Source organism: Chenopodium album, chromosome 8 (assembly GCF_948465745.1).
Source record: "Chenopodium album chromosome 8, dcCheAlbu1.1, whole genome shotgun sequence".
Classification (NCBI taxonomy): Eukaryota; Viridiplantae; Streptophyta; class Magnoliopsida; order Caryophyllales; family Amaranthaceae; genus Chenopodium; species Chenopodium album.
This window is the reverse complement of record NC_137841.1, coordinates 53,756,949-53,829,037: the sequence shown is the minus strand read 5'-3', so window position 1 is coordinate 53,829,037 and position 72,089 is coordinate 53,756,949. Positions and strand designations below refer to the sequence as shown.

Below are 72,089 nucleotides of genomic sequence, written 5' to 3'. Positions count from 1 at the left end.
CATTTACATACTGGTCACTCATGCCATATGAAATGTACTTTACAGAATATACTTCAAAGTTAGAAACCCCCATATCAGATCACACACCTTGTGATAATAAAACATGACTCCTGTCAAAGTTTCAGGGAAAGACAACTAACAACTTGGGTGAACAACACTTTAAAAGCATAACAACATGAACTATAAGGCTACTCCCACATAGCAAATATTCACAGAATAAATAATCTACAATTAAGACATAGAAAATTTACTTTCTATTCTTACTTCATGTGGAGTCCATAACATTTAAACTAGTATAACTTTACTAGTCCTTGTCAAATCATACCTTTCACTTCTGCTCTCATGCATGGAGGAAAGATCGGTCATACCTAGACCTTCAACAAGAAAGGTTAAATGCTAGTCCTCTGGCAATTATGCACAATTCAAGTTCAAAAATAAGCTGAACAAAAACACAAGAATTAATAACAATAATTCTAAATCCTCTTTTCAATTTAAAAGGGAACATCACAAGCTTATCACATACTCCATGCTCAACAAAATAATTTTTTCAACATTAGGAAAATAACTCAACATAATGACTATCAAAAGATAGGAAAATATCATCCCTAATCAACTAGGAAAATAACAAAGTTCATAATCATACATGATTACACAAAGCACACATCAAAAGGCAGAATTAAGGTACGTGCAACTCATAAAACCAGTAAAAAGCCATAGATAAAATGATCACTCGTGGAAAACTTCCTCCTCAATAGTCAATACCACTCACTAATAAGAGTAAGACCAACTTACTAGTTAGTCACAAACATCTAACTCAAATTACCCCCACATAATATGCATACTTGGGGCACACATAATCAACATATTATATTAAGTAGAGTTAGAAATAACTTAAATAAATTGAGAAGGGACTTATCTGGTATCGTGAAAATATTTTGGTAAAGATTGACATCATATCAATAATCAATGAGATTTCCCTCGACTTGATCATCACTTCTTCCAAATTACCTTTTACTGACTTTGAGCTCCAATGCACTGTTGGTGTCCATTAAATAACTTCCTTTGCGTTGCATTGGTTGATAGCAATAATAATAATAATATATTTTACACCAAATTGTAGAATATCCGACTTGACGAAGGAACTTCCAGTACATAATATGAATCACTCGCCAATCTTGGAGTACAATTTTGACGCCCATCGTCAAACAACAAGAAACCAGTTGATCGCACTCCATGACCGTTAATATAATTGCATTACTCAAAATTTTGCAGCAAGCCTTTATATACAATAAAGTTCCCCAATATTGATGCAAGATTTCTGTTAAGCAGAGGAAAATTATGTAACTATTCTCTGTATTCTTCTCATTGATATTCACGGCCAATACATCTATATATACTACTAGGGTAACAAACCCAATATTCTACCATATCTTTTGCATAAGATATGTTTCCTAAATTATATCACAATAATATCCTAGAGTATCTAGAATATCTCTAATACCCCCCCCCCCTCAAGTTGGAGCATACGGGTCATAGATGCCCAACTTGCGGAGTAAAAAATCAAACTTGACCTTTCCTAAGGCCTTTGGGAAAATGTGAGCCAACTGAAGCGTAGTAGGAACATAGGACGGTGTTATGAGACCTTCCGTAATTGCATCCCGTACAAAATGACAATCTGCTTCAATATGTTTCGTTCGCTCATGAAACACCGGATTCTTCGTAATGTATAACGCTGACTTACTGTCACAATAAAGGTGCATGACACTCTCATCATGTCGCACACCTAAATCTCGCAGAATCCGCTTTAGCCACTTCAATTCACGAGTGCAAGCGGACATAGACCTGTACTCTGCTTCGGCAGAGCTCGTAGCTACCGTAGGTTGTTTCTTTGTTTTCCAAGATACGGGAGATAAACCGAGAAACACAAACCAACCTGTCAACGAGCGCCTGGACAATGGACAACTGGCCCAATCCGAATCACACCATCCTTCCAACTGTAGAGCACTATCAGACCTCAACAGAATACCCTGACCCGAACTCTTCTTCAGATACCTCACAACTCGCAGGGCAGCCTCCCAGTGCTCTACCCTCGTGCTCTTCATAAACTGAGATAAAATATGCACAGAATAAGCCAAGTCAGGCCTAGTGACAGCTAAATAAATCAAACGCCCTATAAGACGTCTATACCGCTCCACATCACCAAAATATTCCCCATCTGCTAGAGCTAGCCTGTGGTTTTGCTCCCTGGGAAAGTCTGCAGGTTTCGCATCAAGTAACCCTGCTTCAGTGATGATGTCCATTGCATACTTCCTCTGACACATGAAAATCCCCTGTTTGCTTCGGGCTATCTCTAGCCCAAAAAAATATTTCAGAACTCCCAAGTCCTTCATTTTGAAACAATTCCCTAAATATGATTTAAATTGCAACAATGCAGATTTATCATTTCCTGCAACTATTAAATCATCAACATACACAAGTACATTCAACTGCATTTTTCCTCTCGTCAGAGTAAAAAGGGAATAATCATAATACGACTGTTTAAAGCCATAATTTTTCAAAGCCGTTGTTAATTTTGCAAACCAACAACGAGGAGCCTGCTTCAACCCATACAATGACTTCTTCATCCTGCACACTTTACCAGAATTATTTTTGTCAAAACCAGGGGGAATTTTCATGTATACCTCTTCCTCCAAGTCACCATGTAAGAAGGCGTTGTGAACGTCCATCTAATGGACTTCCCAATTCTTCACTGCCGCAACTGCAAGAAAAGTACGAACCGTCACCATCTTTGCCACCGGAGCAAATGTCTCATTATAGTCTAGACCTTCAACTTGATGATTGCCGAATATTACTAGTCCAGCCTTCAATCGTTGAAGAGTCCCATGCTCATCGTATTTTTCTTTGTAAACCCATTTGCTCCCAAGTTCCTTCTTACCTCGAGGTAAGTCTACTAGCTCCCATGTGCCTTGTTCCTCTAGAGCGTGAATCTCATCGGCCATGGCTTTCCGCCATCCCTCATGCCGCATAGCCTCTTTAAATTTTTCGGCTCACTTCCACCTGTAATCGCTGCAATATAGGTTTTATGTTTTGCAGAAAAACGATGAAAATTAACAAAATGTGTTATTGGATAAACAGTACTTGAGGAAGATGTCGCAGATGAACGATTTGTTGTGAGTGGACTATTATTCCGAATGGTATGAGTCACAAAATCCTTGAACTTGACCGAAGGAATCTTCACTCGTTTGCCTTTACCCATTTTCGAAGGAGTTTCACCTTGCTCAAGGTTATCAATGTAAGGCTTTGCGTGATGCTGCGGGTCGGAGTGAAAAGCTGCGAGGCTACTGTCGGGCTGCCCCCCCATACCAGCAGTCGCTAGCACCCCAGCGTGCATATCAGCGCTGCTGGCAACCTCTGCCGCGGTCTGGTGGTGGCTGGGAGGAGAGTGCCGCAGGCTACCTGCGGTTTGCTCTGCCTGGGTACAAATACCAGCCCCTGCATCACAAATTACAGCTCCCTCCTCTACATTCTCACGGCCCCCAACTCCCTCATCACTAACACTACTAAATTCATCCTCACTTGCACACATATCATCAAATTTCACACTTGGGACAGGTTTGAATTCATCAACAAAGGATATAATAAAAGGAAATTCATGCTCCAAAAATTGTACATCCCGGGAAATAAAAATTTCTTTTGTCTCCAAGTCAAATAATCTCCACCCCTTTTTCCTAAAAGGGTACCCCAAGAACACACATTTGCGACTCCTACTAGCAAACTTGTCTCCTTTGTTTGGTTGATTGTGGGCATAACACAAACACCCAAAAACTTTAATATACTCATATGATGGTTTCTTATCAAATAAAATCTCATACGGAGTTTTAAAATCAAGAAATCCAGATGGAGTACGATTTATCAAATGACAAGCCGCTTGCACACACTCCCCCCAAAATCGAATAGGCAAATTTGCTTGAAATCTCAAAGCCCGAGCCACATTAAGAATATGTTGATGTTTGCGCTCAACACGACCATTTTGTTGAGGCGTCCCCACACAAGAAGTTTCAAATATTATCCCATTAGCAATAAAATAAGATCGCAAGGAATTAAATTCCGTTCCATTGTCACTACGAACTATTTTAATCTCATGTTCAAATTGACGTCTAACTAAAGCAATAAAGTTAAGAAACATCAATTCAACCTTAGTTTTATTACGTAAAAAATACGTCCACACTCCTCTTGAAAAATCATCAACAATTGTTAAAAAATAATGTGAGCCACAAGATGATGGAGTCTTGTATGGCCCCCATAAATCAACATGAACAAGTTCAAAAGAACGACTTGCTTTATTTGTGCTAACAGGAAAACTATTTCTATGTTGTTTTGCCCTAGGACATACATCTCATATTTTATTCTGAAGACTCGTACTAGAACTACTCATAAAAGGAAGATGATGTAGAACCTTTCCTGAAGGATGCCCCAAACGTTGATGCCACAACTCTGTCAATCGACCATTGTCTAGCTTCAAAGCCTTCACCATTGGAACGCCACGGAAATAATATAGTCCATCCACTCGTTCACCCACTCCAATCACCTTCCTCGTCATTAGGTCATGTATAACACAAAGTTTGTTAGTAAATTGCAGAGTGCAATTAGATTCATCACACAATTGTGTTGCAGAAATTAAATTGCAATTTAATTGAGGCACATAAAGAACATTATTAATCTTCAAGCCCCCTTGCAAAGTCATGGAACCGATTTTAAAGGCATTAGCACTTTTCCCATCCGGTAACCCTACCGGACAATGTTGCACCTCACAAACATTCATCAAAAGGGATAAGTCACAAGTCACATGATTGGATGCGCCGGTGTCAACAATCCAACCTATTTGATCCTTACCATGAAGCTTAGGATTCATAGAAGAAAGATGATCTAAAAGCTGCTGTAATTGGGTCGGTGTGACCCCCGCAAGACCTACTCTATCAGCCGCCGTAGCACTGCCTTGCTGTGTGTTGTGAGAAGCAGTTTGCGTGGCTGCTTTGTTCGCACGCATAGGGCCAGCAGGCGCAGAACCACGCCCACCCCCGCGGCCTCCTCCATTATTCCCTCCAGAATCACCACGGCCACGGCCTCGACCTCCACGCCCACGGTTACCCCACCATGAAGGGTAGCCATGAATTTGATAACAACCGGATTCATCGTGCCCAACCCGATTGCAATGATTGCAAAATTTATCGGAATTGTCACTTGAACGCTGCGGTTTGGAGGGTGTTTCATGTTGTAACTTGAAAGCCATAGGAGCATCACGAGGCACAGCCGAGTCACCACCACCACCACGGAGCCGTTCCGCCTGAATTAGCTTCTGGTACGACTTATCCACCGAAGGCAGAGGATCTTGAGCTAGCAATTGACCCCGTAGAGAAGCATAAGCATCATCGAGACCAATCAAAAAATGATGAACAAAATCTTCCTGGCGCAATCATTCCACCTGAGCCACTATATTACACTTACACGCACCACAAGAACAAGTGGGTACGGTAATGTAAGTATTTAATTCATCAAAGATCTTTGAAAGTCTGCCAAAGTATACCGCAACGCTCTCTGATGCAGATTGCTTACACTCACCCAAAGCTAGCTTTAGTTGACATATGCGTGTACCACTAACAATACAAAAATGATTTTTAAGATTTGTCCACAAAAGTTCAGCGTCATCATACTCTCCAATGGTAGCACGCACCGACGAGTCCAAGGTGTTTGTAATCCAAGTAACCAACATCGCATGAACCGCCACCCAATCATCCAATTTCTCATCATCCGTCGGTTTCTTGACGGATCCATCAATAAAGCCATATTTGCGCTTGGCCTTCAACGAGGTTCGAATTTCCCTCGCCAACTCATCATAATTGTGACCCCGAAGTTGTATCTGAGTTATTATGTTCCCGGGGCATCACTTGAACCTAGGTGATAAGTCATGTCCACCTTGACTTTTCCTCCATTACCACCTGAGCCGTCACCACCGGTTGCACCTCCGACCATCACTCACAACTTAATTAAGGTAGGATGTAAAAATTGTCAAAGAAACAGACTCTCAAATTCTGGAAAAACGTGTACCAATTATGAAAATTGAACACAAAAAAAAAATATTAGACCTTTACAAGGCTCTTGATACCATGTTAAGCAGAGGAAAATTATGTAAATATTCTCTGTATTCTTCTCATTGATATTCACGGCCAATACATCTATATATACTACTAGGGTAACAAACCCAATATTCTACCATATCTTTTGCATAAGATATGTTTCCTAAATTATATCATAATAATATCCTAGAGTATCTAGAATATCTCTAATAATTTCACTATAAAATTCCACTAGATGTGATCATAGGAGTTGAAAGCTTGCAATATTAGTTTCCAGCAAGTGGAATAATCCCAAAACAAAATTAAAGCCCCCGACTTCAATCAAATTAATAAATTCCAACACATATGGACAAATGGAATTCGATCGTGCAAGAAGCTCACAAAGGATCTGACAATCAAATCCTCAAATTAAAAATAAAGGGATCACAACATGACCGATCTTGATTTCCGTAAAAGATTATTGATTGATTTATTCAACATTCGATCAAATATACAGAACCCAAATAAAGCTCCAACGTACAAAATATAATTTTTTGCGGCAAACGAAATCCCATATTCGAAACAAAAACGATTCCAAATCATGGCAATCAACACAGAGTGTAAATGATAATATTTCGCTTCTAAATTGTTGGAAAAATACCTGTTGATTCCATTAATGATAATAGATAAATCAAGAACTTCCCTTGGAGAAAATTCGACCGCCATACTCAAATCATAAACCTGTTCTCCTTCATTTGTGCCGTGGTTTGGAACCCACTGACTTAGAATCGAAATACGCCACCATCGGTAAAGATTTTCCGATGACGCACGCCCCCCAAGTTTTACACAACAACCTTTGCAATTCGTGTACCCGAATCAAAGGTTGGAATTGCTCAAGAACTGTTCAGATCTCAAAGGGTAGGTTTGTGTTCTGTGTTTAGGGTTTCAATGAACGAAAAAACCATCATCACTATTTTTTATTTTTTGTAGCAAGTATATATATATATATATATATATATATATATATATATATATATATATATATATATATATATATATATATGTATATATGTATATATATACACGTTCATATATGCACGTGATAAAAGGTAATTATCAAAGGAAATAAAACACAAAAAACCGCTTCACACCACTCGTCAAAACCCGCGCCCGCAGCCCGAACTCACGCCCGCAGGAAACCCCGCGGGTCTGTCCCGCGGCCTCTTACGGCAGCTCACTGAAACTGCCCACCCGTAGGAAAACCCATGGCTAAAACCCGCGGCCTGCGCCTGCGACCACGGCTCGTGCCTATGACCAACCAAGATGGAGCTTTACAACTCACTCATAGCCCGGATGCATTATTAGAAATTCCAACAGGGGTTTGGGGGTGGTTGCAGTGGTTGGATTTCGGGTAAGGAGTGGTCGGATTTAGGAGTTAGGGGATTTTCGGGTAAGCAGGGGTGGTCAGATTTTGGGATTAGGGGGTTTCAAGGGTTGGTCGACAAGAGGCTAGTCACAAATGTGGTGGTTGCCATTGAAGAAGGTGGTGTAGTGGTGGCCAAGGAGGGAGACTAAGCTTGAAGAAGAAGGAAATAAAAAAATAACCTGTTAAACACTATTTAGGTTAAAAGGCTTGTTTTAAGAATATCAATATTAAAGGTGAGATTATTTCTAGATTTTGAAAAGGTGGGATTGTTTTGAGCATAAATGGCAAAAGTGACATTATTAGTTTCCATTTTTCCAAAGAAAAAAAATGTATTTTTGTATTATACTGTTATTATTAATTTTATACTGTTATTATTTTTATACTCCCTCCGTCTCCGATTGATATTCAGAATAATCACGGTAATTAAGGAGAATTAAAGAAAGTACATTGAAAAAGTAAATTTAAATTGGGTATGCAAAAAAGTAAAGAGAGAAAAGAACTAAAGGTCTAAAGTACATGGAAAAGTTAAATTTACATTGGAAAATTAAATTTGCATAAATATTTTTGCAAATGTTAGAGAATTTTGGTAAAAAAATAATATTAATGGTACTTGAAAAAAGCAAATGTGACTAACATTTTGGATGCTAAAAAATGGCACAAGTGACTATCAATCGGAGACGGAGGGAGTACTATTTTTATCCCTTAATATGGACCATACCGGTCGGCTGTCCATCACGCCTCGAATGGATGACTGGATCTATACTTAATTACGTTTGATAATGTTATCCGTAAGTTATATTGTTATAACTCATTATGTACGGAGTATTCTTCTACAATATATGTGGGATCCCACATAGTAAGATTAGACGAGTTCGTATTGATATACAATGTTATTGTCCTTTTGGTGATGTCGGCATTATAGTAAATTTTTTTTTGTATTTCACATTGACAATATAGAATAGGGACTAGTTACACTATCTCCGTTTCATATAGTTGCAACTTTGGATATTATTTGTGGGAAAATTTACAAGTTGTAGCCATTTAAAATTCGTATTTTGCAAATTGTACCTATTTAAATTTTTTTTTTTTTTGCAAATTGTAGCCCAAAAGTTCGTATAAATTGTAAATTGCAGCCCCATTTAACTTTTTCATCGGCTTACATGTTAAAAAATCTTCGGTTAAGATTTTAGGGGTCATTTTAGTTCTTAGGGGCCCGAATTGAGCTCAGATTTAGCAAAAAAAATAATGTGTTTCATATTTACAGTTTTTCACAAATCGATACATTTTTGTTACGTAAAACAAGATATGTACGTTATTTTTTTGCTATATCCGAGCTCAATTCGGGCTCTTAAGGGCTAAAATGACCCCTAAAACCATAATCAAATATTTTTCAACTTGTAAACCGATGAAAAAGTTAAATCGGGCTGCAATTTACAATTTATATGAACTTTTGGGCTGCAATTTGCAAAATAAATTTTAAATGGCTGTAATTTGCAAAATACGAACTTTAAATGGCTGCAATTTGCAAATTTTCCTTATTTGTGAGATACTCCGTGTATAACTTTCTAAAGCTGCAACTAATATGAAATAGATTAGTAAATTATTATGTTTCTTAGACCATACCTTCTTTGTTTTTGAATACTTGCTCCACTTTTTATTTTCGGCCGTTTTTAAATACTTGCTTCATTTTCTTTATTTTTCTGAATTAATGAACCCAACGTAAATCATATTTTATTAACAGCTTTTTGTGAAAAAATACTTTATACAAGTGAATTTTTGTGAAACACTACCTTATTATAAAAATATTGTAAAAAACCTTATAAACAACAAATGTTGTAAGAAACTACCTTATAAACAACAGAGGTTATAAACAACAAATGTTGAGAGAAACTACAAAATAATTAATGTTGTAAAAAGCTACAATTTGCCGAATTATTGCATTGAATAAGAATTGTTTAATGACCCATTTTCAATCATTTTTTCTACTTTTTCTACTCAATTTTTCTACCGTCCCCTTATAAGCCCTAACTCCCCTTCTTTTTCATTGTTTAATTAAGCACATGGTAGCAACTTACAACAGTTAGTTTTTATAAGGTAGTTTTTTATAACATTTTTTTATAAGTTAGTTTTTCACAAAAACTCCTTTTATTAATTTCATATTTTTTTTTCCTCCAATTCTCTCAACTACTTTTATTTTTTACAATTTTGTATTTTTTCACTTACCCAACTACCTTTATAATTTATTATTTTCTCTAATTTTTTCTAAAGCTATGCGCATAACGAAATGCAACATATTTTTGCAGAGAATATTATTTTACTGCAAGGGTATTTATCGTCAAAATATTGGGTCTTTCTAAAACATTAATACTCGTAGTAGACAAAAATAATTTAGGAAGAGTCTGATAGTAGACAAAATAAATTAATACTGGAACAAAATACATTTAGATAGGGATCTAGACGAATTCTGATCTTAATATCACTTAACTTTGTAATGATTGTTCTAAAAATCAACAACTGTAGCCATTAGTTAAACTGTTAAATTAATCCATTTTATTTTTCTTTTTTCTTTTGACGTGACAGTAATACACGTTATTACTACTCATCTTAAAATAAAAATCGGGTTTTCGGTCAGGATCAGAAAATTTCGGGTTAAACTCGGTCCGGACCAAAAACTGGAATAGACCACTTTTAAGGACCGGGACCAGACCGGAATGTTTCGGTTTAGGTCTGGTCCAGTTTCCGGTCCGGTTAATTTATGTACACCCCTACTCATCTTAATAGTAGCAAAGAATTTTAAAACCATTGGAATATCTGTTACATTTGTGATCTAATGTGACGGTCTTTAGCAAAGACATGTCATGGCCTGGGCAACAAGTCTCAATTCTTCCTTTCACTTTTAGCTGATCTCAAATCTCATCTCTTTTTTAATTTTTTTTGACATGAAGCCTTATCATTCACTTATCAGAATAACATGAGTTTGCCCAATTTATTTACTCCCTCCTTTCCCTTATACTACACCCGTCAATTAAATAGGATTGGTCAGATCAGATTTGGGTTGGATCATTCAAGCTCAACCCTTACCCAAAGTGTTGGTTCTGGTCAATCGAACAAGTATTGAACAATTTTATATTTAATACATTCTCCGTCCTTAAAAGTTTGACTTTTTGGGCCTAATTTTAGTCCTAAAATGATCGACCTATTTGCATTAAAATACCCACCAATTTACAACAATATTTTTGTAAAATTAGCTTCCTCATGTATAATTTTGTTTTTTCATGTACTTGACATGTTTACTTTAGCTTAATTTCTGATCGGTTCAGTCCAGCTCATAATTTCCTTCTCACATAAAATATTCATTTTAGCTCATTTCATTTTAGTTCACTTCAATTCAGTTTAGTTCAGTTGCAATCAGTTCCATTCAGTTCATTTCAGTTTAGCTCAGTTCATTAAATGTGAACAGACCCTTAATACTTTCTCTCTCTAGTTTTTTACAAACCCCATGTAAATTTATCTTTCCGATATACTTTTACTTCTTTTTATTTAACTTTCTTAATACCCACGAAATCAACCCAAAAGGGTCATTTTTTCGAGGACGGAGGGAATATATTTTTGGCTAATTTAATAGAAATTAATGACTTTTCAAGCTTACTTTGCTAATTTATTTAATTTTTAAATCAAATATTTTTTCCAATTATTAATTGTTACTCCCCCCGTGTTTTATGGAAAATCCAAGGTTCTATCTGTGAAAAACTTGGATTGTTTATGTTAGGGTAATTTTGACATTTCAAGTTAAAAAATGGCAAAATTGGTATAAACCACCTTTTTTGTCCTACTTTTTTTTTTTGAAAAAACCACCTTTTATTTTTTTTTTTTATTACTAAACCACCTTTTAATTACAAAAATTCTTGATCGCACCATCTCTATTTTAAATTTTGACAAAAAATTTAACTGAGACGTCAAAGGGGCCCACAACTTATGCATTTCGCTCCTAAATCATGTATTTTTTTCACCCCCAAAAACATTTGACCCTTCCCTCGATATAAATGCATGACTAAATTGAGTAAAGCTCTAAAAAACCAAACCTAATTTTGTTACAAAATTAAATTGTAGTATTTGTTTATTCTCAAACCCTAAATTGAGGTAATTGAAGTGATGGTTGAGATGGAAGGGAAGATTTTGCTATGGTTGATTATTTGGAAGTGGATGGTTGAGATGCAATTTGTTAGATTTGAAATAGGGGTGGTGCAATAAAAAATTTAGGTACTTAAAAGGTGGTTTAGTAAATAAAAAAACATAAAAGGTGTTTTTTTTCAAAATAGTTGGACAAAAAAGGTGGTTTATACCAATTTTACCTTAAAAAATCAAGGGTGTATAAAATTTTAACATTTATACTACTAACTACTTTGTGCTTAACCATTAATGGAGATCAATCACGAATAGAGGAAAGATCATCTTCAATGTTAAAAGTAATTGTTTGGGTCCAATTTACTCCAATTATTGGGCCGGTTCACAAATGATTCAATTACAAAGCCCAAGGCTAAGGTTCAACCCTCAAGTCAAGCTAAGTCAGTCAAAGGCCTGGTCAACATGACAAGCCCATTTTACCCCAAGGCCCATTTCTCCATTTGAGTAAAGGTGTAAAAGCCTTCAATCTTCTCTGTCTACATTCATTCATATTAAGCCTCAAGCAATTAATACTCTTGCATAGCTTTCTCTCTCTAAACTTCGTACTGACTTTAGCATCGGAGGGGCCTTCCTCAGAAAAACCCCCGAGGCTAGTTTATATGTGTTTGCTGTGCAGGAAATCCTCGGCCTAGTCATCACTTGCACCGAGATCAATCTTCAGCCCACACAAATGGACTTAGGACCTAGCCTAAGGTCCCATTGTTTTCACCCAAAACAAGTTGGCACTGTCTGTTGAGAAAGACATTTAAAACAAGCAAAAAAATCAAAAAATCTTAGAAAACAATGACTAAGAGTGGTAGGAGGTGCCAAAAGCACTAAAAAGAATAACCCTTCCTCCTCGACGAAATGTCTGGTTCTGGTTAGGGGAAATCCACTTGCTCCACCATCACTGGAATCATCATCTTCTTCTTCAGAAGTCATCTTCCCCGAGAAGGTCAGCATCCGAGATGTCCCCATCTCATCATACTCTCCAGCCGACTAGCTCATACCGGCTGAGTCAATCCAATGCTAAGAGTCCACCTCGAAGCTTCCATTCTCGGTCAGAGCCAATAACAACTCCTTAAACGGGGCCCTATATGGAGGAGGTGGCCAGAGCCATAGCGTTCTTCATGGTTCTCACGAAGACCAAAATAGGCAACTTTCCACAACCCCGTGACCGTTCACCTCTTCCACCGACAAACCTGAGAAAAAGGACCGGTGAAGAGGAATGTAGGCGAGCCTTATCCTTCAAGGAGCTAGGAGACAAAGTGACCTAGGGAGGAGGACACTTAGAGGACTGAGCGGGAAATAAAAGAGAACCCATAGTTCTTTGAGGAATCCGAAACCTAAAACACCTGAAGCTACAAAACCAACAACACCACCTCTACGTGGAAAAAACCTACTCGTCGATAAAGGTCTCGGCTCAAGGGAGGTGAGCATGCATAGTCGCCTCACATATCCTAAGGGGATTACACCTTATCCTAAATCGTCCTAGCCGAGGAAAAAAAACCACTTCTACCTCTCTAAGAGGGCGGAGCGACGTCCCATTGGCCAAATATAAGGGAAAAGTTGTGATGCTCCCTACCAGCTTACCCTTCCAAGACTGGATTTTGGAAGAGTATGTGCCTACAGTGAATATCATGTCGCACATTACATATGATGGTACTTTGGATCCGAAGGACCGTATTGCCTCTTACAAGGGGCACATGCATCTAAACCACAAGTCTGAAGAAACATGGTATAAATATTTCCAAACCACTCTCAAAGGTTTTTGCACAAGGGTGGATCACTAAAGGAGTAACAGAAGGCTCTATCACCGGTTAGGATGACCTTCCCAACAAATTTAAGAGCAAGTTCTCTACAGCAAATCGTCAAGAGAAAACAAGCGCAGAACTGATGGTGTGCGACAAGGAGAGGACGAGAGCCTCCGAGACTATCTGACTCGGTTCAGCAACGAGTCATTCGAAATCACCAATTTGGACCAAAGGTTAGCCTTTTTTTATGCAAAATGGACTACAAGCTAGAAAGTTCTGTAACTTCATGGTCATGCATCCCCCGCAGACCTTGGAGGAAGTCTTAGATGTCTCGAATAAATACATTCGAGCTGAGGAATGGAACAAAACAAAATCTCAGTCTCAATCAGGGATTGGGAAGGCAAAAGGACAACAGTCTGAAGGCCAGAGTCAGAGGAAAGGGAATGCGAAAGCCCCAGAATCATCCTCGGCTACTGAGCCGAAGAAAGAAAAAACCCCATTCGTGGGGAAGTACAAATCATACACTTCTCTTGCCCTTACACGTTCTAAGATATACAACATAACGAAGGGCTAGTAGAAGTATAAAAAGTCAAGGCCACTTCCATCGTGGCATCAGTAGAAAAACAATGACCGATGGCGTGAGTTCCATGAGTCACCCGGACATCACACCGAGGACTATATCAAACTGAGGGATCATATTAAGAATATAGTTTTCAAAGGGTACTAGAAAAAATATCTCGCGGATCGCCGCGAATAGAAAAAATCCTAGAAAGATTCCCAACAAGAACTGGGTTTCCTCGGGAAAAAACCAAGATGTAGGACGAGGAATATCCTGACATCCTTGTCATTTCTGGAGGAACAAGCTCTCAAAAAATCGCAAAAATGCCACTTGAGGGGCTTGACCAATCAAGTAAATCATGTTTATTTCCGAGCACCTCAGTCTTTGGTGTCGAAATTTACGTTCACATTCAACGACTGTCGGAGGGTGGTATACCCCCTCGCAATTATTCGATCGATCAACTTCCAATCAAATTAACATGTTTATCGTGAATGCATGGGGATCCTAATTCCTTATTATCATTGATATTGATTTCCATTTAGAATTTGTCATGTTGATTTTTTTTTGTTTTACCAAACCAATTATTCAATTTTCTGAATAGCTTGACTTAAGACCATAACACTTGCCTCCATTCCTTTGGGTTCGACTCAGACTTACCCCTATACTAGGAGTAGGTTTGGTTATAAATTTTGTTTGATTGAAGGAGTTTTAGAATCTAACGACCTAGATTGAATATCCCTCGTCATAACACCTGCAAAATAATCCATATGCACACTCACAAAACAAAAAAGGATCATACCAAAAATAATCTTTAAAATCATAAAGGAACTTCTGTTTTTGTTGGTAGGACACGTTAGGAGGTAGAGTACCGCCCACCAAATAATTTACATAGTCGGCATACCAAGGGTGTTGCTTTATGGTCATCAGAGTAAGAATCATCTATAGGAAGAGAATCCTTACCCTCATCATACCTGATTCTCGACAAGTGATCTGCAACAACATTCTCTGCTCTCTTTTATCCTTAATTTCTACATTAAAATCTTGAAGCAAGAGAACCCAACGGAGGAGCCTAGGTATGATTTAAATTTTTCTAAAGCATAAATCACAGCAAGAAACTCCTTCTTTGTGGTGGCATAATTAACATGGGCTTTATCCAAAGTTATACTTGCATAATAAATATCATGCAAAAAAATTTATTTCTCTGTCGTAGCACTTCTCCTAATGCAAAATCAATGGAATCACACAAACCTCGAAAAGAAGATTCCAATCGGGAGCACATATGATAGGTGCCGATATCAAAGTCTGCTTAATCCTATTAAAATCCTCAAGACACTCGTCTGTAAAATCAAATGGGGCATCCTTGAGTAAAAGCTGAGTTAGTGGTTTAGCAATTTTAGAAAAATCTTTGATAAAGCGACGATAAAACCCCACATGACCTAAGAAACTTCTAATTAACTGGTGAAGGTAATTTCTCAATCACAGAAACCTTAGCTTTATTTACTTGTATACCCTTATCAGATACAATGTGACCTATAACTACTCCCTTTGTCACCATAAAGTGACATTTTTCCCAATTTAGAACCAAATTGCATTCTTCACATCTTTTCAAAATTTTAGCAAGATTATCAAGACATGTATCAAATGAAGACTCATATACACTAAAATCATCCATAAAGACTTGCATGATAGACTCTATAAAATCACAAAAGATGCTCATCATGCAACACTAAAATGTAGCAGGGGCATTACATAAACCAAAGGACATTCTACGATATGAAAAAGTACTATAAGGGCATGTAAATGTAATTTTTTCCTGATCTTCAAGGTGAATTGGAATTTAGAAAAATCCTGAGTACCCATCCAATTAACAAAATAATTTATGATTAGCTAGCCTTTCAAGCATTTGATTAATAAAAGGGAGAGGGAAGCTAAGTGATCTTTCTTAGTGGCAATATTTAAACTACGATAATCAATGCACATACGCCACCTTGTAACAGTTCTAGTGGGAATCAACTCATTCTTATCATTTTTAATCACATTCATCCCACCATTTTTAGGAACAACTTGTACAGGATTCAGTCACTTTGAGTCAGAAATAGGATAGCACCGAGCAATGCCCACCGGTTTTTAAAAACCGGTGGGAAAAAAATGGGCGGCATTCTTAAGAAATAAGATTGGCACCGGTTCAAACCAAACCGAATGAAAAAAATATTTATCCCATCGATTTTGAACCGGTGTTATATGTTAAAAAATAACAACCCATTTAAAAACCCTAGCTCTCTCATCTATCCTGCTCTCCCTCTCTCTCCTGCCCCTAGCTCTAATCTCCTTCTCTCTCCTTTTTTTCGATCTCCTTCGCCGCCCTCTTCTTTCCCTTCACAGCCCACCACCACCACCACCCTCTTCATAATAAATGTAGATCGAATTCTCTCTTCTTCTCTCTAGTCGCCCTTCTCTTCTTTCTGCTCTCCCATGCATGTGTGATATATTTCTGCGGGTGATAGCGAAGATGAGCTCCTTCAGATGACATTAAACGAACAAGTTGAACGAGACACCAATTACCGAAAACTGCCTTCAAAATCGTTGATTTTTTGGTTGCGAATTACGTCCAATTGCCGCCAAGTAAAGGGTCATCGTCGGCGAGTAAAGGGTTGTCCTCTTTCCCAGCTTCCATGGATTAGTTTCTAGATATGTTTGGTAAGGGGCCAAGATTTCGCTCCTTACTTTCCACCTTTTGGAAATTGGGTTGATGATTAAAGAAGAATCTCCGAATATTCGAATGTTCTTACTCCAAATGCCAAAACTGTTTCAAGGCCTACCACACATGCTTCATATTCCGTAGCGTTGTTGGTAATGTCAAAATCTAACTTTATGGAGATTGGGGCATATTCCTCTTTAGGTGATACTAATAATACTCCTACACCACAACATTTTTGGTTTGATGCTCCATCAAAGTATAATGTTCAGATATCATCTTTTGTAAGCATTAAGTCTTCGTCTGGGAACTCGTTTTCATGTATTAGTGGTGAATCTTCTATTGGGAAATCTGCTAAGCTAAGCTGAGACCACTAATCCTTTGATAGCCTTTTGTGGCATGAATCTTACATCAAATTGGGCTAAGTTGATTATCCAGCCTTATATTCGCCCATTAAGTCGAAGATATACTTTAGTGGACCCATCCGAGATACCACACAGACTGTATGAACGAGCATGTAATATCTTAACTTGGTTGTGGCCCACACTAATACGAGGCACAATTTCTCTAGTGGTGTGTAGCGTACTTCATACTCGAGCATTGTTTTGCTTAAGTAGTATATGGAGTTTTCTTTTCCTTCTACTTCTTGTGCAAGCATAGTCCCCATTGTCTTTTTAGTGACTTTCAAATACAACCTAAGAGGGACTTCCAGGAGCGCAGGTGCTAGTACGTAAGGATTAGTGAGATAGGCTTTGATCTTCTCAAAGGCTTTTTTCCACTCATCGTTTCATATTACTAGCACGTCCTTCTTTAGTTTCTTGAATATTGATTCACATATCGTGGTTAATTTGGATATGAACCTATTTATATATTGCAACTGGCCAATGAATCCTCGAATTTGTTTCTCGGTCTTATGCGGCGGTATTGACATGATTGCTTTAATCTTGGTTGGGTCTATCTCTATTACTCTAGAGCTAATGACATATCCCAAGAACTTTCCTGAGATAACTCCAAAGACACACTTAGATGGGTTTAACCTCATGTTATATTTCTTAAGGCTACTAGATGTCCTAAACATTCTTTTGATTTTACAATCATATCATCCACGTAGACTTTAACTTCTTTGTGCCTCATGTCGTGTAGTAAGGCACTCGCTGCTCTTTGGTAATTGGCACCAGCATTTTTTAACCCGAAATTAAAGGCGTTACCGTGTAATAGTAAGTGCCCCATGGCGTTATAAATGTAGTCTTTTCCATATTTTCCTCGGCCATGAGAATATGGTTGTACCCCGCGTATCCATCAATAAAAGAGAGAAGTGCATGATTTGCTTTAATATCTACCAAAATGTCGATGTGTGGTAAAGGGAAGTCGTCCTTTGAACTTGCCTTATTTAGATCTGTATAGTCGACACACATTCTTACCCTTCCATCTTTCTTTGGAACTAGCACCATATTTGCAACCCAATCTGGGTATTTAGATACCCTGATAAAGCCTGTAATAATTTGTTTTTGAACTTCTTCTTTTATTTTAAGAGCTACGCCAAGTTTCATTTGACGTAAGTTTTGCTTTACAGGTTTCATACCTGGAATTAGTGGCATTGTGTGTTGAGCTATTTCTCTATTTATTCCTGGCATAACTTCATATGACCAAGAGAATACATCGATAAATTCTTTTAGTAGATTAATTAAACCAGTTCTTTCTTCTTTAGTAAGAATAAGTCCGATTTTAACTTCTCTTTTAACGTTTGGATCTTTAGAGATATCCACTGTTTCAGTGTCTTCTATTACTGGTGTTTTATTCTCAAGTGTCTCCATTGCTTTAATTATTTATTTATCACTTTCATTGTTAGTTAAGCAATGCTCGTCATCTTGGGTTAAGGAATGACACAAGGAGTAAGCAAAAGAAGAAAATATTATTGAATTCGGAATAAACCATTACATCAAATAAAGAATTGTCCGCTGGGACTTGACTACTAACTATCCTAGGAGTAGGTGCTATAGTAGAAGAACTAGGGAGAGGTACTATAGCTAAAGATTTTGAAGACTTGATAGGGGAAGACTTAGATTCAGACTCTAACTCAGACGACTATTCGAACATAGGTCCTTATCCTGTTTTTATGGAGATCTTCTATCCGCTCCTCAGTTGGAGTGATAAGATTTGAGGGGTCAAAGCTTTCACTTTGTAGGGCTGTCTGAATGAGCGCGGAATTGTCTTCAACATATTTTGGCTCGCTCTTCTCGTGCCAAAAAAGAAGTCCCATGACATTAAAGTCAAAGCACAGAGGCTCTTTCTCCTTATAGATAGGAGTTGGGATGCACTATAAGAAAATAACCTTTTCGTAGCGATTATTTTAACCTTTATTATCGATTGTAATTGCAACAAAAAGCTTTCCTAACGAATGGTCATTCGATACAATATCCCCCGTTGCCTTAGCCTTTAGTAGTGGTTTTTGAATATCGCTGGGGTTGGCCTCAATAATCGATACGAAAAACTACATCCAATCATGGTGATTATTGTAGCGATTACAATCGCTATAAATGTTTAACTCATTTTTTTCAAAAAAAAAAAAAAAACAAAAAAACATGTGTATGATCTTTACAAGATTCGAACATGCAACCTCAAACTCTTATATTAAATGTTTCACCAATAAGCTATGACGTATTTTATGTATTCTTTGTCAAACAATATTTATATATCTAGTGTTGAAAAGGCTTTTCCTATCGATGTTTAGGATTTAGTGGCAATTGTAAATGATACGATTTCTCAAAATTATATAAATGTGTAAAAATAGTGTGGATATGTATTATTATTTTTTCCGTATTGATTTTATATGGGAAAACCATGGTGACTGTAAAAATGATACGACATCCTTAATTATTTCACAAACATACTTGCATATTGTAGCGAATGTACAATCGCTACGAAATAATCGCTACAAAAAGAGATTTTTCTTGTTGCGATGTCATCTAAGAAGTGGCAATCCAAGAAGATTTTGAACCCAGGTTGTTTTATTCCATCTTTGACAAAGGGCTTGGGAAAGTCATTGCATGGATAGTCTTCACCCTCTCTTATAAATTGTCCATTTAGGGTGAGGGGATATTGATCCATTGGGATTTCTTTCTTTTGGGTACGAGCATTTCTCCGCGCATTAGCCTTTTCCCGGGCTTGCTTATAGTCTTTCGGAGTCGGTTCAAAATCTAGTCTAAAAGTATCTAATTTAGGAAGGCCAGACGATTTCATTTTGTATTGCTACTCCTTTCTTCATTCCTAGAGTCATTCCAGGAAAGTGTCCCTATTTTCAGAGTATACCATTAACTATCATATTTTTATAGAGGTCGTAGCAAAGAAGGGTCTTTTCATCTTCCTCGATCAAGGAGACCTCTTCTACGTTAAAGCCCCATAGGTCTTCATCGTTGTCACCGTGCTCCACATTTATGAGAGGCTTATCAATTGCCTTAATTATTAATTGGGAAGCATAGATTGTGACAGGAATTCCTCCAACTATGGTCTTCACTTGTTGATGAAGGGACGGCCTTAATTTCATGGAGCCAAGGGCATCCCAACAATAAGTTGAAAGAAGCTTTGATATCTACCACTTGAAAAGTAGTAGTGTGTTCTATAACTACTGTTGTGACATTCATAGTAATAGTCCCAAGAGTTTGACGACGATTGTTGTCATAATTAAGCCCTTATTCCTTGTGTGGATGGAGACAAGTCTTCATCCCTTATTCCCAACATCCTCACAGTTCGTAGTGGACAAACATTTATTGCTGACCTATTCTCTACAAGAGTCATTGGGACATTCATTCTTATGCTGATTACTGCGAGGTTAAGGCCTTATTGTGTTTATCACCTTTTGGAGGTATGTCCTTGTAAGAAAAGGTGATTAGATTGATGGGACTTGGAAGGTCACTCGTGAGAAAATAAGCTAATCCCTCAGGATTTTTTGAATTTATCCCTACTTTAGCCAAAGCATCCATTACTACAACTCTATGTTCACGAGATGTGGATAGTAGTTTACATACATTCATTTCGACCTTAGTCTTTTTAAGTTGTTTGACAACATCGTTGTCTTCTATGATTGGTATAGGAACTTGTTGGGTAGTAGGGGTGAGCAAAAATCCCGGGTACCCGGTATTGGAATTGGAACCAGTAAAGGACAGGTGGGTCCAAAATCAAAATTGGACCTGGTGGTTCCAATTCCGGGTAATACATTAAGGAACTGGTTGTAACCGATTCCAATTCCAATCCTCAATATTTTGGACCCAAAACCGGTTGGGTACCCGGTTACCCAATAATTATTAAACTAAATGTATTTAAAGAACAAACTTATGTTAGAATGTATTTATTTATTAACATTAAAAATATATTATAATAATACTAAACATAGATGAAATATCTTTATGTATATGTAAATATAATTAGTAAACGCTAAAAATGAAAATGGATCAAAATATTGTATTAAAATTTAACAATTGTGTATATTAGTGGGTACCCAGAACCGGAACCGGTACCCGGAGGTTCCAATACCAATTCCTTAATTTTAGGACCCGGTTGAAGTTGTTCAGATTCCAATTTTAGATTTTAGAACCTGATATCAACCAATTCCAAGTCCAGTTCCTAAAATTTTTATCGGGTACCCGGTTTGCTCACCCCTATTGAGTAGTAGGGATAGGTTGTGTAGTGATGGGAGGTTGCACTCTCCGTGATCTTGTAAGAACATCTATGGGTGAATCTTATTCATCCCAAATGTCATCTACTAGGTATATTGTTAAAGTGGGGTTTTTTTCCACATCTTTGAGGTAAACATCCTTATCATCACTTTCCCAGACTCTATTGATGCTAACATCCAATTCTGGTGGGATTTGGACCAACTTTTTACTGTCAATAAACCCCAGTATTAGATCTTTGAATTTGAAACAGTGTTCTATGGTATGTCCTCCTACTTGATGGTACGGACAATAGAGTCTATATGTCCTTTTCAAAGATTCAAATGGTCTTGGCCGGATAGGTTTGATCTTCCCACTCTTGAAGAGAATTTTGAACTGTTTGCGTAAGAAGTTCCAATTGGAGTGTAAGGCTTGTTACTCCTTTTGGGTGCTTCGATTACTTGGAGAGAAAAGGACTTTCTCCTAGTAATCTCTATAGGTGTCGCCTCCTTAATGTCACATTTATTTTGAGCCATCTTTATGTTATCGAGGGCCTCGCGATATATGTTTATTGCTTCCCTCATTAATTGTGTGAGGACCCATACTTCTTCATTTGTAGCAAGTTGTTGACTTGTGGGAAGATCACTCATGGCATCAAAGAAGGTTTCCTCCTCTTCCTTGATAACATGGTGTAGGGAATTTTTCAAGCGCTAATCCCCTAGCTTGAACCCCACTGTGATCATATACTAAAGTACGGTGGCGTCCAAAAGGGAAGAAGATAGAGCAAAAGAGTCGCCAACAAGTTTTAGGAACTTGTAAACCGTTCACAGGGTGAAGGTTACACCCCTTAACGATCCAAGAGATCGTTAACTCCATAAGGTATTGAACCAAATAGGGTTCGGGGATGAAGGTACAAATACAACCTAAAAGAGATTGAACCTGCCCTAATAATAGGCCTCTACTTTATTCTGATCGTATTCATGTGCGCTTTCTGACTAACATACAATCAATAGGATTAACCCTAAACCTGTTTATCTATGTTGGTTGAATATTAATGCACAAATAAAACTCTTATTGGCGATCACTTGAATTATAATCAAATTAACCCTAACAAGGTTATTAATTATCTTATTAAGCGTGATTACAGGTACAAATTCCCTTTAACATGTATAAAAGGTGTGATCAGGCAATAAATAAATATATATATCAAGCAACATAATAAATCATAATAATAATAATCATCATAATAAAAATCATCAATTATAAAAATAATTATCATCATGTTCATGTTAAAAATAAAGCATAATAATAGCAAGATCCTAGGCATGATACTAACAAGATTAATAACAAACCCTAGCATGTCACTAAACAATAAAAATCAAATCTTTAACCCTAACATGATACTAACATGAATATTAGGAAAGAAAATAAAAGACATCATAGAAATCATAATTGAATTATAAAACTTATTCTTTACCCTAGACATGATACTAGGAAACATTCTTTTAATCATTCTTGATATTAGAAATTAGCCTAAACATGATACTAGGAATCAAAATAATAACCTAAACATGATTTCTATATCATAAAATCAATAAATCAATTAAAGCACTTACTTGGATGCCTCGTACCTCTTTCTAATAACAAAATACACGCGTTAGTAACTTCAAGGAAAATAATAATCAAAACAATTAAATTAAATAATTGAAATAGAGATTTGGGACCAAACCCTCAGAAATTAAACCTTTCACGTTTAGGGCGAAGAAAAATAATAATCAAAACAACTTCGAATATGGCTAGGTGTATCTAGATCTAATGAATGCGGAATTTTTATATTTGAGAGAAGCTAGTTTAGAAAAGAGAAAGAGAGAGAGAGTAATCAAGAAAATCTTGATGAGGTTAGTCGAAATAGATGAAAACTCGTTATCGAAAACGGTGTTTTTACGACGTTATTTATAAAGAAAATCAACCAAAAAGATAAAATATCAAAACAGAGTTCTGGCGCAGATAAAACTGAACCAGCGCCAACGCTGGCTATTGGCGCTAGACGCCAACATTAGCGCCAGGCGCCAAGCGTAGCGCCAGGCGTTACAGCTGGCGTTTGGCGCTGATTCAGAAAATCACGCATTTTCTTAAAATCAGATAAAAATTACCGTACAGGAGGATAAAATCGTATTTTCCTCAAAAATGCTCTTTGATTTTAATTAAAACTCTAAAAAGTCAACAAAAGTCAATTTATCAATGCTAATTGAATTAGGAATGAAAAGAAAATTCTAGAAGAATCTAGAAGACTAAAACCATTCCTAATTGCATTAGGAATGATAAATCTATATTAGGCCCTCCCCTAGATCATTGGGCCGCATATAAGGCTCAAACCGGGCCCAGTTTAGTAAATTGGCCATAACTTCCTCAATATTCATCGGAATTGGGCTTATAATATATCGTTGGAAAGCTCTTGTCAAGCCCCATCTAACTACATTACTATTGGACCCATATCATGGACCAACCAAACTGGATTGGCTATTTTCTTAAAAATAAGTTTTCAAAAATAGAGAGAAGAGAAAAGAAATTAAAACTATCCGCAATACTAGACTTTCCACACTTTCACTTCATTCGATTATGATTCAACGCGAAAGGTACTCATCACTGGGTTTGGTTTTGGGGAGACACAAATGGGTGTCTACACATGGGCTTCTTTGACTGGTTTAATGATGGATGATGAATCAATATCCCTTTCCTCATCAGAAATAGCCAAAAAATCTAAAAGTGGGGCGTTATTGATGCTTGGCTTCTTGCTTACAGGAGGTTATGTAAGTTTGTTGTTATCAATCAGATTTTGAATAGGTTCCTTTAGCTTCAAGCAGTTTTCAGTAAGATGGCCCCTACCTTGATGGTATTTACAATGTGCATTGGGGTTCCAACTAGTCGTCCTCCTTTCGACAGGTGGATCTCCAAATGGTCTAATAGGAGTTATAAGACCTTTTTCATGAAGGCGATCAAATGCGGTGTCATAACTCATGCCAATAGGAGTAAAGTTCTTCCTAAATGGCTTCTTTTGTCCTTGATTATTCATAGCAAGGACTTCATTCAGATTAAAGGTAATAACATTGTTTGAGTGGGTGGTTTTGGAAGAAGAAGGATTGTCGTTCTTTTTTCCGTTCCAGCCACTGTTGGAGTTGTTAGTAGCTTTTTGCTTGGCAAGGTCGTCCTCGATGTTGATTCCTATGTCATAAACGGCCTTGAAAGTATTCAGATTACTTAGATATTTGAGATGCTTAGAGTATTTTTCTTGAAGGTTCTTAAGGAACATCCTTACAGATTCCTTATCACTAGGCACCTCAACTATTTGAGTGGAAGTTTCCCTCCACTTATTAAAGAAAGAAGTAGAACCTTCATTCTCTTTTTGTTTTTACATTTCAAGTTCTCTATGATCAGTTTCAACTTGAATGTTACATTTGTACCTATCAATGAAAGCGTTTACTATTCCATCCCAAGTAGATATCTTTTATTTGTCAAGGGAAATGAACCATTGTTGGCAAACGGTTTCAAGAGATAGAGAGAACAAAGAATGAAAGACTTTCCTATCAATCCCCTTAATATTCATTATGGTTTTGAAAGATCTTAAGGGGAAGTAAGGATTGAAAGTAGGTTTAAATCTAGGGATGTCATTGGCATTGAACTTTTGTGGAAGAAGTTCCATGTCCACTTAGACCCCCTGTTAACAAATGCCCTGGAATTTGTAGCCATTGGAGAGCTTGTTCAAACTTTCCTCTATTCTTTGCATCTGTTGCTGTTTTGCAGGGTCATTGACTTGAAGTTTAAGTTACATCGGCCAAGTTCTGCCTAAGTTCATTAACTTCTTTTTGAGTTGCCATTATCCTCTTAGATTTTCTCTTTTAACGGATCGGTTTAATAAAAAGTGAGATTTGAACAAAAGTGTTGTCCTTGATTAGCTTCCCTTATCTTCTTAACCAAGTACTGTAAATTAAATCATTTATTTTAATGACTTGACTCAAATTGACTTTGATTTTATTGGTTTTTTTTTTAAAAAAAAAAAAAAGCAAAATAGGGTGCATATTTTTAGGAATCAATTGTAGGGTTAAAACAAGTATGGTTTAATTTGAGGATTAATATCTGACTTACCCCCTACAAAAATGACGGAAAACACACGCACACAAGACTCTCTAGATATGGTCAAGGTGAAACATACATGTAAAGTGTGTGCTTTAAATAGTGAGTGAAAGTGACGTTCTTTGACACTTGTGTAAGACCATGGGACTATGTGCTAAGGACTAAATACAGATACTTTGTTTAATAAATTGATTAATTAGACTAAAAGTGAGGACTCAAGCAGGATGTGGACTGTCGCCGAAGCAACAAAACTATTGCCATACGCTAGGACCAGCGTGATGCAACAATGTTGTTGCATAACGCTAGACACTAGCGTGTCGCGCCACAGGCCAACCTCATGCGCCATTGCTGAAGTAGTGGTCTGGGTCTGTTTTAAGTGTTTTACTCTAAAGGGACAAGCCTATAGTTGTACTAAGTCAGGTTTGATCAATTTATTTAGACTCATGTTAATTAATTAAATAAGCAAAGTCCTTTAGTCATTAATTAGTTAATTTAGATTTATTCACAAGCCAAACAAACGGTTAGTGTAAACACACATAGGTTATGCACAAGGAAAGAATGCACAAGTAGTCAAGTAAGCACAATATGATGCAATGAGTGCACAACCTAACCATGGCTCTAGTTTTGGAAAGTTCAAGGATAAGGGTTAGTAAAAAAGGGTCCATGGTTATGAGTCTGGATGCACCGCGTAAAAACCTTACCTTTGGAAGGGTTGGCGTGTGTGGATGGGACCACGGGAGTTAAAATCGCTTCCACGGTTTGGTGAATTCAAAAAACTCGAATGTATCCTACATTGCCATGACCGTTCGATTGGATAGATGGAGCGTGAATTCCCAGAGGGTTATGGCCATATGTAGAACACATATGGGTTCAGAAAAGTAAGAAAAATTCAATAGCTTTTTGTTCTTTGAATTTTTCGATTTTTTCATAGCATATTTCGATCCTAGTTGTGAAGATTATTTCCCAAATTCCCTACGTGTAAAAATCCTATATTTTGACGCATTACGGATACTCTATCCAATGCGGACCTTTTTTATGCATATGTCAATCATGTCAATCAAAATTACACACATGAATACTTAGAATGTTTCGAGTCTCATCAACTCATTCTAAATCATTGCCAAAATAAATTTTAGGAATTAAAATAAAAATCCTCCCCAATGGAGTTGCCAAAAAACTGTAGGAAATATTTCAAGCATCGCACACTTGAGCCCCAATGTGATCATACACTTAATCATGGTGGCACCCAAAGGGAAGGAAGCTAGGGCAAAAGAGTTGCCAACAAGTTTTAGGAACTTTTAAACCATTCAAAGGTTGAAGGTTACGCCCCTTTACGATCCATGAGATCGCTAACTCCATAGTGGTCTGGAACCATGACTTGATATTTGGGGATGAAGGTACAAATCCAACCTAAAAGAGATTGAACATGTCCTAAAAATAGGTCTCTACTTTATTCTTCTCATATTCACGTGCGCTTTCTGACTAACATACAATCAGTAGGTTAACTAACCCTAAACTTGTTTATCTATGTTGGTTGAATATTAATGCACAAACAAAACTATTATTGGAGATTACTTGAATTATAATCATATCAACTAAAAAATATTATTAATTATCTTATTAATCGTGATTACAAGTACAAATAACCTTTAATCCTACAAGAGATGGCGTGCTCAAGCAAAAACAATAATAATATATCAAGCAACATAATAACAACCATCATCATCAAAATAAACTCAATCTCAATAAAGCATAATAATATTATCAAGATCCCGACATGATACTAACAAGATTAATCACAAAACCTAGTATGTCCCTAAACAATAAAGATCTTATCCCTAACATGATACTAACATGATATTAGAAAGAATCGGAAGCAACCTAAACATGATATTAGAAAGCAATAAAAGCATCCTAACATAATACTAGGAAGTAATATGAACAAAGCAAGATTTCTATATCGAAAGAATAATTAAAACAATTACTTACTTCGATGCCTCGTATCTCTTTATAATAACAAAATACACACATTAGTAACTTCACGAAAAATATTAAATCAAATAATTAAATTAAATAATTGAAATAGGGATTTGGGACCAAACCCTCAGAAATTATCAACCTTTCACGTCTAAGGCGAAGGCAACTTTGAACTTGGCTAGGTGTGTCTAGAACTCGTGACTGTGGAATTTTGTAAAAAGGGTAGGTTTAGAAAGAGAGAAGAATAAGCTATTGCTTTAAAGAATTAAGGATGATTGTGAATCTTGATGATTCTGATTGAAAAAACAGAGAAATACGATTAGAAAATAGTTCTGAAACAATAGAAAAGAATCAAAATTTGAATCGGAATAAAACTAGCCCATGTCGCCAGCGATAGGGCCCAACGTGAAACGACAAACATCACGCATAGCGACAGACTTATCGTTTGACGCTAATTAAAAGATAAAACGTGCTTTTGTACGGAATCCTCTTCTTAATATAATTAAGTAATAAACTCCGTGTTTATCAATTTTAAACCAGATTTTATCAAAATAAAACACTTGTTTTTTATTTCAAATCAAAATTATTATTTTTCTAAAAAGATAATTATCAATCCTAACTCTATTAGAACTCAAAGTAACCTTCTAGACTATTCTAGAAAATTATAATCAATCCTAATAACTTAAGGAATAAAAATCAATGGGCCCTCCACTAGATCATTGGGCCAAAAACCCGTTTCAGACCCAATTTAGTATTTTGGCCATAACTTCCTCATTATTCATCGGAATTGGGATTATAATATATCATTGGAAAGCTCTTTGCAAGCTCGACCCAACTGCACTACTAGTGGACCCTCGTCATGGACCAAGATAAATTTGACTAGCTATTTTCATAAATAGAGTAGATTTTTAAAAAACCAAAAGAAAGATTTTTTATCAAAACAACTATATCACAAGACTTTTCACGCTTTCACCTCATTCGATAATCAAGTGACGTGATAAGTATTCATCACTAGGTTTGGTTTTTGGGGAGACACATTTGGGTGTCTAAAGTGGGTTACTTAGTTGTGCATCATTAAAGTTAGATGTGGGAATATGGGTGGAATTGTAAATTTGGGTACACAAGTCGAGTTTGGGTCGGGTATAATCAGGTCTCGGGCCAAATCAGGATCTGGTTATGTCGGTTCAATCAGGTATCGGGTCAGGTTCAAGTTCAGGTTGGATCAATTTAAGTTCAGGTTATTCTGAGTCGTTTGCCCTTTCGGGTGTAGGTTAAGTTTGATCGATTCAAGTTAAATTCAGATCGGGTTCAATTTCAGGTTTGAGTTATGTTGAGTCGGGATTGGACAGATTAATAGATGGTACATTCGGGTTTGTTTTAGGGTAGGGTCAGATAATTTTTTTGGTCGGATAATTTTAAAGTTGGATCATTCTTGGTTTTGGTTCAAATTCAATTCAAATAAATATCGATGTGGTCAAGTGGAACCTATATGCCAACGAATTCGCTTGCGATGCCGAAAAGTGACGAGTTTGCTGGGTGGCGTATGAGATGAGCCTACTTCAACTCTTCAACAGTAGAGATACTTGACTCATATGATAATAGATCTAGAATTATGAATAATTGTTGTCTGATTAATGACCTAACTTCTGATCTAAATTAAGGTAATCTATCTAAAAATTAATTCTTCAATTTCAGAATTTGTCTCAATATTTATATATTAATTGAGTTGTTGTTATTGAACTTTTGATTGTATTTTATACTTTTCTCAACAAATAAATTTCACTGAATGTTTTTTGTTTTTTTTTTTTAGGGATAACTGAGTGTTAGACTCAGTACGGAGTATAGCAATTTTTTGTGCTATAAATTGTAGTAGTTGCTTGTGATGTTGTGAGTAGTTTCATTTCAATAACCTGTAATGTATTGATGAGTGACATTTATGTCACTCTTATGGAGTAGTTTTAGAGTCATTTTCGTGTTTATTTTATCTTATTTTCCCTTTCTTTCTCTTGTTTTCTCTTTAATAAAGTTTCTTGTTTATTTGGTAGTGTTGGAGCGTTTTAGTTTATTTTCTTTATTTTATTAGCTTTAGTTCATTTTCGTATTTTATTTTACTTTATTTGCTTGTATAGTTTTTGTTTTATTTTAGTTTTATGTCTCTTATTTCCTATTATATTTTATTTATTTCTATTTTATTTATTTTATTTTATTTGTCGTGGTTTTGTTTTATTTCGTCCTTTGTTTATTTTCATTTTATTTTTTTTTTCTTTGTACAAATTCTCCCCTCATGTTTGGTTTTTGGTTGTAGGTGTGTTCGGGTTGACGCTCGATTTCCATGTTCAAATCAAGTTCGAAGTCCGAGGTTCGAGGCACAAATTTTGAGCCAAGCAAACTGTGTTGTGCTGCCTTTAGATGCTGCCCCCTTATCCTTCACCACACCCCTCCCTTATCCTCCACCACACCAACACCACAGCAGTCCCACAGCCGTACTCACCTGCTGCCACACCTCAATTCTGCCACCAACACCACCACACAGCAACAACCAAACACCACACACCACCAATCCGCACCAACACCCCGCAACAGCACATCGCAATCCCCTGCTCCCCCAACACACAAAAGCAGCCGCAACAACCATACCCCAAACCAAACCCACACCAATACAACTCCCCTGCTGCCGCAACCAATGCACCACCATCCAATCAACCACCACCAACCCGCAATTAACCGCAAGCCCCTCACTTCCAGTTGCCAGCAACAACAACCACAACCATCCACCAATTTACAGCCACCAATTAACTCCCCTGCTCCCTCACGCACACAGCAGCTTGCCAAACCCCAACATCGCAAACCACCAGCGCACCTCCATTAGCACCAACAGCAGCAACATTGCGCAACCAACCTCCGCCACCTTCCTCTGTTTCCACTCGCAACAACAACAACAATCAGCAGCAACACCACACACACCAGCACCAACCACCGCCAAACCACCACAATTGCCACGCCATACACCCACAGCGCATCCCCACAACAACTCCAATTACAGCAGCAATGCTGCCTCCCCACTTCGCAACACCAGCAGCAGCAATTTGCGCCACATCAAACCACCAATTCACACAAGCACCAGCATCAATTACAGCAAAAATCAGAATAAATTGAAAATCAATCAAGTTCGAGCATACCGTTGGTGGTTCGACCGAACTTCGAGTCAGAGACTTTGGGGGTTTTGTTATTCGAAGAGGAGTGGTCGAACATAACCTTGGTTCGACCGAACCAACCCCGTAGTTCGGCCGCACCAACCCATGGTTCGACCGAACCGCTCCACGAGCTTCACACATGGGTTTTAATGAAAATAAACGGTGGTGATTAAGATGATTGCTTGCTGATGGTTGATGATGAATTGAGAGCAGCCAAGATCGAATGAAAGGGGAATGGGGAAGCTGATATGTTGTGGGGATTTGTGGGTTTATTTGTATTTTTTATTTTCTTTTTCTTTTATTTTTATTTCTTTGTTTTCTTTTCTCTTTTTCTTATTTTCTTTCTTTTATTTTTTTTATTCTTATTTTAGTTTTCTATTTTTACTTTTCCTTTTAATTTATTTTAATTTATTTTCTTTTTCTATTTTTCCTAGTTTTATTAGCTTAGTATAAATACCCATTTTTTTGGGGTAATTAAAAAACATTCAATAACTATCTATTCTTCTCTCTAATTAGTTTTAGGTTAGGTTAGGTTAGGATTAGTCTTCATTGGTAGAGAGAGAAAGTGTGGTTTTCTTCATTAATGAACTTGGATCTTGAAGAAGGAGCTTGTTCAATCCTTTGTAGACCTTCATCTTCAATTAATGAGCAATCTCTTACTCTTTCTCTTTACCTTTGTTTTTTATTTTGCTTATTTGCTTTTATTTTTCTTCTTTGCTTATTAATCATGTTGATGCTTATTGATTTGATGATTGATATTGTTTTCAACATGATTTGTGAGTAGTCACCTAGCCAAGGGTGTGGGGATGGTGTAGTTGCTAATTGTTCATGCTTTTAATGTTGGGGTTATGTTAATGGTGATTAAAGTCTTTGCATGCTTGATATTCTTTGGTCTTTCTTGCAAGTGCACATTGTTAGTTGATCAAAGATGAGTCTTTACTAACAAGTAATGGAAGTTGACTTAGTTGAGATTCATTACTATCGATTGTTATTTAATAGTACCTCCTAGTATATGGTTCTAATGTGGAAACATAGAGGCTATGTTAGGAGAAGCCAATTGACCCCGGAAGGCGGCTAGATTGGACCCTTTACTTCGGTATTCATGCATGTTTAGTTTACCATTGATATGCTACTTTGTTATTGTATGGTCAAGCGTCAACTTCACCTACCCATTTACCTTGGTGCCTTAATGTTTTATTTCTTGTTTTAGCATCTTTATACTTTAGTTTATTTATCTCCTATTCCGGACTAGCTTAATTGTCGATAACATTTGGTGGTGTTTAATCGTTCTCTGTGGTTCGACCCCTATGCTTGCCTTATACTCGTATTAGGTTTGTTTAGGTTGTATAAATTGTATTTGATTTAGGTGTAGTCGCTCGACGACACGATTATTGCCTTGTCATGTATTTAATTTTCTTTTTTTTTAAAATTTATTATATGTATTTTTAAATAAGTTTTCTAGTACTATTGTTATAATGATTCATTATTTTGTTTTTATTTGTTTTGTCAGGTATACGTGATTGAATTCTCAAAGAAAGGAGAAAGTAAATGGAGTACTCAAGCCTTATTGATGTAATTATAATTAAATTTGAATAAATTAAATAATTTTTTTGTTGTAATTTTATGTGGATGATTATTTGTGTAGTATCACATCAATTTTAATTTAACCCATTGTTATTTTTTATTGGTTAAGTGTAACTTACTATTTATGATTTTTCTGCCATTTTTATAAGCATGAAAACAAAATATTCAAAATTCAAATGCAAAGCTGCCAAACAAAATAAATTAAAGCATTTTTTTTATAAAGAAAATAGAGATAAAAAAGACCCGTTATCTGACATGACGGGTCTGTTTGATACCCATTAAACAGACCCTATATCTTAAATAACAAGTCCCTTTTTCTTCTAAATTATTTATTTTATAACTAACATAACAGACCCGCTATTAAATACTATAGGTCTTTTTCACCTCATAAACAGACCCTCTATAATGAACGGGTCTCTTAATCAAAGAGACCCCCGAGATAGAGACCCGTTATGAAGCGGTCTGTTAGGCATATTTTAACAAGTCTCTTCACCAATTTTTGTAGTACTGTCGTGAATGCGATATGGTGTTTGTAAAACGGCTATGCTAGAAAGAGAGAGAAAGAACAAGCTATTGCTTAAAAGAGAAGAGAAAGATGGTTGTTGATGATTGTGAGTGAAAAAAAGGGGAAATACAACCCTAATTATAAGAAAAAGGTCTCGAAACGATCAGAAAAAGATCGAATTTGATTAGGAGTAAAACTACTCCCATCGCGGCCGCGATGGTGCAATCCCGGCGTGACAGTCCATCGCGATGCGATGGCTCTATTGTTTCGCGACGGTTCACGTGCTAACTCAAAGCCGTACAAAGTCCTTAATCTAATTAAATTAGACTAATTAACTTCCGTACTTATCTTTTAAAATCAGATTTAATTCTTTTAAAAACACTTGTTTTATTCCAAATAAAATTCTTTATTTTCTAAGAGATATAATTACTAATCCTAATCCCACTAGTTTTCAAAATAACCTTCTAAATTTTTTGTAAAATCAATCCTAATGACTTTAGGAATATTGATTAATTGGCCCTCCACTTGATCATTGGGCCATATAAAACCATTTCAGGCCTAATTTAGTATTTTGGACATAACTTCCTCATTATTCATCGGAATTGGGCTTATAATATATGTTGAAAAGCTCTTTTCAACCCCAATCCAACTAAACTATTATTGGACCCTCATCATGTACCAAACTAAACTGGACTGTACATTTTCCATAAAAAGAAATATTTTCGAAAACAGAATGAAGTATTTTTATTAAAACAACCGCATCACAAGACCTTTCACATTTCACTTTGTTCGATAATCAAATGGCGTGAAATATATATATATATATATATATATATATATATATATATATATATATATATATATATATATATATATATATATATATTATAATTTGAAGCACTAAGTCCAAAAGTTTTTCCCTCTTATTTGTTTCCTTTCCACCCCGTTTCCATTTTCCGAGCAAAACGCCCCCTAAATTCTCAATCACCGCTCTCACTCTAAGTCATCTCTGACGGTCCAGTGGTCAACCACTCCCTTACTCGTTCTTAATTTTACTCTCACTACAGTAGTTGCTCTTGAAGGTAATACTTCAATTTAATTTATTTTGAGGATTTTTTTGACAATTATCACCTACAATTGTTTGTGTTTTATTTAGGATTTTTTGTAAAAAACTACCTTTTATAATCCATTTTTTGCGAGAAACTACCTTGAAAACGAAATGTTATAAATAACTACCTTATAAAATACAAAATGTTGTAATATACTACCTCCCACCGGAAAGTCAAGTTTGACTTTATTTTTCCGGCGTTGACCTGGTCACATAACCTTCACGTGACCTTAATGACATAAATTTCCCCATTTTTCCCCAAATTCTTCCTCCTGTTCACCAATTCACTTTTTTAATCCCCCAAATCCCTAATTTCAATTCGAATCTCCCTTGTTCTAACCAATTTCCTCTTCAAATTGGGTAATTAAACCAGAATTCGTTCTAGTTTTGTTCTTTTGATTGTTTTCGCCGAATTCCCTTTTCAATTGCTGATCCTATAATTTTCGTGTTCTTTGTTTTAGGGTTTTCGGTTTTTTGTAATTGTTGTTGGTATTTGTGAATGCAGGTGCGAAGGGCTTCACCATCCAACGACAAGTACAAGTGTGGAATACCCATTAAACAGTGGGTATTTTGTACTTGAAAATGAAAGAACAAACTTCAAACTTACCGAAACAGGTTAATTGATGCTAAGTATTCAATGCAAAAGTTGATTCCGCCATTAATTTTGCTCAGAGCTTTTGCAATTTAGGTTTAATCATTGTAGTTGGCCAAGTTGTAATGAGGAGAGAGTAGAATAAATGAAGAACAGAGGGTTTTCGAAAGAGAGAGAGGGAGAATTTGGAGAAAAATGGGGAAAATGATGTCATTTAGGGTCACGTGACCAGGTCAACGCCGGGAAAAAAAGTCAAACTTGACTTTCCGGTGGGAGGTAGTCAATTACAACATTTTGTGTTTTATAAGGTTGTTAATTACAACATTTCGTTTTCAAGGTAGTTTCTTGCAAAAAATGGATTATAAAAGGTAGTTTTTTTTTTAAAAAAAAAAAAAATCCTTTTATTTAATATCACCTACAATTTTTTTTTTTTTTTTTTTTTTTTTGTATTTTTCCACCGACTATTTTTTTTAAAAATAAAAAATTCTCACCTGATTGCCTACATGACATCATTGTGGGCCCTACAACAATTTTTTTTAATTTTATTCCTTTTCTAACCTTGTTCTTCGATTTTAGAATTGCAAATCTAAATTATGCAAACAAACCACTAAAATAGTTACCTAATTCACAAAATTGGGGCTAATTATAAGATGATGTTCATCATTTAGGATTTTGAAATGAAATTAGGAGTTAGTTATTTAGTGATTATTTTATAAAATTGGGAGTAGTTTGCATCGATTAAACGTATTATATCTTCAATTAGTTTCGAAATTGATATTATTGTTATGAAATTATTACTAATTATTGATATGAAAAATTAGGGATCATATATATGTATTTTAGGGATATTTCAAAATCAAACGTTTTTCTAAATTATGATTTACAATCCTTATTGTGCATATATATCAGTTGTATATAGAGTTAATCAATGTAAATAATGCTTAATTTGAAAAATTATCTCATTTTTAAAAATTTCCCAAATTTGGGAGAAACCCTGAATGAAGAACTACAAATTATAATTGACGCATATTTGTGACTTATTTATGTTTGTGTGCGCTTGAAATATGTTAAATCGACTATTAAACACTTTTCCCTAATCTAATTTTAATATATATTAAAAAAAAAATCATTGAACATGATAGTCAAGGAAGAAGAAGGCATGATGACGTCATGTATGAGGCCTTGGGAAATCTGGTGGAAAATTTTCATTTTTTTAAAAAATAGTATGTGGTAAAATACAAAATAAAAATAGTAGGTGGTAACTACTAAAACAACAACACTGGTAGGTGATTATTTCTAAAAAAATCCTTATTTTTAGTTAAATATTTGGTAGGTGATTATTTCTAAAAAAATCCTTATTTTTAGTTAAATATTTGGAATGGTGGTGTAAAATTTGGAACGTTGGTAATAGACTCTTGCTAAGTGCACTAGTAGAAAAATAGCAATAGGTAGCCCCCAAATGGCACTGGTTCAGGCCAAACCGGTGGCCAAAACCGGTCTAGAAATGGGCGGGATTTTAGAACAAGAGAAATGGCACCGGTTTGGCCTGAATCGGTGCCAAAAATAAAAAAAGGCACCGGTTTGAACCGGTGCCAAATTAAAAAAAAAAAAACGCGGCCTTATTCTCTTCTCCTTCCTCTCTTTCTCCTTCATTCCCTTCTTTCTATCCCTTAGCTTCACTGTTTCATTAGAGCGAACTGAACACCCTCCCCCTTTTCCCTCTACCACAGCCGCCACCTTCACCGGCCACCAGAGGTGTCGAAAACCACCGCCCCTCTCTTTCAATCCTCCCCCGCCCTTCTGTTTTCCCTTTCTTTCTCTTTCAAAAATGTTGCCTCCACCAGCATTGTTCGAAATCAGCAGCCACTGCTGCTACCTCCACTACTCCACTGCAGCGCTGCCTCCACCATTGCGCACCACCGCTGCTTCCTTCACCATTGAGGGTCGTCCTCAATCTCTCCTCCCCTTAGCTTCTTCCACCTCCAACTAGTTTAGGGTAAGTTTTTATTTTTTTGTTTAAAAATTGAACAATTATTTTGAAATATGTAATTCTATTATTTTCAATAGCATTTTGAACAATTATTGTTAAGCAAATTAAAGTCAAGGAATGTATATAATTTCACCCTAATTTTTTAATTTTTGAATTGGTTGTTTATTTAGAAATTTTGAATACATATTGTAGATTAGAGTAATTTTGCATTACATTGTTCCTTAATTGAAAATTTTGTATGTTTTAATGGGTTACTTTAAGGTTGATTTAATGATTACTTTTGAATATACTAGAGATTAGTAAAAATGTTACTTAATTAGTTGAATTTTGGTTGATTTGCTAATAAAAATTTTGATTTTGCTTGAATAAATTTCCTCAAATTTTTTGTTCATTTTCTTTATAATCTAGTAATTGCTCTTTATTTTGCTTAAATTAATCTGGTGATATAATGTTGCTGTTGTTGAGTAGCTATTGTATTGTGGTTATATTTTTGTTGGATTTTCTATTGTATGCTGGTTATATTTCATCATCACTATTTTCTTTATGTTGTATCGATGTTGTGTTGTTCTTACATTGATGCTTAGTTTATATATACTTCTTGATTAATTTTAATGTAATGTTGTTTTGCACTTTTTCTTAACTCCACGGGTTGTTGAAGGCAGTGGCATATCCAGGAATTTCGAACCGTGGGTTCGGAATCTTAAAAAACAAACGATGATTATATATTAATTAAATATTCAATTCATAATTTAAAATTTTTTATTACAAATGGATGAGTTACACAGTTAAAAATAAATAAATAAATAAAAATACAAAAGTATTTTTCGAGTTTTCATACTTTGAAAGCGTGCTAATACATTACTACTTCAATAAATCTATAATTCTATTTCAAAAAAATGAATATTATTACACATAAAACGAAAATTTCAAATCCCCCATAAACACAAATTTGACTATGTAAACTTCTTCTAATTATCAATTAAAAGACCAAGTAAAAATTCTAAATTTAAGGGCATGTTCACTTCAGCTTAATGCTAGTTCAGTTAAGTTCCGTTTAGTTTAGTTTAGTACCGTTTAGTTCAGTTCAGTTCAGTTCAGTTTCAATCAATTTAGTTCAGTTCAGCTCTTAATTTCCTTCTCTCATAAAATTTTCATTTCAGCTCATTTTAGTTCAGTTCAGCTCCAATCAGTTTAGTTTAGTTCAGTTAACTCCAATCAGGTCACTTCATTTCAGTTCAATTCAGTTTAGCTTAGTTATATAAATGTGAACAGACCCTAAGTTTCTACAATTCAATTTGTCAATCCTTTAAGTATTCAACAATACAAAACTAATTAAACAAATCAATAATTAATCTAATTTTCACTAATTTACAAATAAATAAAGATTTAAGAATTAAGAGGACTGTTGAAACTAAAACTAAAGGATAAAAATAATAATATTAGATAAGTATGAAGCAAGCACTAGGTGAAAAAAGGCATTTGGCAGCGGTTCAAACCCGGTCTAAGGCACCGGTTTGAACCGCTGCCTATGTTAGGGGTGCCAAAAACTTGGTTTTTGGCACAGGTTCAAAACCGGTGCCATAGGGTGGAATAGGCATCGGTTAACCGGTGCCTAAAACTGCTCTCCCGCCATTTTTTTTTTTGGTGGTAGATATTTTAGGCACCGGTTGCTGCCTAACCTGTGCCTATTCACCAAATTTTATATTTTTTTGTTTTTTTTCCATCGTGCAATAATATTTAAAAAAAAAACCTGTTTCCAGCAATAATAATAACCTGTAATTCCAGCAATTATATTAAATATAATAATCAATAATATTATTATTATAATAACTAATAATAATAATATTATTAATTATTACAATAAGATACAAAAATAATATTAAAAACAAGAATTCAATTATATATATAGATATAAATATTCCCAAACGCAATACAAAAAAAAAAAAAAAGTTGCTTACATATACAAATAATAGTAAGTACATATATAATGAATAATAAGTTATATAGTTCAAAAGTTAACATAAATAATTTACAATTACAATGCCATTTACATGTTGAAGGTGATAAAAGACGCCAACATGTCACGAACTTCATTAAGCTCCTTGATAGTCAACGAACCATCCTTTTGGACCTTGCAAAACTTGAAATACAAAAACATTATTTTAAAAATAATTAATTAGGCAAACAATATGTATTTTATCAAATATTACCTATATGACTTCTATATAGCCCATTTCCTACATTACTTATCAAATGAACTATTTCTTTCTCATAAAATGTCAATATTGGATAGTTGTATGTGTGTAAGCCCTAAAATTGTATAGGAGAGCATTTTATTAAGGTTTATGACGCTTTTTACTCAAAATAGCCCGAATATGGCCTATATGACTTTACTTTGCCCATTTCCTACATTTCTTATTAAATGAACTTTATTTATCTCATAACATGTCAATATTATCTAGTTATAGGTGTATAAGGAAAAAAATCACATCAAAAGAGCATATTAACACAAAATGGCCCTAATATGGCCCATATGACTTCTATTCAGCCCATTTTCTACCTTTCTTGTGAAATAGCCTTTTTGTTTTTCATAACATGTCATTGTTGGATAATATTAGGTGTCTAAGGCTAGAAATCACATCAATATAGCATTTCAATAAGTTTTAGGACTTACCTCATCAAGTTGTTGAGTGTCCGTAGAATGAGTCACAATGTCAAGCATGAATCTCATCACATACAAAGCACAATCAAGTCCATTCTCTTGTTGTGCGCACTAGCATATGACAAACAAATCACATCAGTGAAACATGCAAAGGAAATGAGCAAATATTTACTACCATAGATTTTCAAGATAATCACAATATCATGTAAATTACCAACGGTGTCTTCCATGTTGGACCCTTTGGAGCACGACAATGTAGCTTCTTCATAACACTGTAGTAAAATAAAGTACATTCAAATTTGATTAGTCGTATGATTACTAAATTAGTTATTATTAGCAATAATCATCACTAGGTTGCTATATATAGTTACTTTTGCAATATAGACTTCACGAGCCACTTCTCCGATGATCGAGCTGAATCAAGGTGATAAATTGTGTTAGTGGAATTACAAATCACCATGAGGCTCCAATGCTCCCTACATAAGTTCACAATAGACAAGGTAATTAATATTTAGGAGTCAACATATAATGAGGCCAAATCGATTGAATTTGACATGGTTAGACTTACTCTCTATAACATGGGGCGAATATGAACTTGTCTCCCGCACGCGCTGATTCCCTTATACTCTGTTCAACATAGTACAACACGTCATGGGGGTTTCCTATGATTTTAGTAGTGGATAACTGCTCGGGGCATAACCACCCAACTTTACAAGGAGAATCAGTGTCAGTTAAGTGCTCATGTAGTGCTCTGCGTGCATGAACATTGAATAATTTATCAGATGTAGGATAATCACCATCAATTTGAATAACTTGAAAAAAGTATAGATTATGTGGGCATTGAAGTACCTCATGAATGTTTGAATGAGGGAAATGTAAATCTTTGCACCACGTAGAAATTCCTTCACATCTTCTTTGCTGATCCATGCAATTGCATCCTCATCATAGTGGAACATTGCCTTAGGAAGTGCAACTTCCATGGGATCGACCAAATGACAAGCACGGTTGTGAAGAAAGGTCATGTCAGTAGAGAGCGATTGAAGAACAATGTCTTCAACAAGTGGAGTATGTGGCATGGGTGAACCTTTCGAAGAGTGCAACTTCGACGCTTGTTCACTCTTGGACCGTTGTTCACTTAGCTTCTTCTTAGGTTGATCAATTCTTTTAGGCTTCTCCACCCTCTTTCTCTTTGAAGTTTTGCTTCCATTGGAAATCTGAAATAGTTTGAGAAATAATAAGTTTCAACTCAAAATCACTTATACATATGTAATTATGATATGGTTTGAGAATGTATAAGTTTATTAGTTGAGAAATGAATACAAATAGGCAAGTGAGTAGCCATTTCGGCTCAAAATGGCTTTATTTTGATGAATTGGACCCAAAACCTTAGAACTTGGCGATTTTTATGTAATTTCAAATGACAAACAATTATAAATATGTGATTATGAGTTGTTTTGAGATGCAAGGAGTTTATAAGTTGAGAAATGAATAAAATAGGCAAGTGAGTAGCCATTTCGGCTCAAAATGACTTTATTTTGATGAATTGGACCCAAAAACTTAGAACTTGGCAATTTTTATGTAATTTCAAATGACAAACACTTATAAATATGTGATTATGAGTTGTTTTGAGATGCAAGGAGTTTATATGTTGAGAAATGAAGAAAATAGGCAAGTAAGTAGCCATTTCGGCTCGAATTGGCTTTATTTTGAAGAAATGCGCCAAAAAAATTAGAACTTTGCTTATTTTATGCAATTTCAACTCACAATAACTTATACATATGTAATTATGATATGGTTTAAGAATGTATAAGTTTATTAGTTAAGAAATGAAGAAAATAGGCAAGTGAGTAGCCATTTCGGCTCAAAATGGCTTTATTTTGATGAATTGGAACCAAAAACTTAGAACTTGGCGATTTTTATGTAATTTCAAATGACAAATACTTATAAATATGTGATTATGAGTTGTTTTGAGATGCAAGGAGTTTATAAGTTGAGAAATGAATAAAATAGGCAAGCGAGTAGCCATTTCGGCTCAAAATGACTTTATTTTGATGAATTGGACCCAAAAACTTAGAACTTGGCGATTTTTATGTAATTTCAAATGACAAACACTTATAAATATGTGATTATGAGTTTTTTTGAGATGCAAGGGGTTTATAAGTTGAGAAATGAAGAAAATAGGCAAGTAAGTAGTCATTTCGGCTCGAATTGGCTTTATTTTGATGAAATGCGCCAAAAAAATTAGAACTTTGCTTCTTTTATGCAATTTCAACTCACAATCACTTATACATATGTAATTATGATATGGTTTAAGAATGTATAAGTTTATTAGTTGAGAAATGAAGAAAATAGGCAAGTGAGTAGCCATTTCGGCTCAAAATGGCTTTATTTTGATGAAATGATAAAAATTGCTTAAATTTTTTTTTTTTAAATATGCAACGGCAGCCGCACTGGGACACCCGAGGGAGCCTCCCCGCTGCCGGAAAAGCGAAGGAAGCCCATGCCAAGGCCACATCAGCCCCGACAGGTGGCTGCCAAGGCTGTAGCAGCCACGGCAGGTGGCTGCCAGTCTGCTGCAGCCTTGGCAGCAGCCTGCCTGGGCTGCTTCTGCCTCTACAGGTGGCTGCCATGGCTGTAGCAGCACAGGCAGGTGCTGCCGAGGCTGCAGCAGCCCAGGCACGCTGCTGCCGAGGATGCAGCAGTCTGGCAGCCACCTGTCGTGGCTGCTACAGCCTTGGCAGCAACCTGTCGGGGCTGTTGTGGCCTCAGCGCGGGTTGCCTTCGCTGTTCCGGCAGCGGGGGCGGCTCCCTCGGGTGTCCCGGTGCGGCGGAAGTTGCATATTTTAAAAAAAAAAAATTAGAACTTGGCGATTTTTATGTTATTTCAAATGACAAACACTTATAAATATGTGATTATGAGTTTTTTTGATGCAAGGAGTTTAGAAGTTGAGAAATGAAGAAAATAAGCAAGTAAGTAGCCATTTCGGCTCGAATTGGCTTTATTTTGATGAAATGCGCCAAAAAAATTAGAACTTTGCTTCTTTTATGCAATTTCATGTCACAATCACTTATACATATGTAATTATGATATGGTTTGAGAATGTATAAGTTTATTAGTTGAGAAATGAAGAAAATAGGCAAGTGAGTAGCCATTTCGGCTCAAAGTTGCTTTATTTTGATGAATTGGACCCAAAACCTTAGAACTTAGCGATTTTAATTTAATTTCAAATGACAAACACTTATAAATATGTGATTATGAGTTTGAGATGCAAGGAGTTTATAAGTTGAGAAATGAAGAAAATAGGCAAATAAGTAGCCATTTCGGCTCGAATTGGCTTTATTTTGATGAAATGCGCCAAAAAAATTGAGAACTAAATAATTTACCTCCTTATTAATCAACTTCACCCATGCACGTGGCAAATCAACGAAGCTACCTACAGCTTGGCAAAGCGTTGTTATCTCAACCTCCTCTATCGGTACGGGTAGTGGGATGTCTTCGAACCCTGCAACCACTGAATCGATCCCAACCGAGTAATGATGTGGCCCCGCCGTAGCACCCATCGTCGGTTGGGCACTACCATACGCCACCAAACTCAACGCGGTACTATTTGCATGCCCCGGGGCTAGAAGTGCACACCGGGTGTCTTCCTACACAAGTATATATATAAAAAGAAGATAGTTAAATAGGACTTTTACAACAGCATAGATAATATAATAAAATTCATTAAGGTAGAGGGTTACAAATCACCTGTAACTCTGGAAATTCATGCGGTGTTGGATTTTCAAGCTCCCTCGAGTCCGCATGTGTAGGAGTAGAAACCTGCAACAGTACATCAATCATTGCACCTCAAATCTCAATTAACTCGGTATTTTAAAACTTTTAATAACCCAATTGATTTTACCTCAGGTGGCACATCTTCACCACGTATCTCATCTCCTCCATGTCTATCACCTTCTCCTTGCCCTTTTGGTTCAGAACATGAGTTGACCGGGGTACTAGTGAGGAACGGTAAAGTCGGTAAGTTCATCAGCTTCGCCCAAGCATTCAATTCACCAACTAACTTGTTGCGTACTTGTTCCTTAATTGATGCCACCTTGGCATCCAACTCCCCCGGTGAGTTAACACTGGCTCGATATCTACCCGATTTTGTGTATTCGGGACCCATCACCTTATTCCATCCAAGCAATGACCCTCCCGAACCTGCTACTCGTCCTGGATGGTATGGCCTTCCCAAAGCCATGGTGAAAGGGTCATTCTCCACACTTGGTTCAAATTTGCCCTCCACCATCTCTTGAGTGTGCTCAAGCTATAGCATAAGGAAAAATGAGGTCAGTAAAACAGTTAATGGTTTGTACAGTGATTTAGATGCAAAATTGACTTAATTTCAACAATTCATAGGTAACTTACAAGCTTATCCGCCAATTTTTTGGCTTCCGGACCCTTGATGAACCATTTTCCGGTTTTCTTATCAAACGAATGGAGAGAACAAAAGAAATCACCGGCACGACTCACCAATGTAGTGATCGTGGAACTAGAGGGTTCCTTCGATGCCACTAGAAGCGCTTTAGGGTATAAACCCGAACCGACCCACTCAGGTCTCTTTTCACCAAAAGTCTTAGGACCCATACAATGGACGTATTCCTTCTTTTATGCATTCACTTTATTTTGCTCTCGAAGTTCCTAAAAAACAAAAAATGTTAGTCTCATTACTACAAAAAGTGTCAAGCTATTATTCAATTGAGATCAGATTTACACAAACTTACAATGGCTTTCTTTTGACTCTTCATTCTAACGAACTCTTCCCAATCATCTTTTAACACGGTCGACCATATTTGCCACGGGAGACGGTCATCCTCTTTGGCATTCTTCTTCTTTGTTTGCACCTTCTTCTTCTTGTGGATCCACCGATTAGTCAACTTGGTCTTAAAGCCTCTGAATCTTTCCGCTAATAAAGAGACAAACACCCTTTTCTTCTCGGGATCATTAGGAATAGAAAACTGCCTCTGCAAGCACAAATTAAAACTGATTATTAGTTTCTATTTAGTAACAACCATAAGGTTAAGGTATCTTAAATTGTCTAAATGTGCCAAAAACACACTTACCCTTGTATCATCCCAAAATGCTTGAATCAAACCCGGAGGTACTTGCCGCATTACAAGTGTAATGGGGATTTTCCGCGAACATATGCCAACTTTATTAGCATATTGTCGATGCCATTTGGGCCCGGGTGGGCCTTTGTTGTCATACTCCAAGACCATGGGACCGTCCGGTTTCTTAAAGCTTCTCGTCGGACCCCTTCTTTTTCTTTCAGTCGGTGCCTTTCCCCCCCTCCACCACCTGTGTTGTTTTCATCTTGTCCTTGGCCTTGACTTTCAGGAGTCGGGTTCTCACCAACAATCTCACGTGCTGTATTTACAATGGCCGGTGCACGTTCAGCTGAAATTTCATAATCGTCAAGCCTACGCTCGAACTCATCTTGAGCCTGATCCTCTGGCTCACCCAAGTCATCCTCCTTATTCACATCATAAGGCACATCACTATCATCGGAGTCGTCATCCTCGTACTCGTCCTCATACTCATCATCGTCAATGTCCTCTACCAAAGGAGGATCATGATCGTCCGCCATGAGATATAAGCATCTGTCAAAGCAATCATAAAACAATATTAGTGTATAGTAAAGTATATGCATGATAGTTATTATGGTTATGTAGAAGCTATTTAAGCCATTTTCACCTACTTATTATGGTCCTATAACCTTGTATATGCATGATAATGAGTACAAAATGCCAATTTCAATCTACATATGGAAAATAGGTTGTTAGAATGAATAAATGTTAGTTCATACACAAAACAAAGGAGTTGGGTTAAGTAGAAGCTATTTATGCCAGTTTCACCTACTTATGGTCCTATAACCTTGTATATGCATGATAATGAGTACACTTAGGCAATTTCAAACTACAAACATGTTAAATATATTGAATGTAGGTTGTTAGAATGAATAAATGTTAGTTCATACACAAAACAAAAGAATTGGGTTAAGTAGAAGCTATTTAAGCCAATTTTACCTACTTATGGTCCTATAACCTTGTATATGCATGATAATGAGTACACTTAGGCAATTTCAAACTACAAATAGATCATTTTCGCCTACTTATGCTCCTATATACATGATAACTAAACTATATTTGCAATGAAACCATTACTAACTTTTAATCAAACTACCTCATTCTGAAATTCCTTCGTTGTGGTCTGATCGCATATAACCTGCTTCGTTGTCTATGTCATTTAGTACAACAGGTCTAGGAACAGTGAAAGGTGCTGAATCATCAAACGCATCATATTCTTCCTCATCCTCAACATCTCCAATGCCTAGGCTTCTTCTTTTGCCAGCTAGCACTATAGACCATTTTGAATCCATTGGGTCAGTTACGTAGAACACTTGCTTAGCTTGAGATGCAAGGATAAATGGTTCCGCACTATCATTCAAGTGGCCAAGATCTACAAGAGTAAAGTACTCATGTTTGACGTTACGCCTGATATTATTAACCCACTTACACTTGAAAAGAGCAACCGTGAAGTCACAATAATCAAGCTCCCATATTTCTTGAATTCGACCATAGTATGACAACTCTGCATCGATAGTGATTTATCCTTAGAACTTGCAAACTCCCTTGACGATGCCACAAGAGTTACACTACTGTTTTGGGTGGAGGAAGATTTCAAATAACGAGCCTCGGTCCAAAAAGTGAACCCATTGATGTCATATCCCTCAAATGAATGGACATCATCCCTAGGACCGTACGCAAACCACCGTACTGTATCAGTCACATTAGTATCATTCAATCCACTCATTACTCTTTCACGAAACCAATCAACAAATTTCTTATTATGCAACTGCATAAGTGCCCTTTCACCTTTAGATGGAAATTCGGCACGCAAACAAGCCATGTGCTCGTCTAAATATTGGTGCACATCTGAAACATGGTGCAACACATAAAGGTGTGCTTGTAAGAACTGATCTCGGTCTGGTGACATTCGTTTCGACCCAATTGTGCCATGACCTTCAAGTCTACCTTCATGTCGAGAAGTAGGAAGACCAATAGGTTGAGCAAGGGCTATGTAGTCCGCCACAAAGTTACCTATCTCCTCACCCACTGTCCCTTGCATTATACTTCCTTCAGGGTGAGCTCGGTTCCGTACTTTATCTTGTAATGTATCCATGTGTCTTTCAAAAGGGTAGCACCACCTCATGAACACTGGACCGCACAACTTAATCTCACGCACCAAATGAAGAACCAGATGAACCATTATGTTAAAAAATGAGGGTGGGAAATACATCTCAAATTTGCACAAAGTCACAACCACATCTGCTTGCAAAGCATCTAGTGTACAAGGATCAAGAAATTTGCTACAAATTGTATTGAAAAACGAACAAAGGCTTGTAATCGCTTCCCTCACGTGTTTCGGTAGAATACCACGGATTGCAATCGGTAGGAATACTTGCATCATAATGTGACAATCATGGGATTTCATACTTGTCAGCTTCAGTTCTCCATTTAAGGTTACAAATCTTTTCATGTTAGATGAGTACCCTGATGGAACCTTAATGCCGTACAAACATGCACAAAACATACATTTCTCTACCCTTGACAATGTATAGCAAGCCGGGGGTAAATAATTCTTTTCATCCCTCCCTTTACCCTTAACTTTCTTCTTTGACGCATCTTTGGCCTTTCCCTTTCCCTTGCTCTTCTCCTTCCCTTTTTTCGAAACATTTTCATCTTCTATTCTCGGCTCCTTCCTCTTTCTAACCTTTTCTTGAGGCCACAATTCTGGACGAATCCCCATCTCTTTCAAATCTAACCGTGCACCCTTTCCGTCCTTTGTTTTGCCTGGGATATTCATAAGCGTCCCCAAAAGAGCATCACACACATTCTTCTCTATATGCATCACATCAAGACAATACCTAACGTCATGTTCTCTCCAGTACGGAAGCTTCCAAAAGATTGATTCTTTCTTAAACAGAGCAGCTGAGACCACAGTTTTTTCTGATTTTCCAAACACCGTTCGTATCCCTTTCACCCAAGCACTAATCTCAGCACCAGTCAATGGTCTAGGCGCAGTATCCTCTTCCACGGTTCCATCGAAAGCCTTTTTCTGCCTACGGTACGGGTGATCACGCCTAAGGAACCTTCGAGTCCGTAGGTAGACATCTTTGTGAGAATGAGTCAGGTATACGCTTGATGTGTCATCAATACATATGGGGCATGCTTTTTTCCCTTTGACCTTGTACCCACACAAGTTTCCATATGCAGGGAAGTCATTCATGGTCCACATAAGGGCTGCACGCAATGTGAACATCTCGTTCTGATGAGCATCGAAAACGGAAACCCTTCGTCCCACATCTTTCTCAAGTCGTCAATAAGCGGCGCAAGGTAAACATCTATGTCGTTTCCAGGTTGCTTAGGACCAGTTATTAGCAATGAAAGCATTACATACTTACGTTTCATGCACAGCCAAGGAGGCAAATTATAAATCACTAAAAATACCGGCCATGTGCTGTGTTGGGTACTAAGAGTGCCAAATGGATTCATCCTGTCCGTGCACAACCCAAGCCTTAAATTTCTTACTTCATTACCAAATTCCTCAAACTTCAAATCAATGTTCTTCCACTGTGGAGAGTCAGCTGGATGCTTTAGCATTCTGTTTTTCTTTCTTCCCTCTACATGCCACCTCAAGTTTTTAGCGTCTTTTGGTATTGAGAACAGACGCTTAAACCTTGGAATATTGGGAAGATACCACAACACCTTAGCAGGAGGTCCCTCCGTGCCAGGATTGCAACTCATGCGCTTGTACCGCGACCGCTTGCATCGCGGACACTCCTGCAGTTTTTCATACTCATTTCGATACAAAATACAGTCATTAGGACATGCATGTATCTTCTTATACTCAAAATCAAAGGGACACATGAGCTTCTTTGCGTAATAATAAGACTTAGGAATTTTATTCCCATCAGGCAACATATCACTTAATGCGGTCAACAAAGAAGTAAAACTGATGTCCGTCCACTCATGCTTCGACTTAATGTTGAAAAGTGTTAGCACGGCCGATAGTTTGGAGTATTTTTTGCACCCGGGATACAAAGGCTTTTTGGAAGCCTCCGATAATAATTCAAACACTTCACCTTCAACACCTTGCAACATCTCATCCACTTGTTCATCCTCGACCTCATTCGCCTGATCTTCTTCGGCTCCATCCTCACCATTATCAACAATATACTCATCATTCTCGTATTCCTCGTCCACATTAATCTCAGTGCTTCTAACATGCACATCATTCCGATCAAGATCCCCACTGTACTCTCCACTTTCTCCGTGCCAAATCCACACATGGTATAATTGCCTAAACCCACGACATAATACATGATCTCTAATGATTTCAACACTATCGACCACATTCACACAATTACAATCAACACAAGGACAATAAAGGCCTTTGCCTCCCAGTTTGCGTTGATAAGCTAAAGCCCTCTCGCAAAACTCTTAGCTTGAACCCCATTCCAAAATTCCAATGTATCGCGTCTACCATACATCCAACCACGATCCTTCTCCATTTAGTAAATTGTCTCTAAACATATATAGCACCATATAATTATAATGTGTAAGTGCTACATATTTTATGTAAATCAAATTCAAGTACAAAACGTGAATATACCATTCATATAGTGAAAAAATGCATGTTTCCAAAGGGTCCTTATCACTCCAACCTAACCCATCCTTGAATGTCTACTCTCACTAGTGAATGTATGTCAACTTTCCAATTTTAAGGAAAATCCGGCAGCATTTCCCCCTAGTTCTCTAAGTACACGATGTAGATAATTAATTACCCACATATGTACCCAGAGAACATAGTGAGGAAATGGTAAGCCAAGATGTTCCTTAAAATCGAAAAGAAAACATACATTCACCACCTAAGTGAGAGTACACATTCAAGAACAGTCCCAACCGGGGACTATTCAAGACTTTCTCCTAATGAGAAAGCCTTGAACGGGTATCTAGGCATATGATGATGCAAGTATTCTACATATTGTTGTATTTATTTGCAATTAAACAATACACAAGTTGCAATTTCATGAATAAACTTTTATTAAATGGATAAATAGAAAGAAATATAGCTAAGTAAATTTTATAAGTCATACCAATATAGCTATGCAACTACCCACTTGAGCTCAATATGTAGTCCTCAAGCTAATTAAACTCGTGCTTCAATTCACATATGAATCTATATATTAAAAAAACAAAAATTAGCAACGTCACTAATTATCTAATTAATATATTCACAATTCTCTAATTTATTCACAACTAATTAGGTGGCAATATCACTATTTATTTCTCTAATTTATGCACAATTCTCTAATTTAATCACAATTCTCTAAATTATTCACAAATCTCTAATGTAATCACAATTCTCTAATTTATTCACAATTTTCTAATTTATTCACAACTAATTAGTATCAAGGTCACTAATTCTTTAATATATTCACAATTGCCCATTAAAACAACCTAAAATTACACATTAAAACATACAAAAACTCAACTAATTAAGTAACATTCTTACTAATCTCTATTATATTCATAATTACTCATTAAATCAACCTCAAAATAACCCATTAAAACTTATAAATTTTTCAACTAAGGAACAAGGTAATGCAAAATTACTCTAATCTATAATATGTATTCAAAATTACTCTAAACATACAAAATTACTCTAATGTATAATATGTATTCAAAATTTCTAAATAAACAACCAATGCAAAAATAAAAAAAATTAGGGTAAAATTATATATATATACATTCCTTGACTTTAATTTTCTTAACAATAATTTTTCAAAATGCTATTGAAAATAATAGAATTACATATTTCAAAATAATTGTTCAATTTTTAACAAAAAAAATAAAAACTTACCCTAAATTAGTTGGAGGTGGAAGAAGCTAAGGGGATGAGAGATTGAGGACGACCCTTGCGCTGGTGGAGGTAGCAACGGTGGTGCACACTAGTGGAGGTAGCGCGGAGGTGGAGGCGGTGCGCGCTGGTGGAGGGAACAACGCGGAGGTGGAGGCGGTGCGCTGCTGCTCAATTCGAACAATGCTGGTGGCTGGAGGGCGGTGAAAGACAGAGAAGGGCACGGAAGGGAAAAGACAAGGGCAGGGGAGAATTAAGGGCGGTGGTTTTCGACAATTCGTACAATGGTGGTGGTGTTTCAACTCGTACAACGCCGGTGTTTCAATTCAACAATTCGTACAAGGGCAGGGGAGAATTCAGAGCGGTGTTTCAATTCGAACAATGTTGGTGGCTGGAGGCCGGTGGCCGGTGAAGGTGGCGGCTGTGGTGGAGGGAAAAGGGGGAGGTTTGTTGTTCTTCAATTCGTCTCTAATGTCGGGTTAGAAAGGAATGAAAGAGAGAGAGGAAGGAGAAGAAAGAAGTAGGAAGAAGCTAGGAGGCCGCGTTTTTTTTTTTTGAAAAAAAAACCGGTTTGATTGGCACCGGTTCAAACCGGTGCCTATTTTATTTTTGGCATCGGTTTGACTTGAACCGGTGCCTTTTGCCTTTGTTTAAAAACCCGCCCAATTTTGGGCCGATTTTTGGCACCGGTTTGGCCTGAACCGGTGCCATATGGGGGGTGCCTAATGCTATTTTTCTACTAGTGAAGTAAAATAAGGAACTCAATATCATGCGTAACTCGCGAAATACAAAATCCATATATATAGGCTAACAAACAACAAATTATAAGATAAAAAAAGTGGAAACATAATGCCATGATTAAACCCACTAACAAACCCATTAACTTCTAAATTCATTTGACTCTCTAACTTAACAAAATGACCAACATAGAGCCTGTTCACATTTAATGAACTGAGCTGAACTAAACTGATTGGAGCTGAAATGAATTGAGTTGAAATGAATATTTTATGAGAGAGGAAAATTAGGAGATGAATTGAAATGAACTGATTCGAGCTGAACTAAACTGATTGGAGCAGAACTGAAGTGAAGTTAAGTAAAGGTGAACATGCCCATAATACTACTAAAATTATTGACCCAACTATGGACAACCTCCTAAATTATAGTTAACTTCTTATGCGTGCACAACCCACTATTTTGAAGCACTACAAGTACAACCAACAATGACTCACGAAGAACATAAGAACTCGTGTATATATATATATATATATATGTATATATATATATATATATGTATATGTATATATATATATATATATATATATATATATATATATATATATATATATATATATATATATATATATATATATATATATATATATATATATATATATATATATATATATGGGAGGGATCCGGTGAGAATAGGTCCATATGTGAGAATTCATACTTATATGAGAACTGATTATAAATTAGAACATTTGTGTGAGTAATATGTTTCGAACATCAGATTTTAGAATTAGAACAAGTGATTAAAAATTTAAAAAATTTTCTTTATGAAAGTTTAAACATATGAGTAAAATTTAGAACATCTGACTTAAGATTATGAACATGTGAATAAAAATTTAGAACAAACTGATATAGAATATAGAAAGTACGTGTGAGTAAAGAATTTAGAACATACGTGTAAAAAAAATTAGAACATACGTTTTAAAATCTGGAACATATAATTAAAAATCTTAGAACACAAGTTTTAAAATTTAGAACATATAAGTTAAAATTTTGGAACAAGTTATTTAAAATTTATGACATCAAACTTAACTAATTTATGGTTTAGAACATGTGAGTACTAAATTAGAACATTTGATTTAATTTAGAACACCTAAGGAAAAGTTTAGAACATCAGATTTAAAATTTAGAACATACGAGTAAAAATTTAGAACATAAAGAGTGTTCTCACATATGAAAAATTCTCACATAAGAAAAATTCTCACAAGAGCCTTCCCCTATATATGTGAGAATTTTTCTTATGTGAGAATTTTTCATAAGTGAGAACACTCTTTATGTTCTAAATTTTTACTCGTATGTTCTAAATTTTAAATCTGATGTTCTAAATTTTTCCTTAGGTGTTCTAAATTAAATCAAATGTTCTAATTTAGTACTCACATGTTCTAAACCATAAATTAGCTAGTTAAGTTTGATGTCATAAATTTTAAATAACTTGTTCCAAAATTTTAACTTATATGTTCTAAATTTTAAAACTTGTGTTCTAAGATTTTTAATTATATGTTCCAGATTTTAAAACATATGTTCTAATTTTTTTTACACGTATGTTCTAAATTCTTTACTCACACTTTCTATATTCTATATCAGTTTGTTCTAAATTTTTATTCACATGTTCATAATCTTAAGTCAGATGTTCTAAATTTTACTCATATGTTTAAAATTTCATAAAGCAAATTTTTTAAATTTTTAATCACTTGTTCTAATTCTAAAATCAGATGTTCTAAACATATTACTCACACAAATGTTCTAATTTATTACTCATATGTTCTGAATTTAATTTGAGTTACATGTTCTAAATTTTAACTCGCATGTTCTAAATTTTTACTCACATGTTCTAAAATTTTACTCACATGTTCTAAATTTTAAATCAGTTCTCATATAAGTATGAATTCTCACATATGGACCTATTCTCACCGGATCCCTCCCCTATATATGTTCTTCGTGAGTCATTGTTGGTTGTACTTGTAGTGCTTCAAAATAGTGGGTTGTGCACGCATAAGAAGTTAACTATAATTTAGGAGGTTGTCCATAGTTGGATCAATAATTTTAGGAGTATTATGGGCATGTTCACCTTTACTTAACTTCACTTCAGTTCTGCTCCAATCAGTTTAGTTCAGCTCGAATCAGTTCATTTCAATTCATCTCCTAATTTTCCTCTCTCATAAAATATTCATTTCAACTCAATTCATTTCAGCTCCAATCAGTTTAGTTCAGCTCAGTTCATTAAATGTGAACAGGCTCTATGTTAGTCATTCTGTTAAGTTAGAGAGTCAAATGAATTTAGAAGTTAATGGGTTTGTTAGTGGGTTTAATCATGGCATTATGTTTCCACTTTTTTTATCTTATAATTTGTTGTTTGTTAGCCTATATATATGGCTTTTGTATTTCGCGAGTTAAGCATGATATTGAGTTCCTTATTTTACTTCACTAGTAGAAAAATAGCATTAGGCACCCCCCATATGGCACCGGTTCAGGCCTAACCGGTGCCAAAAATCGGCCCAAAATTGGGCGGGTTTTTAAACAAAGGCAAAAGGCACCGTTTCAAGTCAAACCGGTGCCAAAAATAAAATAGGCACCGGTTTGTCAAACCGGTTTTTTTTTCAAAAAATAAAAAACGCAGCCTCCTAGCTTCTTCCTACTTCTTTCTTCTCCTTCCTCTCTCTCTTTCATTCCTTTCTAACCCGACATTAGAGACGAATTGAAGAACAACGAACCTCCCCCTTTTCCCTCCACCACAACCGCCACCTTAACCGGCCACCGGCCTCCAGCCACATGTTCTAAATTTTTACCCACATGTTCTAAATTTTAAATCAGTTCTCATATAAGTATGAATTCTCACATATGGACCTATTCTCACCGGATCCCTCCCTTATATATATATATATATATATATATATATATATATATATATATATATATATATATATATATATATATATATATATATATATATTATAAAAGAACCCTTTTCACAAAGAAGTCTACTTAAAAGAACCTTTCTCACGAATTTTCCTATTATATTAACTAATAAAATTGATGAAGTATAAGGTTGAGTGAGAATTTGAAAAAGAAAGAGTCATAGTATAAATTATTATAACCTACTTGGGAATGTTCTTAGAGCTATCTAGTTATCCTACAAAATGAGATTGGGAGAGAAAAATTCTTGGTATTATTTTTATAGCATCGTTGGGGATGTTCTAACAGCTATCTATTCAACCAAACATATTTTTGAATATTTGGGTGAGAAAGAGTCCTCAAATTTCTCTATAAATATGGTATTTTTACCCTTCCCAAAATACACCAGCCATTCACATTCATTATTTGCTTAAAAAAAAAAAAAGAAATATTTCATTATGGCCTCATCGTCTACAGGAAACTCAATGCTTTTCACAGCATACATTGGAGCAATGTACAAAAATATTAAATTTTCAGACATACCAATCAACAAAAATGTGCAATTCAACTTCCTTCTTTCATTTGCTATCGATTACACTGAATCCTCTTCTTCTCCAACCCCCACAAATGGCAAATTTAACATCTTTTGGGATCATTACAAACTCACCCCTTCTGAAGTTTCCTCTATTAAAGAAAATCACCCAAATGTAAGGGTAGGCGTAAGCATAGGTGGTGCTACTGTTTCGGACCACCCAGTTAATTTCATGCCCAGTTCAATAGATTCATGGGTCTCAAACGCTGTTTCTTCATTGAAGGATATCATCAATAAGTATCATCTTGATGGTATTGACATCAATTACGAGCACTTTGATGGAGGAAGTGACACTCAGACCTTTGTTGAGTGCATCGGACGGTTGATAAAGAATCTCAAGGAGAACAATATAGTGAAATTTGTGTCAATAGCTCCATTTGATGATGACAATGTCCAAAAACGCTACCAGGCTCTGTGGAAGAAATATGGGAAGTATATAGACTACGTTAATTTCCAGTTTTATTCATATGAACAAATCACAAGTAAATCCGAATTCATCACTCATTTTGAGAATGAAAGGGAAAATTACAAAGATGGTAAGATATTGGCAAGTTATATTAGTGATGGAAGCAAAGGGCTAAAACCAGGAAAAAAATTCTTTAAAGCTTGTAAGAAGCTAAAGAAAATGAACTTACTACACGGGATCTTCTTTTGGTGTGCGGATGATTCTAAGGTATTGAACTTCAAGCATGAAGTTAAGGCTCAAGAATTGCTAGCAGGCTAGCAGCACCTTAATTTTTCAATCTTCATGTAATTAATTTGATTTTTAGGAAAGTTGCATGATTTTACTTGCTCATTAGGGGTAAGGTTTTGCATGTGACAAAAAAATATGTAAATTTATGTACTCGCTTTCAAATAAAGTTACTACGAAGTATTATACGAAGTATATGATAATCTCATGGTTCTCAAAAAAACATATGATAATCTCATATTTTGTTGTTTTGAATTTATCACAGGTACGGTACTTAATTAACTTAACCTACATATTTAATGAATTTAATCAATGGTTTATTTACAATTCTAATAAGAGTTGTGAGAATTGTTCAAACAAATTTTAAGCCTATCGCGAATTGTTAATTTGCAAACCTTAAAACTAAATGTTAAAAGATCAACTCATTCAAAATCTTAAGCTGATGTTTGTAGCTTAGGATTATGTTTTATACTCTATCACACCCCTTCACAGGGGAATTCTTTGAGCTCGACATGTGAATGCATTATGATATTAGCGAAATATTCCATTTTAAAGTGGGGGGTGGATGAGACTAAATCGTGTGACCTTTGTGTCACTTTGGTTCTACCATGTTAAAAGACCTAAAAAAACCTAAAGCTTATGCTGATGGTTCAGAACCATGAATACGTTTTATACTTTACCCTATCTTTATTTTTATTTGGCTTTTTTGGGAATGTTAAAAAATACCAACTACTTGTAGGCGTCATTGGGAAGATCTCCTACGTTAAGCATGTGTGAATATGCTTGACACTCATACGAAGTGGGAATTGACATATACGATTAGGGACATATAAAATAGGGAGCTGCCATCAAGTTTTTAAGAAACTTGTAAACCGTTCACGAATCATTTACAGCAACCACGAATAAGGGACAACGATTGGAAACAATTGTTGACCTGTGAAGGTTACACCCCATTCATAATCCATGAGATTATTAACTCAATATGGTTCGGAACTGCAAAAGAAGGATCGGGGATGATTGTACGAAGTGAGTCATGGAGTCACATTCGCCCGTATTGGCCTCTACTCGATTCTTATAGAGAAAAGTATTGTTGTGATCTCAAAGGCATACAAATAATATTTGATTTGCTCCAAACTAACATTAGGCTAAATTGGTTGAATATCAATACAACATATAATTCTAAAGTATCGCGATCACTTGATTAAACAACAAGATTAAAAAGCAACCTAAATCGGTTGTCCAAATTATCTTATTAGGCGTGATTTTTAATTACATATTACCTTTAAACAGACAATATAGTGATCAATAAAAAATATAATAAAATCAACATTAATATTGGAAGCAACTTAACAATAATAATGTTAGTCAAATCAAATCATAATAATAACCCTAATTATGATACTAGAAATATAAAATAAAATAAGAGTAATTAAGTGATTAATTACTCACTTTCCGCATTTCCTTGAATTGCTAAATCATGAATAAATTGTTGGTAACTTCAGTAAAAAATATAAATCAAATTGAAATTAAATAAAATAAAAAGTAAGGTTGATTTGGTCCAAATCCTTAGTTAATTCTACGTTTCACGCCTTGGTTTAAGGATAGAACCTCGGGTCAAGTGTGGACTCCTTAAAGTGCTTTGGGGAAGTATTATGAGAGAATAAGGAGGGCTAGTATTTACACTACTAGAAATCCCGCCTTTTTTCGACGCTTATTAAGGCTTTTCTCGACGTTAAAAAGCGTCGAGAATTTATTTCTCGACGCTTTCAAAAAGCGTCGAGAAATTTGATGTCGAGAATTTTATGAAGACGTAAAAACGCGTCGAGATTCTAGACGCTTTTTTGCGTCCTAATATTTATACGGAGCGTCTAAATTTTCTGTATTTCGCGCCATATGAAAGAATTTCTCGACGCTTTTTTGTGTCTCCAATATCTGATATTGTCGACGCTTTTTTGTGTCTCCAATATCTGATATTTTCGACGCTTTTTTGTGACCACAATTTCTAATTTATTTAATTTTTATTTTCATGTTTTCAATGTTGTCGACGTTTTTTGAGTTCTACAATCTAAAAAAGTGGAGATGCTTTTTCATGTCCATATTTTAGTTAAATTAACATTTTTCGACATGGATATGCATCGAGATTATTCGTACCTTTTTACAAAAAAAAAAAAAAAAAATTCCAATCTAATTTAGACCTAAAATCACATATATATATATATATATATATATATATATATATATATATATATATGTATATATGTATATATGTATATATATATATATATGTATATATGTATATGTATATATAGAAAAAAACTTCAATACATATATTAAAAATTTAAACCAACATATTTTTAACATCATTCTAAAATGATCCAAAATATTAACAACATAATTACTATTAGAAACCTTGTTTGCTACTAATACTAGTGTCTCCAAATAAGAACAAATATATACTAAGAATAATTAACATCATAGAGTCGTCGCACCAAACCGAATTAGGCTAGCTGTCAAGTCTACTTGCCTCCACAATCTAACTCATTTTATCATTGTCCTTCTGCTTTAGCCCCTTCATCGTACCTCTTCCAACCTTCATATGTGAAAATTACAACAAAAATTAGAAAATATAAATCAATAAATTATTATATAGTATAAATACGAAGTTTAACTGCATTTAATTTAATAAGATAAAGTGACTAAGTAGCATATAAACTTGTCATGCACCAAAGGCACCATATTCTCAGACCCCCTAAAACTAGTTGAACCACTTGACAGCCACCAAAGCCCACCTTCAGTTTTAGTAGCCACATACAAACCAGTGGCTGAGATTCGGCCCTAAAGAGAGCTACTGTAGCAGAAGGACAGGTAGTAGCAGCCATTAAACCCCTCATACTAGCACAAACAATTGAGAGTTTGAGTTCCCCAACAATAACAGAGGAAACAGGGGAAAATCATCCAAATGAACCAGCATTCAAGACTGCCGGCATCTCCTATTATCAACAAAATCCACACCCCAACAACGCAAAATTGATTTTACCCATAGGACATAAAAAAAATATAATGGAAAAGTACCAATTGTTGATCCCATCAAACATACAAACACCAGGAATTAAATTACCAAAACATCAATTCTCTCACACTTACTCTTATAATTAGGGAAAATTTAGTTATATGTAACATAATGTAAAAAAGTTCAGTACCTAAGAAGCAAAATGATGTACCTGATGCTGTGTCATACCCAATACTTCTTGTGCAAGTCTTAGCATATGTGGATCAGTGTTACCCTCACTAACTTTACCTACAACTTGAGAAAAGTGTCCAACAAGATATTTCAGCAAAAAATTATTCTCTTGGACTTGGTCTTTGAGCTTTTCATTTTCTTTTTCAAGCACCTCATTCTTTTTGTACAAAGTAGCCACATCTTCTTTAACATTATCCATTAAATTAACTCTTCTTTGGTGGCTGTCAAGTGGTGCAAGTCTTTTTCAAGCACCTCATTCTTTTTGTACAAAGCCATTGTATGTACAATTTCAGGAACTTTTGCCTTAATCATAATGAAATGAACTACTTAATATTATACGAAGTATGATCTAAAGCTAGAGTTCACAATGCACGAAGGACAAGTTAAACAAGAAAAATTGACTCAGGAACTTGCAAATAAATTCCATTTATAAACATACAAGACATGATAAAATCTGCTAAAGATAAAAATTACAAGTTTCATTTCCCTTTTGCATATGTGTTCTAATTTAAGGAAGGTGAATAAAGGAGAATAAAAAAAATGACCCTTTACAATCCTTAACGTTTGTAAATCGATAATAGCCAGAGTCACCACTTTGCACTTTTTTTTAAAAAAAAAAAAACACCCGCTCATGAAAGAAAAAAAAAACAACAATAAGTTACATTATACTACGAGTTATATATTTTACTATAAGAAGATTTGATTACAGAAGAGATATCACCAAAAAAAAAAAAAAAAAAATGAAGGCGAAAATGTAGTTAGTAATCACACTTATTATGCTGGAGAAGACTAAACAGCAATACAATGAAGAATCTAAGATAAGAAATTTACCTTGCTATAGCAGGACCAGCACTGTCCCATTAAACGTGGAAAGCCAACCTTCTTACAATTAAAGCAATCCCCTGTAAGAAAGGAATGAAGGCGAAATCAAACACTGAACAAGAGAAAAATGTATGATGGAGACAAGAAGTGTATATGAGACCAACTCACCAAATATTCAGTACAGAGTTCAATATTCAGATGCAGTATCAAGCAACATAATATTAAGGTGCACGCGCACACACACACATAAACACAAATGTTCATAATTTCCATTACTGTAACTAAGAAACTTTATAAGTCATTCAGTTAGATAAGCTCTCTAAGGCAGAGGTGTGGCTTTTAGACTAAAGAAGCATCAGAGCACTCTCCATGAGCCTCGCCCATTAAGTCCTTAACGCCTCATTTACTTTTGCAGGAATCTACACAATAATCCATTCTTGAGTAAGGAAGCTAGTCTAATTTGCTATGAAATTTAATAGTCTCAAGAATACTGCTTAAGAAATTCCTTAATTATACAGCTAGAAACAAAACTTCAGTCATTTTGGAAACTAAATCTAATAGATGCGAATGCTTTCTGTTTGAGGTTCAACGGAGTTGTACATGCTAGTAGAATAATAAACTTCATATGCTTAGTTAACACACAATGCAGCACCATAGAGCCATCCTAATCTTATGTTATTCAACTTCTCACATTGATGGCAATAATAGTGAGTAACACACATATATATACCACACTTCTTAGGAACTCTATACAAAGAAAAGTTCAGAAGAGTTTTTTCTTTGTAAGATGCTAGTACTCATATCATAAGGTGAACATAAGTTACATAACTATATGTCATCCCGCTTCTTTCACTCAATCGGCTAGTGACATAACCGAAATAGAAAGTGACAGGTTCCACAAAGGTAAATAAAGGAGTAAGAGCACATTGAGTAAAGCCAACAGTAGTGTAGTTAAGAGTAATGTGAAGAGCTCAAGGAAGAGACTGCTACAAAATGTTTGAGTGCGAATTGGAAAAGGTTATCCAACAGCGCCAAATTTGTAGAAGATAGATAGCAGCAAGTCTAGTGAGCAAACTTGTTTATTGCTTTCCAAGGATGATTTAAAAACTAAAAGAAGGATGAAAAGTAATTAACTTACAAATTTATCATTTCGCCTTGCCTCTGCTATTTTTTCTTCCCAACTCTCTTCTTCGGTTATATGTTGAACCTTTCACCAGTTTGGCGTAGTTTATGATTTCCTTTGCAATTGCATAACTATCAAAATTAAGTATTTTTCATGAAAAGGTATACATTTATAATCCATAGTTAATGACTTGATGCATAATAAAAAAGAACAAGAACTGCTAAACAGAAACAAAGCCATTGTATGTACAATTTCAGGAACTTTTGCCTTAATCACAATGAAATGAACTACTTAATATTATACGAAGTATGTTCTAAAGCTAGAGTTCACAATGCACGAAGGACAAGTTAAACAAGAAAAATTGACTCAGGAACTTGCAAATAAATTCCATTTATAAACATACAAGACATGATAAAATCTGCTAAAGATAAAAATTACAAGTTTCATTTCCCTTTTGCATATGTGTTCTAATTTAAGAAAGGTGAATAAAGGAGAATAAAAAAAAATGACCCTTTACAATCCTTAACGTTTGTAAATCGACAATAGCCAGAGTCACCACTTTGCACTTTTTTTTTTTAAAAAAAAAACACTCGCTCATGAAAGAAAAAAAAAACAACAATAAGTTACATTATACTACGAGTTATATATTTTACTATAAGAAGATTTGATTATAGAAGAGATATCACCAAAAAAAAAAAAAAAAATGAAGGCGAAAATGTAGTTAGTAATCACACTTATTATGCTGGAGAAGACTAAACAGCAATACAATGAAGAATCCAAGATAAGAAATTTACCCTGCTACAGCAGGACCAGCACTGTCCCATTAAACGTGGAAAGCTAACCTTCTTACAATTAAAGCAATCCCCTGTAAGAAAGGAATGAAGGCGAAGTCAAACACTGAACAAGAGAAAAATGGATGATGGAGACAAGAAGTGTATATGAGACCAACTCACCAAATATTCAGTACAGAGTTCAATATTCAGATGCAGTATCAAGCAACATAATATTAAGGTGCACGCGCACACACACACATAAACACAAATGTTCATAATTTCCATTACTGTAACTAAGAAACTTTATAAGTCATTCAGTTAGATAAGCTCTCTAAGGCAGAGGTGTGGCTTTTAGACTAATGAAGCATCAGAGCACTCTCCATGAGCCTCGCCCCTTAAGTCCTTAACGCCTCATTTACTTTTACAGGAATCTACACAATAATCCATGCTTGAGTAAGGAAGCTAGTCTAATTTGCTATGAAATTTAATAGTCTCAAGAATACTGCTTAAGAAATTCCTTAATTATACAGCTAGAAACAAAACTTCAATCATTTTGGAAACTAAATCTAATAGATGCGAATGCTTTCTGTTTGAGGTTCAAAGGAGTTGTACATGCTAGTAGAATAATAAACTTCATATGCTTAGTTAACACACAATGCAGCACCATAGAGCCATCCTAATCTAACTCCTGAATAACAAATCATCTCCTCAGTACCCACTAACACCTCCTACCTATTAGACTGTGTACGGGTGGGTGCATCTCAGTTCAAAAAGTTGCATTTTGTTCATCAAGCGAAGCTTAATTCAGAATATTATTCACAATAAATCATGATCTAAGATAGTTTCTGCCAATACTCCGCTTCGATATGCATGCTCAATCCAATGACAATGAAGCCAATTTCACAATAAATCAAACAACAAAAGACCAAAAACAAGCTTAATTCAGAATATTATTCACAATAAATCAAACAATATAAAATTTCCACCTTCAAATAAATGCAAGCATCATAAAGATTATATCTTTAAATAGACATATTGACCAAATTTCATACAAACAAATGTACAGAAGAGCTTAACTCCTACCAAGTCTCAGATGATGCGCAATATGAACTCACCAACACATGCATGTATATAATTTTAAATATCTCGCTCAATTAACATATTGTAGGATTCAGTTATTTTATTTAAAGGCAACAATATACCCTTAAATTGATAAAAATTGGAAACCCTAGATTACAAATCGAAGAACAACATACCTTCGTGAAGAATTCCACCACATCTGCAAAGATCTGGCACTAGTGAATAAATAGACCGTCAATTACGATGGTGGCGACAAAATTCACCACCGCCGTCACCCTCAAATACTCAATTACCTAGTAGTGTTGCAAAGAGAGGAGTGAAAGAAAGAAAGAAAGAGTGGAGCGGCGGTAGATGGAGCAAGAGGAGGCAAGTGAAGAGAGAGAAAGGAGGATTTGAGCAGAGAGAAGAGACGGAGAAATCGAGAAGAGAGAGAAAACAAAGGAGAGAGTACGAGAAGAGAGAAGAATAGCTAAGCTAATAGAGATGAGGCGCGTTTTTTTTTTTTAACAAAACCACCGGTTCAAAACCGGTGGCCTTTACCATTTATGCCACCGGTTCGGTTTGAACCGGTGGCAATTTAAAAATATGTAATCCCGCCCATTTTTTAAGCCACCGGTTTTCGAAAACCGGTGGCCATTGAGCGGTGCCTTTTTGTATTTTTCTACTAGTGACAGGACGATCGGGAATCTCATCGCTATTCATCATTTTCTCAAAAGCTTCATTTTCTAGCTTTGTCTGTGACTTCGTAGGGTACATCAACCTAAGCTGCTCAACCTTAGCTTTTACATCATCCTACACAAAATAATAGGGATTATGCAATTAGTCATCATCATTTTATAAAATTTATAAACTAAAAAAAATATGACATCAGATTGTACCACAAAATCTTCAGTGTCTGTGCCAGGGAGAAAGCTTCCATCTTTACCCGAGTGAGATTTAATCCAAAGAGCTAATAAGCTCATTGGTTCTCCATGTTCGTCTTCCTATGAATTGATAATTCAAATTCAAAGGGTATTAAAGAGATATAGCAATATCAACAAGAAGCACAATGAATGAAGACAAAACATAACAATAACATATATGTATATAAGCCGTACATAATCAGCTTGTTGATTTGCATAGCTATTGCTGCCACATCTGTGATACTGATTAAGGAAAGATCGTGCCCTTTTTCCACATTCTGCCAAACTCTGCATTAATTAAGCGTAAGCAAGAACAAATTCGGTATAACATGCGTAACAAATATCCTATAAAAATTGCCAACCATTCCCTTACCCTTAGCCTAAAACCAAACAGCCCCTGAACCTATAGAATAATTTCTAGATAGTTTGTTAGGAAGTTAAAAGCTTGAATAAGAATTCACTTACATATAAACAGAAACTCAGGCTTATGTTGTCGACAACAAACAAGCATCAGATAAGATGACACTAAAAAAATTAAATTAGATAGTCGACCACATAAGCCTGATGGTCTGAGCACTGTAAAAAATAATTCCTTATTAACGTAGCGGACTATAAATCCTATCTAGAAATGATGTCACTATCTGCTCAGGCTTGGAGAAAGTCATTAGACTCATTCATAACTCATAAACTATTAAGAAACTTAGAATACACTTCGGATTTAGCAACATACCCTAATCTCATTTCCAACTTATTCAAATAATAATTAAAATAAAGGAATATTTCCAACAAATCCTTCCAAGAAACATGATGAAACTAATTGTTCTTACTTGTGCTTTATCAAAATACCAATAATCTACCAACGTTGTCCAATTAAGGGGGCTAATTCCTGGTGGTGGTTGTGTTTTCATCTCACCCATTGTTTTTTCTTTTGGCTTGACATATAGCTTTTACAATTCAAACTTATATTGTCTCCATGCTTTATTAGCACGTTGCAAAGCTTGTTTGTCGTATTCTTTACCATCAGGAATCACAAAGTGGTCCTTTAAAAAAAATTAGTGTAACACACTGTAATATAGTGAAGTATATAGTACGCCATAGAAAGAAAAGAAAAGAAATTTGAGTGGGGGAAAATTGTACGTACTCGCATATTTGTAACTACATTCCCTTTTATAGTCCCGTCGATTTTTTTCCAATCTGTTGGTCCAAGTGGACAATGGGACTCCATCTTTGCCAAATAACCAATAAATTTAATCAAAACATGTCCACCTTTCCTAATCGGTTGGCAAAGATCATTGAATTCCACAACGTACTTGAAGCCTTTAGCACTCAAAACGTCAACTGGATGAATTACACCACTCACCAATGTAGTATTACACTTGTCATCTATACCATGTAAGGTAATTAACAGAAAACAAAGGCAACATCATAAGATTATATCATCTCAATAAATCAGTAAAACTATCAAAGATAGAAATCAGCAACATAATCATGATTTGGTTGAAGTCAACTAAGAAAAGATATGATTTGGTCTTTTGTCAAGAGAGGAGGGAATAGAGTAGCACATGATATGGTAGAAGTCAACTAAGAAAAGATATGAGAATCATTATTCCAATGACCAGGGCAACAATTGACAGCAGCAATAACTAATGGTCCAAAACATTCTATAATCACTAGCTTAGGATCTTCACAAAATCTCATCGTCTGGATAGCAAAGGTCAATCAGTATACTAAATTACCTTACAAAATAAATTATGAACATCGGGAGATTCATTCATTCAAGACATAAGGCACTTAAAACTAAGTGCTGGTGTCCAAAAATCCCATATATTAGGGCTGGACATACCAAAAACATCACCTCACATACAGCTTTGTAACGGCAAAAAAACAGAACAACAATATAAGCCTTTTTATTCATGATAAGCATCAGAATACATAACATCAGAATATAATTCTATAAAACAGCACAAAATATATTATAAGACTGCCAAATCAAATAAAAGTTAAACAACCAACTAAATTTTATCTTCAATAAAACATCAAATAGCAAGAAAAAGAATACCACTGAAGCAGCAAATTCTATAAACAATACCAGCCAACTTCAAAAACCTAAAATTAAGTCCAGATGGCATAATGCTGAACAAACTATCTAGCCTAACTCGGTCAATTTGAGTACAACCAAGATGACAAATAAAAATCTTAAAAAGCTGTAGATCAATTAAAGAGGCGACCAAAAAGAAACAGCAATTGATCATTAGCCTAAACTTCATAATTATATATTCACAAGACATAATATTGAAAACTACAAACGGAAGATTTAATTAAGATAAATTACCTATGGTCAAAACCTCCTCCTTGTCATCGAACTCAATGTCTTCACGCCAATCTGGAAGTAACTTACGCCGTAGAGACTTGGATTTTTTCGGGACCTCTTTTGAAGCTTCACCAATGTTTTGTTGTGTTTGATTCTTATTTTGTGGAGCTGCATTTGAACTTTTGGCAGCACTTGAAGCTTGGTTCTGAAGTCCTTGTTTCGAAGGTTGATGGAGGTCAAATTGTTGGTGAGTAGCAGGAGAGGAAGTAGAAGGGTGCCTAAATGGTTGGTGAGTAGAAGGAGAGGAAGTAGAAGGGTGCCTGAATGGTTGGTGAGTAGCAGGAGAAGAAGTAGAAGGGTGCCTGAATGGTTCAGGTGCAATAGGTGGCATGTTAGGTGGCATATTAGGTGAGACTATAACAGTAAGTTTGGGTGTATTTTTTTGCGAGCAACCTTGTTTGTCTTTAGCAGCTTCCATAATTAAACTTGGTGTTGGTGTAGTAGGAGGTTTCTTCCAAATAGATTCGGGATTGATAGAAGGGGATTGTGCAGAAGTAGTGGTTTTCGGTGGACCAAATGGCCCCCATTTCTCATTCTGCACCTCATCAAATTTTAATGAACCAACAACTTGCTTTTTAGTGGGTTGTGAGGCAGCTTCACTTCCAGAAGATTGGTCTGCAATAGTTGTATTTGGAGGCTGTGACGACAGAGTATCTCGTCCCTTAGTTGCAGCCGCAAGTATGTCCCTTTCCCTCTTTCTTCGATAAGTCATCTTTTCTAACACTACAAGATAAATGATACAAAAAGATCATGTTAAACTTGCAAGACAACAACTAAGTGAAGAGAATAACATTAATAATGAAAATATGAAACAGAAGCCAGATTAATATGATTGAGAAAAAAAAAATCAAAGCAAATAATAGCAGCAAGTAAGCAACCAGCAGCAGAAAGCAAACACAGCAGCAATTATAGAGCACCAACGACAGAAAACAGCACAAGAACAGCAACTACAGTACAGAACAGCAGCAACGGCAGAAAATAGCAGAAGAACAGCGCAATTATTTGCATGATGATCCATTTGTTTTCTCATCTCAAGCATACCAAATATAAAATGTACGAATATAATATAATAACATAAGAATATAGAAAAAAAATCAATCTTCTGTTAAGCTGACTAAATTGGCAATAAGTCATATCAAATAACAAACATAGTATAAAAAAGATCTAAAAGTAGCTAATTATTCAAGTATATCAAACAAGTCCCTAGGCTTAGTCTTAACAACATGAAACCATCCTTTTTGTATCTCGTCCTCGACGTAAAAAACTTGTTTTGCTTGAGATGAGAAAACAAATGGATCATCATGCAAATTTCGACCGGTGTGCATCAACTTTGAGAAATTGACACGAACACTTCCGCTCGGGTATGTTTTGATACCCCTATGTATATCTACCCAATCACAACGAAACATTACAACTTTACAAAAACCGTAATAATCTAATTCAAATATATCTTTCAGTTTTCCATAATACTGTTGACCCTCCGCTTCCACCATGATTCCAGAATTTTGAGTTGTTCGAAATTTCTCACGATCGGTAATATCAAATTTATAGCCATTAATAAAAAGACTTTTCATCCTTCTCACACGGTTTCTCAAGCCACGAGCTAAGGCTTTTCTTAACTTTCCTTCTACCGTGCTATCATTTAGATTATTGACCTATAATTCAATATGAACAAAGTTAATCTAAGATTGGTGTATTAAAAAAAAGATAAAGAAAAATGAAATTCCTAATTTTGAAGCATATAACCTGGCTTAATAACCAATCAGGAAATTCATTAATTATCCATTGATTTTCAATGGATTCATTTGCTTGGCTTCCTCCAACTTCATTCCCTTGTCGTTTTAGTGTTATGAACTCACTATAGAAAATTCAAAATGTCAAATTACTAACGAAGAGAAAAAAAAAAAACCTATAATGCTACTTACTCAAGCACCGGTGTCACTTCATCAGAATGAAGTAAAACATAGCGATGTGCTTGTTTTAAACTTCTATCATCCAAACGAACATTTTCTTTCTTTCCAACAACACGACCACCAGAGTTAAACAGATAGTTCTCATCGTCGGGCACGCCATCTTAATTCCTTCTTGGTCTATTAAATATGGTCTCAACACTTTCTAAATATCTCGAACAAAATGCAATTGTCTCCCATAAAAGATACCCCTCTGCTATAGATCCCTTCGGTTGCGCTTTATTGCTTACATGAGATTTCAAAAACGCCAAGTACCTTGAAATAAAAAAAGTGATTATGTGTGTGAATGTGAAAGAATTTGGAAAATATTGGAATGAATTTTTATCTATAATAACAAAAGAAAAAAAAAAGTATTTAAACACAAACCTTTCAATGGGATACATCCATCTGTAATGAACTGGTCCGCCAAGTCTAACCTCATCCACTAAATGAATAATTAGATGAACCATGATTGTAAAAAATGTAGGTAAAAACTCTATCTCCATCTTACAAAGAGTCAGAACAAGCTTTGACTGAATGGCATCTAATTCTCTTGTATCTATAGTGGTTGAACATATCTTTTTAAAAAAATCTGACAACTCCTCAAGAAAGTCAATAACTTTTGTGGCATTCGACTCCCTTAAAGCGGCAGGAAGGATATCTTGCATGAGGATATGATTATCGTGGCTTTTCATATTAATAAGTTTTCGCTGCTTCAAGTTCACACATCTTTGCAAATTAGATCCATATCCATAAGGAACTTTAAGCTTCTTTAAAACTTTTAAAAACCGTTCCTTCTCCTCATTAGACATGGTGTAAGGGGCTGGAGGGATGTCACCTTGAGGGTCAATCCAAAGATGAGACTTTATATTTTTACCCTCAAGGGCTTCTCGAGCACTTCTATCATCTCTACTATTTTCCATACCTAAAAGAGTTCCTAATAAAATATCACACACATTTTTTTCAATGTGCATAACATCTAAATTATGCCTAAGAGGATTATGCTCCCAGTACTCTAACTCAAAAAATGTACTTTTATTTTTCCATAGAACTAATTCGGCGTCATCATCATCATCATCAGCATTCTTTCTCCCTCTTTTTTTTGGAACATTTTTGGATTTCCCATAAACATACTTTACCTTATCTTGTTGCTTCAAAACTTCAGTACCGCTTGCAGGAACCGGAGCAAGACCATATTCCTCATTCCCGTCGAATGAATTAGCTTGCGAATGATACGGGTGATCAATTGGCAACCATTTTCGATGCCCGGGGTACACAAGTTTATCGCCAAATCTATATGAATACGTGGAATCAGTGCAAGATGGACAAGCTTTGTAGCCTCTTGTACTCCAACCCGACAACATAGCATATGCCGGGAAGTCATTAATAGTGGAGTGTAAGGCTGCTCGCAATTTAAAGTTCTTTCCACTATAAGAATCAAAGGCATCAACACCTAGCCACAACAATTTTAACTCATGAATCAGTGGTTGCAAGTACACGTCAATATCCATACCAGGACCGGATTTACCAGGAATAATAGTAGATAGAATGAATGATGACGACTTCATGCAAAGCCATGGCGGTAAATTATATGGAATAAGGACCACTGGCCACGTACTATAGTTGGTATTCATTAGACGATATGGATTAAAACCGTCACTAGCAAGGCCCAATCTAACACTACGAGGATCGGCGGCAAACTCTAAATATTTTTCATCAAATTTCTTCCAAGCCTCTCCATCCGCAGGATGCCGTAGAATGCCATCATCTTCATGATTATAATGCCATATCATGTCCTCTGCTATTTTTGAAGACATGTACAGTCTCTTTAATCTAGGGATGAGGGGAAAATACCGCATTACTTTAGCCGGCTCACCTTTCTTACATGTTTCTTTACCTTTCTCACTTACATCACCCTCCTTTCCTTTCACAATTTTCCACCTTGATGCATGGCATATATGACACTCACTTTTTTCTGAAAATTCACCCCAATATAGCATGCAATCATTTGGACATGCATGGATTTTCTCATATCCCAATCCCAAATCATTGATTACTTTCATGCCTTCATAATAAGACGATGGAAACTCCTTAATGATAGGAAATGCGTCTAATAGAAGTTCAAGTAATTTATTAAATGACTCGGCAGACCAATGAAACATACACTTTAGATGAAACAAGTGCAATAGAAATGAAAGCTTTGAAAAGGTAGTACAACCCTCATATAAGCCTTCTCCAGAAGCTTCCATGAGTTTATTATACTTTACATGTTCTTCACCTGTGAAAGGTGATTGAGTGTTATGATCTAACCCCTCATCCATGCCACACAAATCGACATCCTCGATACTAGGTTCAGATAATGATTGATTATGGGGTTCTTGAGTGGGTTTGGATCATCAACTCTAAAAGCTGCTCTAAGTAACCCGTCCATATCATCTCGACCCACGATCTTTTCTTGACTATTACTTATACTAGAGGTTGTACTCCCTTTATCTCTAACATGAAATACCCAATTTTTATAATTTTTATAAAATCCTTTAAATAGAATATGGCCTCCAACTTCATCTACCGAAAACCATTTACTTAACTTGCACTTGTTACATGGGCAACGAGTTAACAATGTATTTTGTGAAATAGTCTCTTTAGCAAGGTCTAAGAATTTCATGCAACCTTTATAATAGTTAGGATCACCTTTAGGTAAATCTATCCAACTATTATCCATGTCTACAAAAAAAATGAATAATTATTAATCAATATTTATTATACAAAATATTATTAATAAATAACTATAGATAGTGTTAGCATTATTAACTAATAGTGTTAGCATTATTAAATTGGTTGTCGTCTTATATAGTAATATGTAAGAAGAAGAAGAAGATTATGAATATGAAAAGCTAGCTAGCAATATAGATAGTCCAAATAAATAATCTGACACAAGTAGTGATAATACCATGCAATTGATGTAAACAATGAGATTTGCATTTACAGAAACTCAACGTGTCCTAATACCCAATTTCCCACATAAGTCTTGATTTTATTCCTATAGAAAATGACATTGACATCTAGCTTTATACAATATTTCACCATTAAATTGCAGGTATATAAATAATTCCAGATTATGCATCATTTTATTATTATTGTTCGAATAAAGTATTCTTTTGGTAAAGTGTATAATCTGACAAAAATAGTTAGTTCACAGGAAGGAACTGTTTCTATAATTGACTAAACAACAATACCTATCCTCCGTTTATCAATATAATTAAGCTAAGAACTATGGAGAAATTTAGTTTACCAATATAATTGACTTAAAAAAATTCAGCAAACACAAAAGAAAGAACAACACCAACAGAAGAACATCATCTCCCAATACATAAAACAAACAGAAGCATATTGCCACAAAACAAACCACACTTTACAAGTACGAAACAAAAAACAACAAGGATCATACAAAATGGTGTGAGGCAGTCTTCAATTGTATCTTCGGACCAAAGCATAACTAACACCAACAGACTAAATTCCAGCAGAACAACCAACAATGCATCAGACTTCCAAAAGTATCCCCAAAACATACCAATCATCCAACAACATATCATAAGCAGAACATCCAACCCGAATTCCTTGCCTCACCTAGAAAATCATTACATAATTTCAATAACAACTACAAAATTACAATCCATTAAGATAGTAAGCACATTAAGCTAAGAACTAATATAATTGACTTTAAAAAATCAGCAAACATAAAAGAAAGAACACATAGTAACAGAGACATACTCATAGAAAAATTCAAGTGAATCAACACATATTATTTCCCAAAATACAAAACAACAACAAACGACTCTAGCTAGCCAATAGAACAGCAATAGCACGCAAGCAACATAACATCAACATAATTCACGACATCAAATAAGAAAACAAAAATATACTACTCACCTGTTTGAAGCTTGGATTCCCTTTGTCATGCGTCTTTATTGTAGCTGCTCCAATACGAACGTAATTCGATCCCTTCACTTTCGTTTTGACTTAGGACAACAATTCCCAATTTCATTGAAAATTGAAGAAAAAAATAAAAATTTAAGGTATAACAACGAAAATCGAGTATAAAGACATCAAAATTATAAAGAAAGGGAAGAAGATTACTCTAAATTGATGAAATTGACAGCAAGAACTTCTCACAACTTCAAACCCTAATTTGTTAAGAAATTTGCAAATTACAAAATAATGAAGAATGGATAGAATTCATGAGTGCGAGAGTGATCTATAGAAAGACTTTATTAGGTTTTACATTACCTTATCACTGCTGCAGTTGAAGAACGACACCAGACTAGAGAAAGTAGCAGCGTGGTCGTTCTTGATGGAGCTGAGTAATGAAACTGATCGATGTTTTTTTTATTTGGAATTAAGGAAACTAGTTCATAATATATTTTTAATATTTTAATTTAATTTGCATTGGTAATTTTGATTTTTTTTTTAAAATCACCGCCTAATTTTTCACAAAATTTAAAAGCCCCGGGCTAAAATAATAAGGCACGGCTCGTATAAAATTATTTTTAAGGGCACTAGTTGACCCAAAAAACCGTCGACGAAAAGCGATATATGTTACCACGTGCAAAACATGTGCCAATTTCTCGACGCTTTTTTACGTCTATTTGTAGTCTAGACAACAAAAAGCGTCGAGGAATGCAGAATGATATACACGTGACTTTTTCTCGACGCTTTTTGCTGTCTAGAAAACCGTTCGACGCTAAAAAGCGGGATCAAATTTTTCAGCTGACGCCCACCCCACTGCGTCGAGCCAACT

At 35.6% G+C, this 72,089-nt stretch overlaps 1 protein-coding gene and 1 pseudogene across 12 annotated transcripts; one reads left to right on the top strand and one right to left on the bottom strand.

Moving 5' to 3' along the window:
• Positions 1 to 54,042: 54,042 nt before the first annotated feature.
• On the top strand, positions 54,043 to 55,233 carry LOC145556127 (chitinase 2 pseudogene; annotated as a pseudogene).
• Positions 55,234 to 57,336: 2,103 nt separating this feature from the next.
• LOC145641857 (uncharacterized) lies at positions 57,337 to 71,675 on the bottom strand. Of its 12 annotated transcripts, none has more exons than XM_081692855.1 (14): positions 71,579 to 71,675; positions 71,429 to 71,475; positions 71,222 to 71,310; positions 70,740 to 70,918; positions 65,304 to 66,065; positions 64,113 to 64,354; positions 63,167 to 63,259; positions 62,948 to 63,052; positions 62,246 to 62,861; positions 61,011 to 61,081; positions 60,232 to 60,347; positions 59,103 to 59,173; positions 58,231 to 58,334; positions 57,337 to 57,620 (listed from the first exon to the last, which is right to left on the bottom strand). In XM_081692855.1, exons 4-9 carry the CDS (start codon positions 70,882 to 70,884, stop codon positions 62,613 to 62,615), a joined length of 1,596 nt encoding a protein of 531 aa, XP_081548981.1. In that variant the 5' UTR covers positions 70,885 to 70,918; positions 71,222 to 71,310; positions 71,429 to 71,475; positions 71,579 to 71,675; the 3' UTR covers positions 57,337 to 57,620; positions 58,231 to 58,334; positions 59,103 to 59,173; positions 60,232 to 60,347; positions 61,011 to 61,081; positions 62,246 to 62,612. The 12 variants fall into 12 exon arrangements, with proteins under 12 accessions (XP_081548981.1, XP_081548978.1, XP_081548983.1 ...); XM_081692852.1 differs by having other exon boundaries at positions 58,252 to 58,334; XM_081692857.1 differs by having other exon boundaries at positions 58,231 to 58,328.
• Between the last annotated feature and the right edge of the window lie 414 nt (positions 71,676 to 72,089).

Coding starts and splice junctions, on each gene's coding strand:
- LOC145641857 (XM_081692853.1), bottom strand. CDS start 70,884: ATGATATGTTGTTGGATGATTGGTATGTTTTGGGGATACTTTTGGAAG. Junction 64,355..65,303: donor GGAGGAGGTTTTGACCATAG/GTAATTTATCTT, acceptor TACATGGTATAG/ATGACAAGTGTAATACTACA. Junction 63,260..64,112: donor ATGTAGTTACAAATATGCGA/GTACGTACAATT, acceptor TAATTAATGCAG/AGTTTGGCAGAATGTGGAAA.